Below are 69,984 nucleotides of genomic sequence, written 5' to 3' on the forward strand. Positions count from 1 at the left end.
TCTCTTATTGCCATATGTGCATACTGTGCGTATTGCCTCGATATAGCCTTATTTCACATCAATGGGAAGATTCAAACAAACAATACTAAGTGAATTTAAATTTCACCCCATTGCACAAGCAAGTAGTCATCAGGACTCAGTAGCTGAATGGATAACGCGGTGTCGTTTGAAGCGAAAGGTACTGGGTTCGAGTCCCGAAGTGAACATCAACTCTGAGATGCAGGTACATCCAACTGACGAGTCCCAAATATGACGAAACTCGAGTCTTGAATTCCACTGCTAGCCACTGTCTATCTTTGCTTATAACTATAATGATTACTTTCAAATTTGTTTGTTGGTGATTTATAAAACAATGAACCTTCACCAAAATAAAAAACGTTAGAAGAACATACTTTTTTCTATAGAAAGTTTATTCTCATTCATTCCATATAAGACATATATGGTTAAATACATTTATGAAATTAGTTATCTCAAATGAAACATAATTCGAAAATTTATAATCAATAATAAGTTTCATCTGCTAAACTTATGATCTTCATTAGATTAACACTTTTAATTTTCAAGATCATAGTCAAAACAATTGCCTATAAGCTATTTGGGTCACAATTTATCCCTAACAAGACTAAGATGTTAATCATTATGGCTTATACTGTTGATAGAGTTTGTCACTATAGTATTAGTGACACATTACATTACCTGATAATAAAGTGATTGGAGACAAATGTCAATATAAACAAGAAATATTCTATTTTAAACTATTTGTTTAATCATAAAATCACATCATGTCGTTTGATTGGTTATGTCAATTTTAAATTCTAATTTAATTTTACACTGTTTGTAATTACACTACATCTTATTTATATTCATTGCTAGTAATAAATCGTTTGTTCTCTTTAATTCATAACTGCCAACAGTTTTCATGACGAACTATCCAGTTTTACTTTCTCAGGTAAACGATTTGATAAGGAAATTACAGTTATAAATAATGACTTTCTCATTTCATTCTCTTTCATCAGTTCCATGTTTTATTCCTTAATTCGGTCCTATTAACAGTTACTTATAGTGAATGGTTGTACACAACAATTCTGTTAACAACATTAATTAGGATGTTATACAAAGATTTCATTATTATTAGTAACACCGTTGGATGCGGGCTTCATTGGTCTAGAAGTTAAACGCTCACGTGTGAGACTGATCGGTCCTGGGTTCGAATCTCGTGAGGCGGGATCGCTGATGTGCTCTTCTGAGGAGTCCCACAACAGGATGAAACAGCCGTCCAGTGCTTACAAGTTTTCCATGACGGCCTAGCTTTAATTAACTCATGATCTCAACTATTAAAATTTATTACAAAACCCAATCTTTTGTTCAAACAATAAAGGTACTTATTTTTTTATTTTATAAATACGCTTACTGTTCACCATCGAAACAAATGCCCTTTTGATTAGTCTACATCATTTTAAACATTTAATGAAACTGTTATGAAATTAATTTACGAAGATATTCGATAGTGTATTGAATATGATCCGACTCTATGATATTATTAGACTACTAACACTATTATACATAATTATAATGCTGAAAATCAAACAGTTGGTCTAATTGGATTTGTTGAGAAATCAGAAAGACATTTTTAAAATGTAATTTCGTTACTAACACAAAAAAGAATGGAGTACAATCGAGCTATAGATAATTGAACAAGAAAAACAATACAATTATAAAGAGAACAAAAACATGTCTTTTTCTGTAAGACTTATATCTAATGTTTTCTTATAATTTGTAGAAGGATTTAAAAGTAGTATAAAAACGGCTTGAGCAAACCAGAGAGACTCTGCGTTTTCGTCTGCTACAAATCTTAAAAGATTGTGGAATGTCAGTGGTGTTCCCGGTGTCAAGTAAATGCCGAATCCCTGTTCTGTCCAGAGCAGTTGGGTCTCTCAGTCTCATATTCTTTGGAACGTGCTTTGAAATGTGAATATGTACTCTCCTCTGTGCTCTTCCAATGTACGTGTTTTGGCATGTGCCCCTAAATCGGTAGATTCAGTTGAAGGTACTGAGAAATGAGGACCGGTAGATTTTTATTTGTTTGAGTGAACAGTCCGTTTCGCATAGCGTCATCAGTCTTGGTGATGGATAAGCAACCTCGTTTGCTTTGATTACAACTTGCCTACGTGAAAACGTATATATAAAGAAATTCATCCAGTCCCACACTAGGGTGAACCAAGTGTTCAGTCCTTCCTAATTTTCAATGATTGTCTGACCAAGTTGATTTTCGACCTCATTACCATAAAATAAACTGCACAAACAGTTATAATGATAAATTCAGATGTATAAAACTGTTCTACCTGACAAAATTTCTATTCATTTTCTACCTAATATCCTCTCCTTATCAGAATCATGTTAACTCCAATATTACCAAGACAGAACTTATAACAAAACCGATCCTCATAAACATACAAGATACACCGTCTAGCTTATCATTAAACAGTATTTCGTTCTTGGGACCCCTGAAATTAATCATTAGTTTGTTTTTATACAAGAACAATAAAATATATAGAAGTTCAGTTCTCAATGATCCAGTATATAACAAAAAACCTTCTCGATTTAAAATACAAATTAACTAAATATAACACTATTTTTTTATCGCAGTTTGACGTTTAATACGACATTGGGTTACATATAGCTTGTCATATTTTGATGATAGTGATGAATAAGAGAAGAGTGATCAACATATAAACTAGTTTACATGCCAGTTGAGACTAATTAGGGATTGTAGAAAAGCTTTTCGTCCTCTCAATTTCGTAAAAAACAATAATGCCGCGAGAAGACAGTGGGTATGACTTCTCGGACAGTGGCTTTATACGTGTGACCATGTGAGAGAGTTTGGGGAGGGAGAGTGAACTCTCTTAAACCATCGGTCATACCTGAGCAGTTGGGAGCAAATTTTCGTGGTTACTTCCCAACTAACGATCACCATTTACTGTATTTTATTATCTATTAAAATTAGTATCAATTCGACTTAATATGCATTCTGTTTTATGATAACAAAAGTATTTTTGAATGGTTATTAATAAATTTGAGATGATTATTTTGCCTTATGTATTTACATTGATTGATCACTGACTAGTGACCAATTTATATAATAAAAGAACAATACAGTCTATAGAATACAATACATTCTCATGTATTTCATTATTCCTTTAATGATTCTAAATAAACCGAACTAATCAATATGTATCTAGTCAAAGATACTTTTAGTAAAGGACAATCAATTCATTGTGTTGTCTTTTTTTATTTTAAAAAAGCGCCATTTTTAATTTAACATTTAGATAATATATATTATATAGATTAATCAAAGAAACTATATCTTGCTACTGTGTTCTTTTTTTCAATGTCCAATATACAACTGTCTCAGAACAACAACATAGTGATTGAATACCTAATGATAAACTATGTTTGTTTTTTTTGTTTTAAATTTTGCCCTAATGGTATATATTAAAACAACTTTTAAAGAAAATCCGTCTTTATCTTATTCTTCTGTCAATCTTTAATATAAGTTATAGAAGAAAATTAGAAATTATAATTTATTTTACACAAATTTATATTTATGTAAAACACGCAAAAATCTTGTAGTTTCTTTTTTCATAATGAAGCAATTAAATTTAAAAGTGAATTTTTATCTTTTACTGGAATCATAATTTTATGGAATGAAAATTGTTTTTTTTAAGTTTATTTTTTAAATAACTGAAATGATACAATAATTTTAATAGTTGAGATCATGAGTCGATCGAAGATAGACCATCATGGAAAACCTGGAAGCACTGGACGATCGTTTCGTTCTATTGAGGGACTCCTCAGCGGCGAGCGCCCAAGATCCCGCCATGCGAGATTCGAACCTAGGACCTATGAGTTACATGCGCGAACATTTAACTTCTAGACCACTGAGCCGGCCGTCATCCAATGGTGTTGATGTTTAACTTCAATACAATAAATAAAAAAAATTTAAAACTGTAACTTCATTGAAGATCTTCGGTGAAGACTAATATCATCTGAAAGAAACTGAAGAAAAACCATAAGTAAAAAACAGTGTTTTGTAGTTCTGTTAATGAACTAAAGACATTTTTGAATTTGAAGAAGTCTTGAAATAGTGAATTAGGACACCTGATATTACGTTCTTTGGTTAAAATTTATCTGTCACTTTTTTTATAACAAATCATGTAAAATGTAAGAATGAGTGGGATTCTGTTGCTCTTATTGTATAAAAAGGAACTGAAATATTTGGTTCACGTCGAATTACTAATATTAAAGCTGAATATTATGAAGAATATGCAAAAGCTGAAAAACATGTACGTTTTCTCAGGAAAGATCTCTTTGGAAAACAGTATAGGTAGTTAAATAAAAATAAAAGTTATCAACAAGGCTGTTTACATATCTATACTTTTATAAATACCACTTTAATTGTTTACAATTGATTAATTACTGGGTAGTGAACAGTTCCTTTTCGAGGTGATTGAATTCTGATCATCTTGAGATGTAGCCGATTGTCCGAATGACTCTAGATGTAAGGTGGTGGTCGAAGAAATTTGAAAAGAATACTCGTTTTGTGTTACTCAATACTCATCAGATAAGTGTGCTCCTAATTTTGAGGAACCTGGTGCTCTCTAGCAGATTCGATCCCGTGTTACACGATCACACAATGTAAGATGTTACCACTGAGCTATTTGGGTAGCGGATGACCTCCAATAGATCTGATATATTTGCAAGTGGTCAGTTACTAACTAGAGATCAATGTCATGTTTTCATAATCCTTTTATTTACAAAGCTGGGTAGTACGTAACTCAATTTACTGAGGAGTACCAATTCCCCAAGATTACAGATACGTCTTTCTGAAAAGTGCTGAATGTCACGAAGCCTAGGTTTTGTGTTTCCTGGTGACAACCTGTAACCACCTACTGCATCAGATACCCTTCAGAATTTAATGCGATTTCAGATAAATTTATTAAAATGCTACAGTATCAAACTATTTGTAAAGAGTTAAAGACTAAAAATTTAAAACATTTTGTGATATAACATAATCAAAAGAGCAAAATATAGTTAGTGTGAAATTCGATCAGTATGATATTGTAAATATGCATTCAGAAAACAATTTATGGATTGAATAGTGTCAAATACTACTCAATTAAATAATAAAAATCTGATTGTTGATCTAACTGCACATAAATCACATAAAGTGTGGTGTGCTCGATATGTAATGTCGGTTTATTTTTGAACTTAAATGAATCCCTATCAACAGTCTTTGTGTCTTGACTACTTATGGTCAGATTTGTAGTCTCAGTATCAATCATAAGCAAATTGAGCACCCAAAAGACAACTATTTGACTTAAAATTTCAAAATTATTCTGAATAGAATAACCGTAGATAAGTACTGAATGAAAATTTTAAAAAGCAAACAATTACATATTTCACTTACTTATGTCTGTTACCCCTCATGGAAAAGCATGTGTCACTCATCAGCACTCTCCATCCAACTCTGTCCTGAGAAATCTTTTCCAGTTCTTTCCAGTTGCTATTCCTTCTTTTCATGTCTGCTTCCGATTCCCAATGCAGTATGTTCTTTAACATAGCTCTTTTTCTTTTCCGTCCACGATTCCAAGTTACCTCTTGCCTCGTAATGCAGTTGGATGATTTCCTCGTTAAAAAAACGCTAACTGGAATAAACACTTGCATATCATTGGTTATGAAAAGTAATCTTTTTAAAAAGATAAATTATATGAATAAAATGATTGCGAAATTTAATTTTGAAAAATAATGATTGAATTATAAACTATACAAAAGTATATATTTTCTTCTCACACAAATATTATGATGCCTAAAAGAATCTGACAAAAAGTATCTTCACTCAACCATATACATAATGTGAAAAAATTAAATTTTTGACAGTAAAATAAATTAACCAACCATTATTATTTGTGTTTCGTTATGCTTTACATCAATTTGTATCCACAAACAACATGATACGAGTTGTTGTTTTCTTTATATTCTGTCACCATATTTCTGTTGTTCCTAAATGATTTCAAGATCATTTGTTTATCAGAAACTGATGTCAATTTACAAAGTGTTAGAGATGTGGTAGCATATAAATTCACTTGGTGTTGTTTACTTGTATCTTCCGATTTTTATGAAGGACTGCAATTGCTCAGTCACTTGTTGGTATATGTGCATCCTACGAGGACTGCCTCGATATCGCCTGAAGTCTGCACATAATCCAACAAGAGACTGATCAATTGCAGTCCTAAATAACAATGGAATAATGCAAGTAAACAACACCAAGTGAATCTAAACTTCATCCCATTGCACAAGAAGGTGGCTATCAAGACTCAGTAGTTGAGTGGATAACGCGGTGGCGTTTGAAGCGAAAGGTACTGGGTTAGAGTCCCAGAGTGAACGTCGACTCTGAGATGCAGATACATCCAACTGACGAGTCCAAATAGGACGAAACATGCGTCCTGAATTCTACTGCTAGCCACTATCCATCTTTGAGTATAAAGCTAGTGGTAGCATATAGTTAATATTTCCAAAGTTTGAATAGTAATATTAGTTAATACCTGTTATGGAGACTTTTTCTTGATTTAATTTTGTAAAACAATAGATTATCTCAAGTGAAGTCGTTTTACTCTTCTTATCGTGGCTTTAATTGTTCATTTTTTCAGAATAATAACTGTTCTATTATGTTAAAGAAACTTACTCCAAACTGGTATGTTCCTTTTTAGAAACTTTTGCCAATGACGTTTAAGTTTCCAAGCTAAATTAAAATGAGAAATCTGCTGTCATGAATAATAATCTCTTATGATTACTGGTAGTGTGTTCACTTGGAAAATGTTTTGCGCCATAATCTGGCCTTGGCTAGCTATTCATCAAAAGTTAGATTGTACCGAATCACTGTCTTACTACTACATGAAGCTTCTCAGCAGTACTCAATCGAGATCAGATAAGTGGTCAAACCCTTGAGCTTCACATATTTTATGTTATTACAATATCATCTTGAAATAATTGTTTACACTCAATAACAACCATGTTTACATATGTTTATTGAAATAAAATGATGTTGTGAATACGTTTCAATTTCCGCTACAGATGTATGTTTGAAACTTGAGCTTATCAATTCTCTTATCATTCTAGATAGAATAAGATTGTTGTTGTCAGTAAAAATGTTGTCATTCAGTAGTGGTGGTCTATATTCTCCCGAAAAGTATAGAAATGAATTGTTCATGAACCATTCCTAAGAATAATATGACGTAATTACGGTTTTGATGATTAATTATTTCATAAATGCCAACGCATCTTCTAATGAGTTTTATCTTCGAATTCTCAGAGAGAGTATAATTCTTTAGTACTATCCCCATAAGAGATTGTTCTATTTCGACAAGTGTAGAAAAACATGTTCCAGTCTGATCCTAAAATGTTGGAAGGTAACAAATTAATAACCTGACCTTTCAACTGCATAACTTACCAATCTTAGGGATAGTTATTAGAATCAGATCAAATCGACAGACTTTTTTGATTCTAACTCCCTAAAACTGTAGAAGCTTTGTACATCCATATAACGTTGTCTGAATAATGAATATAAGAGAAATATACCTCTGTCTTCAACTCAGTCCGAACTCGAACATTTTTATCGGTATGAACATCTTTATTTCCTGTGCTCTGATGTTTAAAACCATCTTGTTTGCCAAAATTAGTTTTCATATCTCCCTGACTTTTTCTCTTTTTAACTGTTTCTGAGATTATTTATACTTAATACATCTAATACTTTCTTGTTTAATAAAAAAAGATAAAAGACAGTTTTAGAATCACTACGCTTTATCCACATTATTGGTTAATTTTATACTAATATATATGTACACACACCCTATAATCATTACACAACCTCATGTAGTTATCATTTTAAATGGAGGATTAGTTTTTGTAATTATTATCACATTAACATAACAATTTACAGCTCACCGTTCATAAAGGAACGAACTATAACAAGACTTAGACAAATAGTTATCAAGATGTAAAGCTCGATAACAAACACGTTGAAAGTTGATCTCGTTTCACTAAATTTCTAGTTTTCATTCCTCACTTCAATGAAGACATTTTTAGATTTTCCAATAATTTCATTATTATCTAATTGATCATCATCATTCATCCATTTTACTTCTTTTTACACATTATTTCATCCTATTTTGATTTACTCTATCTTACATTCTGTATTTGTCAACCTTTAAGATAATTTTTTTCATAACGATGTTTACGAAAATTGGATTTATTTATTTATTTGAACACATAAATATTGGTAAAATGGGGCACCAGATAGATATGCGCCACAAACAAAATCGTCATTTCATTCTAATTGGATTAGGACTGTGATGCTACGCAGGTGCCGAGACCGAAACAGGTGGTTTACTTAGGAAGCCACACCCGGAGCCTTTGACCTAAAGGTCTAATCCACAAGGCAGTGGAGCATCGTAAGGAGATGCAGTCCTATGATCGCCGGTGACCAACGATTGATTCATACGCCTTTTGTTGCCTCAGGATACTGGGGCCCATGTGCACCATTGGTTTAGAATCAGGGTTTTCCAAATCCCCTAGGTGGATCCTCCATATCCATCAACCCGGTTTAAGCGTCGGGCATTCGCTTTTCGTCCTCTCAATTTCGTAAACAACAGTAATGCCGAGAGAAGTCAGTGAATAGGAATTCTCTAGCAGAGGCTGTATACGCGTGGACGTGTGAGAGCATTTCGAGAGAGAGGGCTGGCCCTCCCCACCCTCAGCCGTACCAGGGTATTTAGGGGCACAACAATTGGAACTGATGATCATTAAAAACAAGCAATAAAGATAACATATTATACCAATACCAATCTAAATTATTTGTAATAATGAATTTCCATTATTTATATAAAACTTTTGTAATTTAACTTTTATTAAAGACTATTACTCCAAAAAAACGTTTTTGAAGGAGTTCACGTTTTACATGACACAGGAATAATAAAATAAACATAAGATTCTGAAAAATTACTCAATACTAATATTTTTGAGTCTGATCTGAATAATACCCCGGTTTTCAGTATCTTCCTAATAATATCAACTTTATCAACATCGATATTATCAACAGTTTAATCAAATGATCAGTTAAGTTGAACTATAAGCTTAAACTTATCAATTTGATTTTTTGTTTAAATCATATACATTTTAATCAAATTCAAAATATCATTTTCCATTTAATCAGATGTTCACAACTATCATCAATCTTTTGTCAACTAATAATCATTTGTTTTATCTTTATTCATATCATATAACTCATTTTCATTTCTTTATTTAAATAAAATCTAATCAAAAAAGAAGGATTAGAGAAAAGCCAAGATTTGCATAGAAAGATCAATGTCTCTTAAGTTCCTGAATGTTAGTTACTCATATCACCAGTTTTAAATGTGTTATGTTTTCTATATGCTAATTTCTTATATCGGTGAATGCATTCAATATAGACATAAATATATAGGCCTGAATATTTATTTCCAAAAAAAACACACAAAAAAAACTTATGAAAATAACAAGATTGTTTTGTAGATTACTTCACTTGCCCACTATTTTCATTTCTTTACTCATTTATCTATATATTCCTATTAAATGAATGTAGTACTCTGAGGATCTTTTCTGTTAAAATAAAATATAATCAAATCACTTCTTCGAAAATTTACCCTCCACTATATAGTAAACTCATTTTTTTTGTTTATACAAACAACTATAAACGAAATGATTATCATATTTTACATAAAGGATTATATCTGTTAAATCTCTATGACATACATATAAATACGAAATCATAATTAATGGTAGCGGTTTTTTGGGTGTCATCAAATTTAACAGATTTCAAATAGAGTAATAGTATAACTTTGTTTAAAAAAAACCCTAAGAGATCAGTGTCCATTCGGTGTTTGCCTGTGTAATATAACATTTGCATGTCTATTTTTCATGACTTTGTGTTTAGATTATGTTATTGCATATATGAGCATATGAGACGTATGCTACTATATATATATATATATATATATATATATATGCAAGAGATGTGAAAATGATGAAATATTTATTTAAACGAATTTTATTTTTTGAATGTAAAATGAAAAAATAAAAATTATCATTTCAACTTAGACAATGAATATTTTCTTTCCGTATTTAAATGCAAATCACCTTTTACTTTTGGATGCCGGCTCAGTGGTCTATCAGTTAAGTGCTCTGACGCGAGACTGGTAGGTCCTGGGCTCGAATCTCATGAGGCGGGATCGTGGATGCACACTGCTGAGGAGTCCCACAATAGGACGAAACGGCCATCCAGTGCTTCTAGGTTTTCCATGATGGTCTAGCTTCAATTGACTCATGATTTTAACTATATATAAAAATTCCATTAGTATCAATTGAACAATACCATTTTTCATAATCTTTAGTCAATAATAATAATCAAATACCTAAACCTACTTATTCATATGATATAGACGGGAAAATTATCTTTGAATTATCTTTAGCCTTTTTCTGGCATAGGTTTCTGTCATTGTTTCACCACAGCAGGAATCAACAAGAAGAAATAAAAGAAAGTTGAGATAATATCAATAGTTATGAAAGTCGGAAAATAAAAGCTTTATTTCAAATACCTGATAAAATAGGTAAATGCAAAGAACTATGTGACATTGAAAATCAAGACAGAAAATGAATAGCAAATTTAATTTGTAGTTATTCGTATTATCTTTTTGTTGATAACTTGAATGAAATTTGATCAGTCGTACTTGGTATATGTGCATTTCGCATTGAATGTCTCGACATAGGCATTATGACACAAGTTTATAAAGTCAAAATATCGACAAGATAATAGGTCAAACCATTACAAATCAAATTAAAATTTATACCCGTTGCACGAGTAACCCGCTGAACACAGTTGCTAAGAGAATAATGCGATGGTAGTTGAAGCGAAAGTTATGAGGTTCGAGTCTCAGAGTGAATATCAATTTTGGTATACAGGCACATCCAGATGACGAATTATAAATAGGATGAGATAGGAGTCCTGAATTCACCTGCTAGTCACAATCCATCCGTTTTTCATAAATAAATAATGAACCATATGCATCACTGGAACGGATATCAAAACACAACACATTTATATAACTACACTTTACAATGTATTGTCTAACCGTTACGTGCGATAGTCTTTGACCAAAATCACTGATCACCAGTTTTAAAGCCAAACAGAAAATTCATTAAAGGAACGTATATAACCTTGGTATACAATGAGGTATTTCATAACAAAAAAGTATTTTGTCATATTTTCTGTTAATGTTTATGGTCATAATGTAAACAACTTTAAAGTTGCCTATATTTGTAAAGGTTATTTATATTTATTAATTACATACAATTCTAACAACTTTCCACGAAATAATGTGGGGCTTCGATAGGAGAAAACATTTTCTTATCGAGAAGTATCTGAATACGATGTAGGGTAAATCAATCATTTTAATGTTAATCAGTAAACCTTCCAAAATTTCAACTTGATAAACATCAAACCTCTCAACTTCTTTCTTTCTATAATATTAAGGAAAGAAGACTATACAAATTGTATGACGAAACTATATTGAGCTGACATGAAAAATTCCACCTCCAGGTTTTAATTACAAATTCTCGCTAAGAAAAGTCTTTCATGATAAGCTTTCAGTGGAAATTATTATGCGATTTGAAAAAGTGGATGTCTGTATGTATCAAAGTGAATGGACAGAGTTTAACCGCAGTGAATTGAGAGATCATAGAATAATTTATCGAACCACTGAGCTAAAATATTCACCAAGTCTCTGATCAAATACTAATCAGCAATAACGGGACAATTTTTATATCATAGAACTGGGTTCTAAAAATATGACAATTAAATTCCAAACACCAGCTATTGTACACTAGCAGACAACTTAAAACTTTAAATACTACCATATAGTCTCCTTTACAGATCAAGGTTACACGAACAGAATAATGAATATTAACAGTGAAAATGTTGATTTATATAGTCGTACAATAGAATCATCAAAATGAAACAAGAATTTATAGCCCGAGAAGAATTTTTGCCTTTATTCTAGCCTATAATACTCAATGTTAGTAATAAGAAATTTTCATTCAACTTATGAACATAAGATTCAGTTCAATGTTACTAATGCGATGCATCCGAGAAACCATAAACAGGGTCACATACTGAACTATGAATAATAACTTTTGTGTTTCTTAAAGACACCACCCTGTGGTTTTAAAGAAGATCAATAAATTATTGTTTGAATCTTGTCTCTATTGAACAGACAAAATCACTTTACTTCATAAAAGAAGGGATACATGACCATAAAACCTGAATATACACAACTTCATTTAGCTTTTAACCGGAACATTACAAATAATTCTTTGTCAATAGTGAATTTTATAAGCCTGTGATTCAATAGGTTCTATGCAACTAAAAAGTATTCAATATATTTAAAGACTTTTATTCTTATTCGAAAAAATGTCATTTCTAATTAACTAATGTATACTTTACGCATTCTTTTAATAATAATAATATATATATATATATATATATATATATATATATATATATATTCGTTCAAAGTATTGGATTTATACCAGTAGGGAAATTGACAAAGTCGAGTGCTATTTTTCATCTCAGTTTAATGGGACAGTTTAGTACTTAAGTTTGTCCATTAATAATAATAATAATTCGTAAAAGTTATACGGGACACATTTTTCTAATTCCTTTCAATTCAATAATCATAGTTACACTAAACTTCTAGCTGACTATCTAGTTTTCATTGCATAATTAGCACGTGGGATTACTTTTATACATATAATCACTGTATGATGTATTTAGTCAAAAACAGTAAATACAATGTCTGATTATATGTGAATTTCATTATATAGAGCTCACAGCAGAAAAAATTGTAGTAACTATATTTAAAAACCACGTAAATAAGAAAATTGAAAGAGTAGAAAACCCTCGAAATTTAGAAACACAAATGGTCTGCATACCAATAATGAACAGATAATTCTCTTGGACATCAAATTTTATGATCTAAATTCTTCGCCCTTTCTCATGGAATAATGTGAGTAGCAAGGAGTTGTATATATCATACATCTGTAGTACATCTCAATAACTAATTACTAGTTCATTTAATCAGCCTAGAGCATTAATCCACCCCTTGAATTTTTATGTCTTGTCCTAAGTAAAAACCTATTCGATAAAATTTTTAATTTCTTATGCGATTAAATGTTATTGACTATCTGTAAGCAAAAATTCAAATGTCTATCCATTAAAGTATCCTTAATAATGAGATCAACTTCACTACCAAACCTATTGTAATCACTCACGTAAAACACAAGAAATAAATTATATAAAGGAACCAATAAATAACAAATATAAACGTGACTTTATACTAAAAACAAGAACAATGTTTTACAAAAAAAAAGTAGCTTTTCCATTAGCAAATCACCAAGAGACTAGGACTGTTAAAAATAATTTGTTAAACTAAGAAATTCCATATTTGCTATGCTCTAACATAAAAATCGTTTATACTTCACAAATTACTTAACTCAAGTTAAATCCCCAAGTCATTTTAAGTCACCAGTTAATCTAAGTATATTAATACTTGCAATTAACAGTTTTTAGATTATTTATGAAACGTTAGTCTAAAGGCCAACTACTTAAGAAACAGTCTGAAAAAGGATTATATAATATGTATACACTAGAATCATTTGTGTAGTTATCAATCATACTCCTAATAAAATATTACAACATTAAGATCAGATAAAATAAACAATAAAACTCTTTGGATTAATCGTCTTTATTAAGTTACAAAACTGAACAGTCCAAAGCTTTCTACTAAGTGGATAATAAATAAAAATATAATTTTGTACATAAAAGGTTTATGCATTAAACTGATTCTCCGGGTCTCCTAAGCTATAACTGTATTCTTAAGAGAATCGATCACAAGGAAAATGTAGGAGTTTTCGTACGATAAAAAAAAATCATTTGTGTGGAAAAGATGTAAAGTCTTGACCATATATTACACAATTATTTATTCTAGAAAATGAATTACTTAGATCAGGTGATTCCACAAATTATTGTTGGATAACTCTTAAAGAATGAATTTGAATTCATGATTCAATTTATGTTAGACCACTATGGAAAACCTGGAAATACTAGACGGCCGTTTTCTCCTATTATCGGACTCCTCAGCAGTGAGCATCACACGATCCTGCTAGCGGGACACAAAACCAGGACCTATCGGTCTCGCGCGCGATCGCTTAACCTCTACATCAGTTAGCCGGCGTCCAACGGTGTTAATGTCTAACTTCGACTAATCCACGAAATTTCACCACCTTCCACTATTATATCTGTATTTATTAAATGCTATTTAACTTTTTCATTAAAATTCAAATACGAAATATACTGCTTGAAGACTGGTGAAGTTTACAGTCAGTATAGCTCAAATCATAATATTCATTGGATCTTGTAAAAATTATTATAAAAATTCAAGTGAAATCTAAGTCAGTACAATGAAATCATTAAATTAAATTTATTAACTAAATTTAGCAAACAGTAACAAGAAAGAATTTTTCCCTCATTATTACTTATCAGATTAAAACTCAGACAATATAATTGATAATTATTAATATTAAAGCAGTTTTATTTGCAAAATAATTAGCCATAAAAAGTGAGTTTATTGGTTTTAAAAAATCAAGTATTATTAGTAAGAATAAGACAAATATATTCATGAAGTAAATGCTACACATAGTGTGGTGTAGTCTACTTATATCCTCATAAGTAGTATATGGTGATGGTCAGACATAGAATGCAATTTGGCAGAAGATCAATAAGGAAAGAACAGGAATGAAGCGCAATCATTATGAAAATGCATGAACAATGAAATCAGAGAAGGTGGGTTGATATTTACAGAAGGAACAGTTAAGATTGAGACAATTGATTGTTATTCTGCAAATTAACTGTTGACAGAATGGTTATCGGAATTTAATGAGATAGTCTGTAATTTGTGCATAAATACATTCGATTGTCCCCCCCCTCCGTATTTTTGTTCACTACAACAGTACCTTATTTTATACCCCGTTTATAGGAAAACTAAAAAAACGTTTTTGTTTATTCTCAAGGTAATCAGGAAACTTTATGTAACCACGATATTATGAAATTGTAAGCAGATTCACTTTTATGAATTAAATAATATATTTGTAATATCTCATTGAGTAAAAAAATGAGATTTTCTGACGTTTCGTGACTCAGTGTAAGCCACTTCTTCAAAAAATAAATAACCAGATCAAAATTAATACCATTCCTGAGTTGTTCCTTTGTACTATTTAAACTTGTGTTAATTTCGAGTTGATTATTTAGTTTTTGAAGAAGTGGCTTACAGTGAGTCACGAAACGTCAGAAAACCTCATTTTTCCACTCATTGAGATATTACAAATATTTTACTTATAACAATACACCAAATGCTCAAATTTTATTTTATTTAAACACATAAATATTGGTACAAAGGGGTACCAGATACATATGCGCCACGCAAATCTCATCTGGTTTTTGTGAGGGCTGTGAGACTGCCCCGGTGACAAAACCGAAGCAGGTGGTTTTCTTAAGGGGCCACACCCGAAGCCTTCGACCTAAAGATTTGATCCACAAGACAGTAGAGCATCGTACGTAGATGCAGTCCCATAGTAGCCGGTGATCAACGATTTATTCATACACCATTTGTCCCCTCAGAATACTGGAGCCCATGTGCACCATTGGTTTGGAATCAGGGTTTTCACTTTTCGTCCTCTCAATTTCGTAAACAACAGTAATGCCGCGAGAAGGCAGTGAGTAGAACTTCTCCGGCAGTGGCTATATACGCGTGGCCACGTGAGAGCATTTCGAGAGGGAGAGCGGACTCTCCCCACTCTCGGCCGTACCAGGGCATTTAAATCCTCGAAATTATCAAGTCAAACCTTGATAATGATACCTAGATTCACTTTTAGTTTGTAGATGGATTTTATCAAGAACAGATATTAGCTGGAGAATCGTGAAAATATAGAAACATTTTAAAGCCATTTTTTCCTAGATTTAGATTCTTTAACAGTATATAATGCCAACTTCTTCTAGGGTTGAACTAAAAAAACCTTCGAATCTTACAGAAAGCACAATATCCATATAACACTAAATTAGAATGAAATAATCTATGTATTCAGTTTTATTCAAACTGAAATATTTAATTAATACCTGTCAGTGACTAACTACCTCACTCTTAACATGGTTTGGTTTTTCCCAAAAATAAATTCCTTTAAATTTTGTCCTACAAATGGTCTATTCTCTTAAAGTATGATGTTAATTCAAACCTCTTGGTTTCTTCACTTGAACATTTTTTTAAACACTTTAAATAAATAATTATCAATGTGGAAATTGGATGGAAACAGATAGGAGAGGTTGCAGAAATCTACTCAGTGACTAATGAGTAACTTATTCTTTACATAAGATGAAGAATATGTGAATTACAGATAACCACACATAAGACGATAACAACTAAAATAATTTTAACAATGAATAATCAACACAAGCACATGCATGAAAATAGGCAAGTTTTATTGTAGGCAAAAAGAAACAGATCTTCACGCATACAGAGTAGTCAATAAAGTCACAATTAAATATACAATGGCCAGAAAAAGATCAAACAATAATTTTTATCAATCTTTCATTATACAGTTGTAAATTCGACTAAGTATTTATGATTAAAGTGTTTAAGCATCACAACGTAAAGACTTTCAAAGAAACCCTAAGATATTGCTTCGACTTTTTCAATTAAATAAACACGTAACTTCTTTTGAAGAAAAATGAAAACTCAAATCAATTTACAAATCATATATTAGCACCAAGTGAATGAGATAATAGTTTTGATACTTTAGGACTGAAGAAAAACAAGTGAAATCCATTATTATCAGCTGTAATTCCAAAAATTTGTTCTAAAGATAATTTTCATCATGAACTGTTATCAGTTAGAGGACTATTAAATGTAGATAACTGAAAAAGACTAAAGACAATAATACATGCTCTAAACAAAAGAAGTTTTCTGCTTAACATTCATAAGCTCATACCTTTTTCGAACAGTACCACCAAAAATGTAAAATGTACGCCATGAGGGTTTTGATAGTATACTGTTTCTGAAGTGTATTATTATTATCTTTACTCAATATTATATTTTTATTACAATATAGAATTCTCAGAACGAAGTATTTCAACAAGTTTCCGCTTCTTATTTCTTGATCGATCCTGACGATAAATATTGAGTGGTCGCCAGTTATAAGTTAGCGGTTCAAGAGTAGACATCTAAATAATTTACATTCTTTTCAATGCATATTGCCAGTAACCACCATGTCTCTGATTGGGCTTTTTGGCTATTCGTACAGCTAAAAGGTCGTAAACATTTCATAAACGTATCTGAATAGGTCACGCGATTAACAGACATAATGATCTGTTAAAACAAACAAAAATAGATAACTTGTCGAAATATCTAGATAACAAGAATAGGTAACCCAGATATTCAGACAGGCTGCCTGATGTGGTAATTTGTTCATCTGAATAAAATCATTCTCTAAGAAGCATACCTTAAAAATAAAACTTCTAGCCGTATTCAATCCCTTATTTATCTTTGTACGTGTTCCTACAATAAAAAAGCTTACTAGTTTCTCAAAGCCCAATGATTTGCTCAATTTTACATATTGTTGGTTTACATATTACCTATTCTTATTATTCATGTTACACAAAACTGCATTTATCCACTTGTTAAATACATGTCACACCATTATAAAAGTGTACCCATTAGTCTTATCCATTTATTCACTATCTTCCATGGTTTGAATAAACTTAAACACCATTCATGATTATGAATTTACTATCACTGAGTAGTTTATCTTCTTGTAAAGGAATATTTCCCAATGTAGAGGTTATATTTAACGACAAAAATAATTAATGGTTAATCATTAATTTTGCGAATAATAATGCATAGAGACTAATATTTTAAAAGAGAAAAGTTCCCCCTTTCCTCTTTTGTTTTCTCCTATTCTTAGCTTATTAGATTTTCTTTTCAATGTGTTATGAACCTCCTATCTAAAAAAAAGACATACCCATTGGGATAGTATATAACTGTGTTTTTTTCTATCTAAAAATTCACAGATATTACCTATTTACGCTTTATTAATCATGAGTAAAACTGTTTAGCAATAGCTTTACACACTTTTACATAAAATAAATACAATGTAGTAAAAGTAAAAGAAATTAAATATAGAGTTCTAACTAAATTATTGATTCAAAAAGCGTGACTGAGATTAACCATGACCATTCTATTTACTGTTACTACTATCAAAATAGTTATCTTTATAGTTAAATAGGCAACTATTTATTATGTAATAATGTAGATTAATCTTCAACAAAATGACTTACTAGTAATTATTTCTTTTTTTTTGTTATTCATTAACTTTCTTACCTTATGGACACATGAATTTCGACGTGAACTAATTAGCTTGACCAAGTGTTATAAAATGCAATCTTATACTTACAGATCACTGCTTAATGATAGGGACTAAACTGTTCATGTAGATAAATTATGGACAATATATATGAAGGTTGAGTGGTTGCTATGTTTCACTAAAGAGCCTCAGATAATAAAAAAGACCACTATTTATTCCCACTTGATTTTTCAGTGATTCTCCATGTCGTCAGTTCTTAACTAATACCAAATCACGTGATAATTAACTAGCTATATACACCATATTTTGAGATATTTAAAGGGAACCGATGAATGAGGCCAAAAATAATGCAGTTGTAGCTTAGTTGAAATCACTACTCGTAAGATAGCTGAACTCACACTTCATGTGATAAGATAATCATGTTTTATGTCACTTTTTATCTCTAGTCATCACGTCAGCTATTATCTATCTATAAAGCAGGCAAGTATGAGTATTCCACCTCTCTTTAAGTATATTTCTTACTGTCAAAATGGGAATTTTCGCCTTGCTGAAATGTACTTTTGTTATCACAACAAGACATTAATGTAGTGTTATGTCAATTCATAGCTATCGAAAAAATTGATAGACTAATCAACTAACTTGTTGATTAATTTGTAGTGGATGATCCTATGTCAAACCCAAATAGCTTCTTCCAACTTTCGAATAGGCCAATTTATTCATTCTTCTTGAGTTACACTTTGACCCTGTTAATTATTCGCCTTTGCATAGCATTTCTTTGCCTTACTCCGCTTCGCTTCCCTTAGCCTTTGCTTTGCCTCGCTTCCCCTCGATTTGATTTGACTAAATATTGAGTAAAGCTTAATTAAATTGAGCTGACTAACATGCATTCTATAGTCCGTTTCGCTTCTCTTCCTTCGCTCCATCTTTCTGACTGTTTGTTATGATCAACGATGACACAAAATAAACATATTCGAAACTCTGTTCTCGTATTTGACCTATCTAATTCCGTTATTCGCTAACGCAAGTTAAGTAGATGATTGTACGCTAAGGATTGACAATATGTATGTTTCAATAACAATCATAATACGATTTACATGAAGTCAGATATTAGGCCACTAAAAATTCATCTCAAAAAATATTACCAAACTGATTCGGGATTTACTTCCTCACAGTTTTTTCATGAATACATGACATCTCAGTTCACTTTGTTTTCAAAAAATAACGTAAGCCTTCATTACATCTGTAATCCAGACAACGCTAACTTCTTTTATATGCAGTGTAGGACAAATGTAAAGACTATGTTGATTACGAATGTGAAAAATGAATACCATTTGACACTTTGTTTTACAGTACGTACATAAACAAAGGTAACAAAAACGGACTTCAATCTTTATATATAAATATATATATTCTCGTGCTCTTTTTTAGTTTATCAGACAAAAAGTTATAGAATGCATGAATATATATATATATTATCAGATTTGGTGTCAATAATATTGTTCCCATTTCCTACTATCCCTCGTCGTATACCACATATATCTGATAAAACCTTTTTAAATCTAACAAGTCACGAAATACAGTCAATCATACGCATACATACATACATATAAGCAAACCGAATAATAAAGTAAATTGAATTTATATTTATGAATTTACTCAATTTTCAATGTTCATTATTGTATACAATTTGTTTTGTTTTTTTAAATAAAATTACTTATCTATACCAATAATTCATTAGATCTTTTTTGTTGAATACAATTTTTACTTCCAGAATAATATTGATCTAAGTAAACGGAACTACGTGTCATTCACAATTGTTAAACTTTTATTTTCAGCTTCTGTCATCACTTTTAATCAGTATCTCTTTTTTTTCGGTTATTTTATGTATAAAAAAAAACTAATTTTTTTTTTGTTGAAATATCCCCAACACCACAAAAAAGGGAAAACTCAACTTTTTTTTAGATAAATCTAATAACAGATAAAATCTTTTTTAGGAGGAAACAAAAGAAAAACACAAATTAAAATCATCTGTCAAATAATCAACAAGAAAAAACCTACTTATGCATACTCATCATATATATAGGTATTAAAGATATGAATACAATAGAATATAGTAAGTTTACACATGCTTGCATATATGCTGATAGATAAACATACCAATGAGAATAAACATTTCATACATGCTACTTATTATGTAAATAAGTAGATAGAAAAAAAGTTGAAGTTATTATGTTAAAATGTATTCTATTGTTCATTATTTATTTTGTTTCTTTGTTCAATTTTCTTTCAATTAATTGTGTGATTTTTCTTTGTATATATATACATAAGAATTGGACAGTTGGAAATTATCCAAGCCAAAATATCTTCTGCATTAAACGAGTAAAGACAAAACAGTAATAACAACTTCAACATCAACCCTTTAGTACAAATACAAACATAGAAACAAGAAAATAGGGTAAACTGACAATCATTTAGTGATTTAAAATAGTAACAATATACTATTTATCTTCTGTTTAGTTTTGTTACTGTGTCTGGTTTCCTCATCAATTCGGTTATTATTATTTTTTATTGTAATTATTATTCTGTTTATGGTTATTACTTTACACACAATTATGATTTAGAACTGTGATTAAAGTTGTTTTGAATGGCTTTTTTTAATGTGAATGTACACGAATGTATGTGTGTATACTTTAATATGTATTCAAATCTAATATAAATAAATAAGGAATACAATGCCTACCCAACCATGCTATTTAAATTCTACATTGAAGATGATTGCTTGTGTATGTCTGTATGTGTGTTCAATGAAATAAGTTAGTTAGGAAAGTTGAAGTGTCACTGTTATGATCACACTTTTGTTTGTTTCTTTTATACAAGTAGAAAAAATTTCTAGTTGTAGAAGGAGTAAAAATAAAATGAAACTAAAATTTAAAAAACAGACCACTGAAGTTCTCATTCTGTTATTATATTTCACCATTACATATTCACCAGAAGATCTCTTGAGAAGTAGGAAGCACTGAACAAATATCCCATTCTAATTTGTGAAAATTAATCACCACATCCTCACATGACCAGAAAAGATCATAGTCAGGACATTCACTTGTTACAACTAACTAATATTTGATCACTTAGTTGAAATCAAGCAGTTGATGTTTACTAACCAGTATTGACTGATAATAAAGCACAATCACTGATAATTTTACTAGTGGGTATGTGCAAACAAAACAGGTTTGTCCCATGTCACAAATTCCCTTTGACAAACTCTTAACTCACTACTCATTATTTAGTTGAAAGTTTGGTTGATATTAACTTAAACAGGATAATAACGGGATACAAATATTAGATACTGACATTGAGTAATACACCTAAGATAAAAAAAATACAGCACTACAGAATATTGTATGGACATGTCTGTTAAGTTAATGCATATGTTACTTTTCAAATAACAGTCAAAACGCAAAAAGTAACCTGTATGAATGTCTATGACAATTGAGAGCAAATGGAAATAAGTACGAAATCATGCAATAAAACCGAAAGAAATCAACTTATTAAGTTTTCGCCAACTTTTTACAAAAGTTGGACAGTGACTAGCAATAGAATCTAAAATGTGAGTTTCGCTCTACGTAGAACTAGCCAACTGAATACACCCGCATCGATGTTGATATTCATATAGTGATTCGAACCCAATACCTTTCATTACAAAGGCCGATGCATTATGAGCTGACTCAAAGAGCATTGGTTTGTTAACTTCGTTAATAGGAACCTGATTTCTGATAACAGTTTTCGTTATGTATACATTGTTCTTTGTTTATTCAAACCAATTTATTTGAGAAAAACAAATATAAAATAATTTACAACTACTCATCCATTAGAGCATGAAAAAATGAAATGTTTATTATCCAATATAATTCTCGAGATAAAAATGCTCGGAAAACTAAAGGAAGCATTCTCAAACATCTACCGTAGTAAATCTGTCGACATGAATAAATAGAGTAAAATACAGATCACTACGAAATAACCCGTACCGATAAGTGTATAAAGTACACATCTGATCCTTGAATTGCTTTATTTGCTGTATGTGAAGCTTGAAAATATGTTTGGATGGTATTCAGTTATTCTTTCGATTCAATATTATGTTCATACTCTATCAAAACGTTTAACAATCTATCCCCAGTATCTGAACCTTGAGAATTAACTTTATTAATATAAATAAATCCTACTTTAAAATAGAACAGGAACATTCGTCACTGGATCAGTTATAAATAAAAACTAGTGATTATAAGAAAAACCAATAAATTTACGGGGTATTTGCATCTTCACTCATACAAACCAATGAACTGACGAAGAATTCGATGTCGAAAAATCTATTGTTTGATACTGAAAGCTGAATACACCATAAGAAAGAATTCACGTTATATGAAGATATCACATTTTTTAGTTTATAAGGATAGATATATTTCCTGAAATAGAAGTGATGAATTTAAACATATATATATAATTAGTTTTATGAAATCTCTATTGTATATACGTTGTCCGATAGTTGTTCCGTGTAGAAGTTATTAGATTTCTTAACAATATGCTGAACCATTCTATGACCGAAGTGATTATAATGTCGATTGTGTTAAGTGACATTGTAACCATATAAAATACTTCCAAATCTTAAACATCTCTATGTGGTCGTAATCATAAGTTGAGGCTGTCCATATAACTTTGTCCATCTTTGATTACTTTGGTCACAAGAAAAAGCTTACCGTCGTAATATCAAAGTCCAAGGTATCTGAAGTAAAAATTTACTAATAAGTTGTAGTTAGGTGGAATCGATATTATTGAAAATTTAATATCCCTTATATTCTAACAGAACCTTCGAGGTTTAGCTGGTCACCATCTTGTCTTTTAATCAGGTTGGTTAGGAAGATCATGATACACATGCCCAAGTGATACAAAATTATCAGTAGAGTTAATAACGAAATAGGGATAAAGATAATTTTCTGAAATGTCCTCTGAGTAAAGGTATCTCTTGTGACGATCAGAAGTACATTTTAAAAATTCAATGCGGTTCAAAATTATTTCCGCTTGTTTTACCAGGAATCCATAATCTCCGAAAAAAGACAGTCAGCTAATTATTTTCTTATTTGCACTTAAAATAGTAATTCAACTCATTTCTCTTAGTGCCGTCTACGACTGGCTGAAACACAGTTGGATTATATTTAACACCAAAAAGAAAACAGATATTTAGAGACAACCAGTAAGAAATTATTTATTTAAGCTTCGCATTAGCTGGCACTCTTCAGCAAGGCATATTACTATTTTTGAGGGAGACTGAAACTCTTATCACTTTCAACTACCTAGCAGCAAAATCTACTGCGAGTAATGTGTGTATATTGCAACTTGATCGATAGAGTTCAGTCAACATTATAGACTAAACAAGGATTGGCTATAACTCAGGGGTTAGTTATTTTATACCAGCGTATGAGTAAATAAAATGATACGTACAGTTAAAAGCCGCATTTAGATTTGCCTTACTGATTCAATCGTAACCGGTTAAATCAAGTAAATTTTTCCCTTATAACACTTGAAATCAAGATTATCTTGTGAAATACAAAGTAAGTTTCACCAAGACAAAGACATCAACCAAAGTATAGGACAAATTTTTACAGAATCAGTATCCGGATGGATAGTAGCACAATGAAATCGATTTAATGTTTCAATAAGCAATAAGTGTGATAGTAGATTTGTTCATAACCCACAAAAAAATGGAACAAATTCGGTTACAGTGAGCATTGTATATTCTCATTGATTATTAACCCATGAAAACAACGAATATGGTGTAGCTTTACAAGTTTTTCATAGTGAATGATAGTAACATAACTTATATATTGATTTGTGTCAAACTGATATAAATGTGAGTAATTTCTTGCTTTTCACTCCCAAATTATCTTCCGTGATTTGTAACATACTTTGTTACACGACATTACTGATAAGATACTTTGTAACCAACTTCATCTTGAGAATTTGAACAGGGTTTAAGTTCCCAAACATTAAGGTATTGAACTTCAGAATAATTATGAGTCCATCAGTAAACTGTTGCGAAGTTTCCATGACGTTTCACACTTAATCTGTTTTTCGATGCGAGAGTAGAAATACAGATACAAAGGATGCTGTTGACCACAATCAACTATTAGAAACTATAATTATGTCAAAATGACTGCTACTCTTTGCATAATACTAACACCTAACAAGTTTTAGACAATCATAAAGGAATTATAAACACTCCTTAAGTTTGTTCAGTTTCATTACAAATTAAACAGGATAGATACTGCAGCAAAGAAAATTCTAATATTTTTTATATTATATTGAGCTTTATATCATGATTGAAAAAAAAAGAAGTATCCTCCATTCTTTATTTTTGTCAAAATTTCAACTGAATAACTTCTTCAAATAATTTAAAACAACTTTCATTTGTGACAAATGTAATATTTGATTAAGTTAGTAAGTTTACTGAATTGAAAATAACTGATGCGGTGGTTAATTAAACTGAAAACTTTTGAATTATCCCTTTATTTAACTTACGCTTAACTAATTATAACTAACATTATTACTTCTGCAAAGTAAATTTGATGCTAGAGGCTGAAAAAAGCATTCTCAATCATCAATATTTAATATGACTAGTAGATTAGTTTATTGTATAAGAAATATCTCCTGACCAAAATGAGGCAGAAGTCAAACAATAGTTAAAACTTTTAACATTACCATTGATATTACTTTTCATTATTTTTATTTAAACACATAAATATTGGTACAAGAAGGCACCAAATATATATGCGCCACACAAATCTCGTTCGATTTGTGTGAGGGCTATGATACTGCCCAGATGCCCAAACTGAAGCAGGTGGTTTTCTTAGAGGGCCACACCCCGAGCCTTCGACCTAAAGGTCTAGTCCATAAGGCAGTGGAGTAACGTCCAAAGATGCAATCCCATGGTAGCCGGCGACCAATGGTTGGTTCATCCGCCATTTGTTCATTCAGGATCCTCGAGCCCATGTGCACCATTGGTTTGGAATCAGAGTTTTCCAATTCCACTAGATGGATCTTCCGTGTTCACCAACCCGGTTAAAGCGGTAGACATTCGTTTTCGTCCTCCCAATTTCGTAAACAACAGTAATGCTGCGAGAAAGCAGTGATTAGGACTTCTCCAGCAGTGGCTGTATGCACGTGGTCATGTGAGAGCATTTCGAAAGGGAGAGCGGACTCTCCTCACTGTCGGTCGTACCAGGCCATTTGGGGGCGATTGGTATTACGATAACTTATCCACGTTTACAGATCACTATACAACAGGGAAATTGAATATAACTTATGATTAAGCGTGTAATTATCATAAATCTTTACATCACTTGATACTTCATTTTTACTGCCTAAATTCTTATTGTCAGACTACTTAGCTTTTAGAATAGCTTTTATTTGAAAAGTATTGTTTATTATATCTCTGTGTTGAATTTAATTATTCACTTCAAAATGTAATCTTAAGGAGTTAAAAATTGACACGTACACATCTACTAAACAACATACTTTGATATTTGTACTCAAAAATCACAGTTATGATAAACTCATTGCGGTTTCACAATGTTCAGTTTAAATTACATAAGTCAGAGATTTTTAAACTAAGACCAAAAAATAAACTGTTCGGTGTTGTTTCAATAGTTCACCCTACTTAATCTTAATTCATTACGAAAATATCGAAATATGTAATTGTAAACAGTTAATTAATTCAATTATTAAGAGAACAACATAAAAGCTGGAACATCGAAGTAATCAGTCAGCCAGTTACAATATAGAACCTCGTACGTACGTATATCAGTCCGAGTTGCCATACCACATTAGCACAGAGATGCAGTTGTCGATTCAAATCCCATAATGGTAGAAGTAGTAAGAATATAAGCATTAATGTGAAAGATTAGGGTTTCTAATAAATGATAATCACTAATTAATCGATATTAAATGAAGAATGTATTTTCTAAAACATCTTCATTGAATCAAGATTTAATAATATACGAATTATATCTAGTTTACATTGTGATTATTCTATTCATTGTCTATATTCTTTCTTTGAATTAAAGTGTGTTTATTTATTTATCAATGTCTGAACATTTAATAAAATCTTTCAATAAATCAACTCGACTCATGATAATAAAATATGTCCAGAAATTCTTCTCAATTATACCTTTCTTATTATCACTTCAATGTTGTTGTTGTTTGTTTCCCTCTATTATTGTTGTTAAGTTCAGTCTTAATTTACTGCAAATGAATGAACAATTGAATAAATTAAATAAATAAATTTTCACTTGATTAAATTATCAAAAGGACCTCTTTTTGCTTTTCTCTTATTCTAGATGTAAAGTATTGTTGGTAAGTCTCTAGTGATATATATATATATGAATAAAAATCTTAATATGTCCAATCAGATTTAATCATGATAGTAAAATAACAGAGAAACTCTTTTAAAGAGTAAAAATAATCGGAATGAAATAAGAATGTAAGAAAAAGTATATAAATCAGTTAACCCTAATCATCATCATGATGGAAGCGAAACAGAAGAAGGAAGATGAAGAATGATAAATCGGAAAGAAATAAGTATTTCTTTAACCAGAAAACTCTTGCTTGTGCAATCAAATGTATATAAGTAGTATAAGTTATAAAAAAACTAGCATTCTGTTATTATTTGATTACTGAATATGTAATCTTCTTGAAAGAAAAGAAAGAATTCATTGGGTTTGTCATATCATACTAGAACAAATGAGAGTATGTATGTATGCGTTATTGGGTATATTTATATCTATGTATTTGTGTTGAACAAGCAAACAACGAAATAGTTAAGAATAACTACAAATTGACAAATATAAAATCAAAATAAACCCTAATGAATTTCTTAGACTTAGAAACACGCATATTTTCAAGACATATGCATTTGTACAAATGTAATAACGAAATAGAAAGGATGAAATTAGTTCATCCCTATGATTGAAATGTACATAGTAATGAAATTGTAATCAACTTTTGTGATATACTTATATGTATTTATATGTGTGTGTGACTGTGTACATATATATATGCATGTATGTGAGTGGTTTACGGTGAAAATCCTGTACGAGTGTTTAATCACGTAAACAAAATTTAGTTTGATGAGTAGTGGCAAAAAAATAAAAACCAATAATAAAGGAAAAACTTCTCATTTAGTATATTCCAGTTGTTTTTACTCATTTTCTTGTTTATCTACTATTTCACTTCTACTTTCTGCTAGTTACCTGGTGTACAGAATTGAAGTGATGTGACACCTAAATAGTTACGAGAGGAAAAAATGCAAGATCACTTCTTAATTCAGCACAACTCTCATTCTAATTCAGTGTGACATAAGTTCAGCTTAACGTCCATTTTACTTTAGTGTGATATTTGTTCAGTATAACATGTAGTCTTGCTTTGTTTTAATTAAATGTATTGTATTCCCACTATTTCAGTTATGCATGATATTCTTTGATCAATCATTAGGTGTCAGTATTTGTTTTAGATATTTTGATAACTGTAGAAAGTCTTTATCTGCTATCAGTATTCGTCTTCCTTTCTGCATCGTGCATATATCAGATTTTCTTGTTTCAAGTTCAATTTCGTAATTATTAACAATGACATTAAGCGAAACCGTGAAAAAATGAATTACTGAACAAGTTATTAGACTTTTAAAATTCGACTGTGAATGACAAAAGTAAATATAATACAACGTTAACAAGGGTATATGACATCAATTTTACTTCCAATAATGAAAGTTTATAGTTCTATCAAGTCGTATTGTGATGTGGGCTACTTACATACACATAAGTAGTATATGGTGATGGTCAGACATAGAATGCAATTTGGCAGAAGATCAATAAGGAAAGAACAGGAATGAAGCGCAATCATTATGAAAATGCATGAACAATGAAATCAGAGAAGATGGACTGATATTTGCAAAAGGAACAGTTAAGATTGAGACAATTGATTGTTATTTTGCAAATTAACTGTTTACTGTATGGTTATCAGATTTTAGTGAGATAATTTGTAATTTGTGATTAAATACATTCGATTGTCACAATTGATTGATCACTGGGTGGTGATCAATGTCACGCGTGTCAAGTCCTTCTTAGTGCTGATCGAATGCTATCGATCAAGTTGCAATGTGGCCACTAGTCTAGGTGGCTCGACACTGCGTGCACTATATATATGGGAGAAAAAGATGGTGGCTGGAGGCGGTCAGCAGGAAATCCTGAACCCGGGTTCCGTGCTACTTGGCACTCGTCAGCAAGGTGTACCTGTAATCTTGAGGGAACTGGTGCTCCCTGACGGATTCGATCCCGTGTCCCTCAGCTTCACAGTCAGAAACGTTACCACTGAGCTATTCGGGCCGCGTTCGACCTCCTGTAGGACTGAGATGTAATCACAATTGACTGATCACTGGGTAGTGATCAATGTCATGCGTGTCAAGTCCTTCGAATCCGTCAGAGAGCACCAGTTCCCTCAAGATTACAGGTACACCTTGCTGACGAGTGCCAAGTAGCACGAAACCCGGGTCCAGGGTTTCCTGTTGACCACCTCCAACCACCATCTTATCTCAATACATTCGATTGTCCCCACTCATGTTCTTGTTCACTCCAGTATGCCCTCCCTGAGAATAAGTAGGAAGTAAACTTTTTTATCACTGCAACAAGTACATGTAGATAAGTCTCAAGGATGTTTTCGAAAACCTCTTAAAGTCATATTTCTTGAGATTAAGTTATCGTCCACCTAGCCTAGAATGACCATTAACTTCTTATCATTAGTAAAAATTACTTGACAATTATATCTCGGACAGCTACGCAAAAATGTGATCGATAATTAAGAACACCAGTCCAAGACTTATTTACGCTGGACAAGTTTTATAATTATAATTAATTACACAAACGCGAATGACAGATCCTAAGTTCCATGAAATGATGTTATACAAATGGAAATTTCTTCATAAAAAGGTTTCGCTAAAAACTAGCAAACATATTAAAGATGCATTCAAAAGAAATATCCTTTTAAACAAACTGATCACAATAGACAATATGATCTGTCCACTAAAACAATCCAAGTTAAATAAGTCACAAGGCACTCCTTGCTCTTACCCCCAGTTCAGTTTTCTAATTTACATAAAATGGTGAGCTCAAGTATACCAAGGACCAAAAGAGAGGCTTCTACTTACTTTTCCATGTATTTTAGTCATTTATGTCGAACAGAAAAATTATTGCAAGAAAACACATGACAGCATACAATAATTCAACTTACATATAGATTTTACAATAATCATACAACTACTATCGAATTTGTCTCTATTGCGATTGTTCGTTGTCATTAATACCTGTTGACACAAACGTGTAAACCGAAGACAGGTAAATAGGTTAACTTCTCGATGGCGTGATAATTATTTGTTAATGACCACTTATTGTTTTGTGAACTTATTTTGTCTTCTTTTAAACACTTCACTGATTTATGTAACCTCCTATTGTTATCGTTATACATAATCCCCCCTTTTTTGCTTTTTGGAATGTCGGAACTATACCCTTATATATAAGGGTATTTTATAAACTCCTTGCCAAATCCTACTCTCATAAATTTAATCTTTAAATTCAACGACTAAAGTTATTGGTTTGATAAATAATTATAAACTCAAAGCTATTTACAGTGAATCACGAGCTGGGAGGTAAAATGTATACGTGTGTTAAGCTTGAACACCTATGACCAATATCAATCACTGACATTTGAAACTTGTTGATTGAATGACAAGAAATGATAAATTACCAGCCCTCTGTCAAAGCAAACCATAAAAATTCTTGACGAGTAGCTTACAACTTGTTTATCTTTGATAACAATTACCAAGCTTCTGATAGATAGGAACCAAAAGTATATGAAGAATTCCACCAGTAAAGGTGACCCGGAATAAGTGATAAAAATAAATGATATTAGATGAATTGCCGATGGTATCTGGCCAACGGACATTTAGTATCTTGCACAGAAAATAGATTGTAAATATTTGTACATTTTTGATGATGGTTGTAGTAGTTTTCCGAGTTTCTGCTATGCACAGTAGAACTAACTTTCTTGACGTTCGTATTAAAGACTCTAACTTTGTTATTTGACAATTGTTTTGAGTTCCAGATGTTGTTCAATTGTAGGAATACTGTCCTTGCTTTGTCAATCCTCGCCTTCACACCTGTACCAGATACACGCCTTGCTATCAAGGTACGTGAAAGTTTCAAACTCTACCAAAACTTCTCCATCAAGTGTAATTGCGTTGGTGTTCTCTGTGTTGAGTTTGAGGATCTCTGTTTTTCCGTTGTGTATGTTGATGTTTATTGCTGTAGAAACTGCTGCTACACTGGTTGTTTTGACCTACATTTGATGGTGTTTATGGGATAGAAGAGTTAGGTCATCTGCGAAGTCAAAATCGTGTAGCCTCAACCACGCTGTCCATTGTATTCCATGCTTCTCTTGAGATGTGGAGGTCTTCATAATCTAGTCAACCACCTTAATGAAGAGAAAGGATGAGAGTAATCAGACCTATGTGACACTTGGAATGTATCTGTATTGCTGCCTTACATTCAAGAACTTGCAGTGTGGTCCATCATAAGAATTCCGTATGATGTTGACAATGTTCTGAGATATACCAGAGTGTCGAAGAAGGTTCCATAAGGTTCTTCTATCCACGCTGTCAAACACTTTCTCATAGTCAAGGAAGTTGTACTAACATCAATAGTAGAGGCCTGAAAAATATACTTTGTAAGATGAAAATAATTACACATACAACACTTGACCACAAACAACGAATAAATACATCATAAATACTTCAGGTCAAGGATTATCTCTTTCAATATGAAGACTAACTTCAGTCTATTAAATAAGACTGTATCATAAAATATTCTTTCTTTAGATATATAACTCGACAAATATTTCTTAACATTATCTTAAAATTTTTGTTCGGAAGCACGCTATCTACATTGATAGCAATACAACCTTCGCACTGGATTATCATAAACGAGAAACAGGACTATGTTCACCTGATCTAACAAAACGTCTTAACTGCATCATCAACGAAATTTTGCAGATAACGTTGTCTTAATGTGTTGATAACATTTAGAATAGTCATAATGCAATTAACTAGTCACCATATTATTAGTTAACAACTATGACAAGAACTTGTTCTCACCTCTACCGCTGCGTTTTAACGGGACTAAATAACAATACATGTTATTCTTTCTATTCCCAAATAAAAGAATAAACCATAACTCTACTTTACTAACCGGAATACCCATGGTAAAGTAACCTGACCTGTCATTCAAACAAACAATATCTACAAAAGAAACTTTTATTTATCAAGATAACTCGTAATAAATATACACAATACATCTTGAGAATTGAATATTTGTTTTATGTTAATGTTACCATTCCATCCCAGAACCTAGAGCATCTTCTATATATCGTTTGTAAATAGCCATAAATGCAATTACAAACGCTTCCAAATGAAAAATTGGTTTCTGGCCTAAATTCAATCGATGTTCATATTCTGCACCCAATTGGACCAATTCCAGTTTTAAATTACGATCACATGAATTTAATAAATTGTCAACTAGACCCTAACAAAAAAAGAGAATAAAAATGTATGAATTACCTTCTTCTTGTAGAAGTGAACATACGAGGTTAACTTTAAAAAATTAGATTACCATTGTGTATTGTTTTAACCTATCTGTCTTGAGTAAGAGTATTATTCAGTTGCTGAAACCAACATGGACAAAGCTTGTTTCGAACTAACGATAGGATAGTTGGAAGTTAAATGCTCAAATCACTCCAATATAACATTTTTAATCCTAATGTATTTCTTTCCCAAATTACTTCTTACTCATACCGGTAGTACAAAACAATTCCATCTTTATCTTCTTTCAAATCAATGAATAATAATAGTAATTTAAGAAAAGAAATGAAAATCTTAAAAATACCCGTAAGAAATAAACCAAAGATTATTATCAATAGTGTCATCAAAATCTCCATTATTTTATTTAGTACACTTCTCACTCTAAAATACTTTTGATCTAATCAGACTAAAAATTCACTAACATATAAACATGTATAAGTAAAATGACCATAATATTTAACCGAAAACCTATGTTCTTGAAAAAAGAAACAATATTGTCTAAAGATTAATATACATAAAGGATTTTAATGATACTGACGTAACGAGACACAGAAAACTAAAATTATCAACTCATTGACTGATATGCCTACCTTATTACTCACCGATACACACATGAATTGAGATATGAATATAATACAATGAAATAACCCACTTATTTAACAAAATAGCTTAAATAAGCAATTCGTACGAAAATATCTCTAAGAAAATCAATTAATGGATAACAATTTTGACCATTCAAATCAATCAATCAACTCCGGGTCCACAATCACTGTGTCTATCTCAAAACGTATCCTTTTGGCATAGTTAATTTCATGTAAAATGTGTTATCCACAGCTCATTGCACGGTTAAACATGCGACTACAGAAATGAAGTATAATAAAAGTTTGTCAAAATAATAAACTGAGACGAATAGCTCCATTCACGTATAACCTTTGGTATATTGAGTATGTAGATGTGCAACATGAATGTTAATCTCATATGAAATTTATCGAAGTTTAACTAAAAAGATAGAGGAATTTAGGTTTAGGTCTCAGATAAAATATCAGAAAACTTCGACTGTTTGATAGAAAATGTCTAGAAATACTGACTTTAGTTGGATGAAACATTTCAGTAATCAAAACTGAGAACAGTTATGCCGGAAACAAATTGCTCATTTTTGTCATGTCAAATGAGTAAACAACGTACATGTGATTGTAAGGAAATACTGTATGAAAATACAAAAACTAATTTTGTAGCGGTGGTTTGTTAAAAATACTCAGATTTCAACAAATAAGTGATCGTAGGTTCGAAACCCAGTTCACTCCGGTTTATGAAACTAAATAGTGTCAATACAGCTCACATAAGCAATGTGATTTGAAAAGACAGATTGTAAACTTTTACTTCATTAATAAGAGACATTATTAGAACAGAAAATAATCAGACCGTTATATAAAACAAATTCATAAAGGTTTTAATTATTGAAGTTATTTGTGAACAGAACAATAGACATTTTCTATAGAAGCTTGTGCAACAGTGAAAATCAGTAACTGAAGACTCTTATAATTCGAGTGATGTAAAAGTTCTGGTTCAGTTTACTCTTTACATAGATAGTGAACATATAATTGCTCTATTGTTAATGATACTCAATTACCAGATTTACTACCTTATAATGCCACTACTCAAGTCCATAAACTCTGTATATATAATCTTTAGTCAGTTCCATCATATCTAATTATGACGATGTTTTAAAATAACACCCTTCAAACAACACTTCACACTGGACAATAAAGTCCCAAACAGTATAAATTCATTTTGACAAAAACAACATATAAAGTTTACTTTTGAAAATTTACTACTTAAATAAATTTCAGTAGCCACTAATGCTACTGGTAATTTAGCGTTGTGGTATTTCCCGACTCCAACAGATCCACAATAATATCTATCCTCATAAACACATCAGTAGTTGAAAGTTTCCATACAGATAATCTTAAACAAGCTGATATTATCTCCAATTTGATGTTGACTTCATTTTTTTCTCAATAGTGGGTATAGTAGGATCAAATTGTCATGTTTGCATTTTAAGATTTGTCCCAGAACCCTTTCAAAAATAAGTCATATTTAGTTTTGGTAAACTTTTAAATACTTGGATCATAAGCAAGTTTCATTTCATAAAAAAATTCAAGAATAAATTATTTTATCTTAATAAAAACTTACTCTCATTATAATGTTGGGCGGAATACAGTGACATAACAATTCATAAAGACGATTGCGAACTTCTAATATTCTGTAGAGAAGAAAATTTGAGAACGTTCAGCCATTAATATATGATACAGAAAATAGTAATCTAATCACTATGTAGTACGATTTCAATATGATGAAAACTACCGTCTAAACACTAAAAAACAATAGACGGAACAAAGAAATGTCTTTCTCAATTAGCTTTTCTTCACAGCTCTACACTAATCCATTAGTACTAATCAAGCGATGGTGAGTTGGTTAACAGTGTTAGAAATTGTTGTACCTATGAAAATAATTAAGAACGAACTAAAGAATTCATTGAAGATGAAAGATGAATAAGTTTGCTGTACTATTCAAATGTATTAATAAATGAATTGTTTTAAAAATAAACTAGTGAAACAGTTACGAATTCTCACTAAGAAGTTGAACACTAATGATAGTTCTGTACGAAAAAAAATAGACAAATATTAGTCATAGTTATGTTAAAAACGAAATAACAAATGTAATTCAACAAGAGGGATAACAAATAATTTCTAAAATTCTCGATATCATTGAACAAAAGGTTAAACAAAAGCAGAAGCCACAATGATGACCAAACTGGTCAGCGTGGTTGCATAAGCTTTATTTGAATAGAAAGGTCTAATTTTATTAGATGGATCACGATAATAACTAGCTCTGCAGAAGCAGCTGAGGTGATTAGTGTACATAGAGACGAAGTCAGAGAGACTGCCTTCATTATCTTCCTTTAGGATCATCGGTTGTAAAATATATTGTACAGTTTGGCTGTAATAATGCTTTTCTTAGAGTTTTTATATCCACTGAGTAACTATACCACTGACAACCCCAGCCAAGAACTCTAGTTTATAAAGTAATATACACTAGTAAATGATGGGATTTCACCTATGCGAATGACGTCAAGTCCGATGGCTAGAGACCTTGAATGACATGGCTCAAAATCGTTTGCAATGGCGAAGGTGCATACACTCTTTGTGTTCTACCAAATTCTAACCCGAATTCTTCATGTCCCTATCGTTTTTCTCTTTCCCAATTTATTTCAGTGTATTGTACTCCTTCAATAACATCTTCAAACCCTAATCTTTCACATAATACTTATACTCTTACTACTTCTACCACTATGGGATTTGAATCGACAACTGCATCTCTGTGCTAGTGTGGTATGGCAACTCGAACTGATATACGTACGCACGAAGTTCTACGTTGTGACCGACTGACTGACATAGATATGTGAGAGCATTCGACGAGGGGGAACTGACTCTCCCCACCCTCAGCCGTACCAGAGAATTTGGGGGCACAACTCCAAATGATTGCGGAAAGTGAGTAAACTAGGGGTGGACCTATTCTAAAACCTAATATGTATCTTACTCGAACTTTTTTAAGATTTTATATTTTAGACACATACACTATTGAGCTCGGAGTTCGCTGCAATAAATCGAAAAGGATGAGAGTTTAAAGAAGTTTGGAGAAAAATTCTCATGACTCAGGGACTTCTGACTTCTGACAATTCCAATTATTTGACCTCTGTTTAACAAGTCCCCAGTGGAACTTGGATTACGAATGAGTACTTCAACATCAAAATGATTCGTTTCAGAGGAAACTTTTGTAGGTTAAAAAATTATAGTTTGTTTTCAGTTGCATCAGCATGTAATTATTTAAGAGGAGGAAATTATTCTCTTGTGACTCTCTTGTAATCATAACTAAATACTCGATTAAGAGTGATAATGAGTGAATTTAATGGTAACACAATACACACATTTATAAGTTTTACCGACATGCTGACATCTAATAAGAAATATTGTTTAGTAAGTAAATCCATCGTACAACCCAGTCTTCTGTGGTGTTGATAATTCCTACATAGGAAGGTTTCAAAGCAAAACAGCTTGATAGTGCTTGTAATCGTTGAACGAAGTGGAAATCCAATCAATTTATGAAATGGAACTAATGCGATGCGACTCCATTGATTGGATAATATGAAATACATAAATCAGTACTTTGAAATACAGTCAAGAATAAATCAAGGTCTGAAGAGAACGGATTTATGATGTGGCAGTGTGTTGCCAGCGACCAACAGCGACATAAACTTGATTTGAATATACATATATATACGACACTTACTTTTTCGGACTTTGTTCCGCCAAAATGGCTGATGCTGTCTCGGTAAGAAAGACTTGCCAGTCAGGTAACTGCACACTCTGGTCTGGAAGCATGGGGCAATGCTGCCACTTAGCTACCTCAGCATATAAAAGAGCTCTACGTAGGTTCCGTTCGGATGCTAACGCGATACGTTTAGCTAGTTCAACCGGCATTGAATGGCCTTCTCGGCGGGCTGTATTTCTCAATATTTCAACAATTTCATCGATAGATGGGGCAGAAACTCTTATTGGTAGACATCTTGAACGAGTAGCGGAAATGATCTGCAAAATAAATAACCAAATGATAAGTTGCTTAGTAAAGAATATACTATACAAACACAGTTGGCACATAATGGACACTATGAAGCAAGCAGCAACGAAAAACACTACTCATTTGGATTTATTAATTACATATAGGATTAATTTTCTATGTACGAAACTATGAACTAATAAATTCTACAGTAAAAGTTAAAGTATACCATGAGCACCAGCAAAATGGATTAGCGCTACTCCTGACCTCTTTATTACAGTAAATAAACGAAGAATCAACACTATCACACAATAAATATGCCACTAGTTCAATAGGTTCATCTACAAAACACAACACCTCATTTAAAGATACTTTGTCAGTTTTCACTCTTATTAAGTAGATTGACTAAACATAAGCACATCTAAATACTAAGCAATTTTAAATAAACAGTCAAACTACAGCGGAATTGGCTACTATCCATAACTAAGTGTAAATAGTATTGATCTAGTTATCATTTTTGAATGCCAAGAAAAAACCGCTTACACGCCATTTAAACTGTAGATACAACACATTTATTTTACATTAGTAATCGGAGAATTTTGGTATTTTGTCTTGTTTACTCAAGCTAACTGAGAAATTACCAACTTAGAGCATATCACTGAACAAGCAAGCACCATGATATAAAGCCGACTTCAACAACGCAACACCATTAACTCTGTATTATACCATAAAAAATCGAATGTAATGTAATGGTCTTATTCGCCTAACTTTTGTTGATCACTCTACTTTTAAAATAGAGTCCTATTTACAACGATTTGGAAATCGAAGAATATAATACAGAGAGCATACTATCACAACTCCAGAACAGAACTAACCTTACTAGTAGATTCCGCTGACAATATAAGACGGCAAGTGGATATGTACTTTTCCATAGTTCTACGTAAAGCATGTTGTGCATCACGTGTTAAATGGTCCGCTTCGTGCAGAACTACTACTTTGAAATCTTTCTGTTGCCCACTGTCAAGCTGTGCTGTTGATGCCATGCTTTTGATTAACTCTTGAATGACAATTCGGTCGTAAATCCCAACATCACTAGAATAAAAGTAAACGACATACTGATATTATCGAGAGCAATTACAAAAATAAACGAAATGTGACTAAAATCGCTGGATTAACAGGTTGAGGATCTGAGGACATATGATTTTTACGTCAACTTATGAATTTCAATTCTCTGGAACTAACTACCAAGGACTGGTAAATTTACGGTGATTTCATAAGACTACTTAGATAATTGGTACGTTATTTTCTACCTATCGAAATAGGTTACTGTTGAAAGAGGCGTCAACAGATCCATCAAACCGAATATAGACGGTCGTGAAGATATAGAATAAATATCGCGTAATGATAATAACGACAAAAAAAGTAATGGTATAACTTGACCGAAAAATATTCCCGCTTTGTTTCGTTCTATAGTTCACCGTGATGATTCCTAAGCGTTTATAAAATATTAGTACTCGTTCTACCGAAAAAACAAACAACTGTTAAGGATAGTATTGAATACAAAGCCTGAGTCAGTCAGTCACAACGTAGAACTTCGTGCGTACGTATATCAGTTCGAGTTGCCATACCACATTAGCACAGAGATGCAGTTGTCGATTCAAATCCCATAGTGGTAGAAGTAGTAAGAGTATAAGTATTATGTGAAAGATAAGGGTTTGAAGATGTTATTGAAGGAGTATAATACAGTGAAATAAATTTGGAAAGGGAAAAAGGATAGGGACATGAAGAATTCGGGTTAGAATTTGATAGAACACAAAGAGTGTATGCACCTTCGCCATTGCAAACGATTTTGAGCCATGTCATTCAAGGTCTCTAACCATCAGTTGCTATCATCTCGCGCATCCCAACCAGGTAGTCTACACCTACCAATATGGCTCAGTCCACTTGTCAGTGACTTCATGGATTTGTGCCACGTTTTGGTCTGGCCGCCCCTAGCTTTCTTCCGACCTACTCCTACACCATAAGACATCGCACGTCGGTGGTTGGGCATGCGTAACACGTGTCCCAGCCATCTCAACTGATGAAGTTTCACTACTTCATCAAACGATTTGCCATCACTACCTAGTACCCGTTTCCTAACAACTGTATTACTTACCCGGTGGTCCCAGGATATACGAGCAATGCTTGGAAAACACCTATGATCGAATAGGTTGGTGCTTCACACTCTTAAAAAGGAATACTTTATTTTTGTAACAAGGTAAAGTTTCAGGACAACTGTTTACGTACATTTTCAAAACCTTTTATGGCCAGTCAACTAGTCATCACCTACTATGACCATGACAGACTGGCACAGATGTTGAGCAGTTCAACTTACTATCATACAAAACAAGACTAGGAAGTCACAAAACAGCTTGCAACGAACCACACATAGTTATAACCTCAATTTCGAAGTCGAATTTCCGAGTCTTTAGAACTCCAAACCATAATCTTCCAAGTGTATCTCACAGATGATTTTCATCATCCCTTGAAAAAAAAAGTATGTATAGTGATGTCTGACATTGAATGTATTGTCTGAGAGTGGTATTTAGATCCGGTGATTGAGTTACTTTTCACTAGGAAGTGCTAAGTATGTACATTTATCTACTGAATAAAATTCCGTCCGATGTTCTTGGTTGAGTCATGCCTTACGAAGAACTATTGTCTAAAGTGAATATAACGGGTGATATCCATCTGAGTTGCTCGATTTCCTCTTATTATACACAATAATACTTCTAAAACAACTTTCTGACTTAGCTGACAATTTTATATCCAGGGGCATCGACTTGGAGTGAAAAAGCTCAAAATTGACTGCATCAGTGTGGACGGACTTATTCTTCAGCTCCAAATTTAATCTAGACCTTATATATATATATCCGAATTTATTTGGTCTCTTTTTTATATTTGCACTCCCAGTAGCGCATTGAGATAAGATTTTCATGGCGAACCACAGAGTAGGAGGGGTAGCAATAGCATTAGTAGTAATAAAACATATTAGGATCGAAAACACAATTCAAAAAAGTATAAGTTTATGTAACAGAAATTATGAGACTCAGAAACAGCAAATAGTAGATAGTAGACCATTAAAAACGATTTTAAACCATGAGAGTCTGCGTGATTATGGCAGCCAAAGATTAGAGACTTCAAGTGACATGACTCTTCGATGTCGAACCTGTGAAACTAGACATTGATGACTAATATGGGTCACGATATCGTGAGTGCGAACGAAATCCACCAATAATGACTTATTCCAGCAGATAATGATTTAATTGGACGGTAGGCAAGAGTCTGTGATAAGAAAAGTTCAGATGAAATTTACCCGTCGTTCGAAATAAAATATAAGACAGTAGTTCTAGGGAGCGACTTAAGAGTGTTTGTGTACAGATAACACGTCATGGCAAACTAGAAAGCACTCCGAAATAGCAAAGGTGCAGCTCCCTAAAATCTCATCTCATCAAAAATTAAAAGTAGTAAGGTCTTTACATAAATGTACCTAGGATTTACTTCCAAATGAAAGTTACTCGAAACTGTGGATAAGTTGACTTTCTTGTTTGAAGGGTTTGTGAAAGTATGGTGTTCCATTCTTAGTCGATCAACACCTGATCCGTACAGCTCACGAAGAATACACATGATTCTAGTTCGTTTCCCTGCACCAGAAGGTCCATACACTAGCAAGTGGGGAAAGTTGCTGCTATCAACCTAAAATTGTGATTTATGTCACTGAACCAACCACCACTTACTAATTTTTTCAAATTTTTAGCCTGTTTTTTGTGGTAATCTAACTTCCCCAATGAAGTAGGAGTGTACTTGTCAACCCAAAGACTCATTCTCCGAAATTTCGAATATCCGTCAAGGTTGGATATTGAAATAGGTTAACTCAATCAAATGAAAAAATTTCAGACACCAAGTGGAGAACACATTTTGAAAAGAATTTTCGTAAAGTAGTCTGCGCTTGTCTTCCAGGTTTTTTCCACAGCATTTCTGACTTCGAGTGATGTCTTCTGAAGTATCGTTTTGTGATAGGGTGTATTCGTCTGTTAGAATGAAAATTAGTTACGAACACCGTTGTCATATTGGCCCTGTCCTTCTCCCACTTAGAGGTTTCAATTTATGTGCCTCTCAGCGAAGTGAACAGACTTTCCGTGCCCTCCAAACGGTGGCCAGCAGAAAACGCCTAGAAAAGCTGATCGTAAGACTAGGTCTGTTCCTTACAGGAGAAAGAAAAACCCGATCACCCAATTCATCGACAGTCATCCAGAATTTCGAAGCATGTGTGACGCGGCTGTGATTGCTACTTTAATGAACTTTGATGAATGGGTACAGATCTAGAATAAGAAACTACATTATGTTACTATGAAAAAGCCAGTCCTCCAAAAAGTAGTTTAGCTGATCATAACGACAGGTCAGTTACCTTCTGTAGGGTCAAGGAGAGTGAAAGCTCGGGATGTAAAGCTCGTTGAGAGTAGGACATTGATTTGACAAAACAACTACTTAAGTAGCTACTGCCTCGGTATATCTCCGGAGTCATCTTCCTAAAGGTTTATAGACAAGGTAGCCAAATGAAATTGAAACAGAACCAAACCAGGCTACTAAAAGTAACATTTAGATCTTCCAATGAAATAGACTTAATAATAAAAAATAGACGTAAACTAAAAAGGTCAGGAGTTTGTCCGTAAAGTCTTGCTGCCCGCGAACACTATGAACAGACGAGAAGCTGAAAAAGAACTAAAACTAAGGTTAGGCGCTAGGGAAAAGGACCTAAAAATTGTAATTTTCGGGTGCTGAGGCTTCGATAGAGGTTGATTTTGAAGCCACTCCGGGTTCAGTATGAAGTAATCTAAATGAGCTCCGGATCTGTTGCACAAATCCCAGTAGCTTGCTCAACAAGTGATCGAAGCTAGGCATTCAGATTGACTCCACCAGGCCAGATTTCGTCACAGTCATAAAACTTGGCTGAAGCTGTCTGTAGACAGTAGAGAACTTGATTTTCTATGTTTTACATTATTAAGGGACGACAGGGACTAGAAGCGTAAAGGTTGAAGAGTAGCTGTATTCATTCGAAGTACTATCCCATTTACCGTTGTTAATAACACATCTCATAAATGTGGGATGTGTGAAGTAGTTAGTTGCCGCTTGAAATACAAAATATAAGGGTTGATGATTTGTTTGGTCTTCCGCAGTCCAAGCTGTGGAGTGAATGAAGTCTTTCTAGGCGGTCCCACTACCTGGTCACAAAGTGGTTGATGTTTAATTTCAGGAGACTTTAATGCACCCACGGTGGAATGGAAAAATCAGAGCACTGAAATGTCAGAAAATCCATTCGAACAGGAACCAGTTGATGCGACTATCATATGGGCCCTAGTGAGAAATGTGAAGCAAACAACTAGGCACGACTCGGACCCAGAGTCATCCTTACTAGATCTTATGTTAACTTATTATGAGGATGACATTACGAACCTCAATTATATGCCACTGTGGTGTTTATATGAACCAATAATTCCTTTGTACTTGATGACTGCCCGATTTTTAATTTCAAATACAACACATTCGTCCGTGTTCATCTAGTACTTTTTGGTTAAATTGCGTTATTTCTGGGATTCCTGGTTCATACTATAATTCAAATACTCCTAATTACCACAGCCATCCCTAGGTAAGAGTGATCATGCAGTTGTCATAAACAAGCATGTGTCAGCCCAACGTACCGATCCTACTACTTTGCTACCATAGTCATTAGACAATTTTCGAGCCGTACCTGCCAATGAGACATTTACACAGAAGGGTGAAATTGAAATGCTGCAGTCCGATAATAAACTTTATACCTAATGATCTAATATTTTCGTCCCACAGATAAACTCAGATTCATTAACCTTTTACTACCATGTGGTATTCCTGACATTTCTGAATCGTTAAACATAGATTCGGGGCTGCAGTACTAAGAACAGGGCCGATAGACATTCAATGCAAATAACGGGTACTGACAACCTAATATAACAAGGTGTCTATACTGGAGGCCGGGAATATTTGTGCCTTGTCTTTATCAAAGTATAGAATGTTGTGTGAGTAATAGGTCGTTTAGGGGTCTGTAGAATACCAGACACCGAAGGAGAAAAGGGGGTGGGAGACCTCATCATTACTTTGAGATGGTGGCACTCCATTGCCATTAGAGGGTGACCGCGATAAAGTCCAAATATTCCCACGCCGCCCCAGCAATGTGTATACCTCACCAGTTGTTATTTAAGTGATAGAGGTTTTCAGGTAAGTTATTTATTTATGTAAATGACCTCGGAATTGAGCATAAGTTGACCAAAAGCTGTTTTAGGGATAAAAGTGCATGGTAGGGAGCCTCAGTGAACTTATGACAAAAGTAAAATTTGGCTTACATTTAAATATTCTTTATTGCATCCTATGATAATCGGATTTGCTATGTGCTGGAGGCATCAAGAGAGAGAGTGACGAAAAATGAGGGAAATAGTTAAGAGTTTCAGGATGATATTCAGAAATAATCTATATTGCCCAGAATTTAATAGTTTCCGATAGATATTTCCAGGTGCATAATGATTAATATTGGTTACCAAGATATAGACATATATACGATGAATATTATTAGGTTACCTACTGATTAGGCACAATGATATGGAGTTCATTGTCGGTCAAGATTTGGAGTCACTACACACAGTCGTACATTTCTTCATAAACGTCTTAGAAATCCCTGAACAATACGTAGAGCTTTTAGCCACGTAAATGTCAAGATAGCTTTTACTCTGTACACACAGGTGTTGCATAGAAGAATTGGGATTCCGCTCTAAATAGACAGTGAACGTTTTGAGAAAGTTCAAATAACAAAAACTTAGTTGACTCCTAGGATCGCGAAGCTGCTGTACGACAAGAAACTGGCTAAACTAAGCTTTGTCAAATAAAATATAACTTAATTACAATTCCAAGCTACATAGTAATAGCTAAGCATCTGATGTGGCCCAAACGTCCTTATCCCCCAAAGCGAATAATACATGGTGGCATTTAAAAGGGGTTTACTAATCAAGAACAAACTGCGTGACGATACGATTGGTATTCTAGTTTTACAACTAGCGGCCAGTAGCACCTTCGACGTGAGTCTCGACGAACGAAGACGTGCGTACTATGTCGTAAGTCAAGTTGAATGAAAACATCAGTTGGTTGAGGTCGAGTGTGAGCAGGTTTAACTGAACGCATAGCGTTTGTAAGCCTACTCGTGTAAGAGTTTAGATCCATGTTCAATGAAGAGGCTGAAGGATCCACGAATTCTCCTGGGAGTCGGAGTGTCGTTCCATAAACGAGTTGAGATGCAGTGTATCCAATGTCAGCCTTGACTGCATTGCGGATACCTAGAGAGACGAGTGGAAGAGCGTCTGTCCACTGTGAAACGTTTGTAGCTGATAATGAAGCCTTAAGTTGGCGATGAAAACGTTCTACCAACCCGTTTGCTTGTGGGTAGTAGGCGGTCGTTCGGAAGCGAGTGATTCCTAATAGTGAGGTCAGACAACGGAAAAGTCCAGATTCGAACTGGCGTCCGCGGTCTGTAGTGATGGTTGAAGGGCAACCGAAATTCGCTACCCATCGTTCGACGAAGGCGCGAGCCACTGTTTCATCAGTAATGTCCTTAATCGGTACTGCTTCTGGCTATCGAGTAAAACGGTCTACGCATGTTAAGAGATATGAGTATCCGTTTGAATCGGGTAAGGGTCCTACCAAATCTATATGGACGTGGTCGAAACGAGCGTCAGGGGTTTTGAAAGAGCCTAAGGGACATTTGTTGTGTCTTATGACCTTAGCTTTCTGACAGCATACACAGGAGCGTGCCCACTCCCTCACGTCTTTATTCATGCCAGGCCAGCAAAACCGTTCGGCTATAAGTTTGACTGTTGCACGAACACCTGGATGAGAAAGATTGTGCAACGTGTTGAAGACGTTGCGTCGATAATGTTTTGGTACTATTGGACGATCCCTACCCGTAGATGTGTCGCAAAGTAAGGCTTCCTTACCTGTTCCCATCTGCTTAATACATAGTTTAAGAGTTGTCGAGGATAGCTCATGCTGAAGATCAATGTCTTCTTTTTGAAGCTGAGCGAGTTTAAGAAGGTCTACTTCTTGGAAACTGTTCAAGGAACTTATTCGAGACAAGGCGTTTGCGACTACATTGTTTGCTCCAGAAATGTGTTGTATATCTGAAGTAAACTGCGAAATGTAGTCGAGTTGTCGAAACTCTCGCGGTGAGTACTTGTCTGAAGATGAACTTAAAGAGAAGGTAAGAGGTTTGTGATCGGTAAAAAGCGTGAATTCTCTTCCTTCGATAGAGTGTTGGAAATGCCGTACAGCACAATACATAGCTAGGAGTTCCCTACCGAACGTGCTGTACCTAGACTCAGCGTCTAGCAACCGTCTCGAGAAAAATCCTGAAGGTTGCCAAGAGTTGTTAATCCATTGTTGTAAGACACCTCCGATTGCTGAGTCGGATGCGTCTACGGCGATTCTAATGGGTGCTTGAGTGTCTTGATGCGCAAGCAGGGTTGTCTTAGCGATATGTTCCTTAACTGTGGAGAATGCTTTTCGAGCGGTGTCGTCTAAACTAATTGATTTCGCATTTCCACGAAGTTGGTCGGTTAACGGTTTCATTAGAGATGCGCATTTAGGTATGAACCGTCTGTAGAAACTTACAAGGCCGTTGAAAGTTCGCAACTGCTTGGTTGTGGTCGGTTCTGGGTAATCCAGAATGGCCGCCACTTTGCTTCTAAGGGGTCGGATACCTTTAGCATTAATGGTGTGTCCTAAGAAGTCTAAAGAGGTTGATCCGATTTGGCATTTCTGAATGTTGACAGTAATGCCATGCCTTTGGAGTCGATCGAAAACAATGTCCAGATGCTTGAGATGTGATTCTCTGTCCGGACTTGCTATAAGGCAGTCATCAACATACGCATGTACGAAGTTGAGACCTCGGAAGACGTCGTCTAAGAACCTTTGGAAGGTTTGAGCTGCATTTCTTAAACCAAAAGGCATTCGCAAGAATTCGTAAAGGCCGTAAGGAGTGATGACGGCGGTTGCCATGGGTATTTGGTTGTAAGCTTTAACCAAGTCGATTTTCGAAAAGATAGTTGTACCTTTCAAGGTAGCTGTCAAATCGTGAATGTGAGGCAACGGGTAACGATCGGGAATGGTATTAGCATTCAGACGCCGATAATCACCAGTTGGACGCCAATCATTGCTGTCCTTTTTAGGGACCATGTGCAATGGAGATGACCATGGACTATTTGATGGTCGAATTATCCCTAAGTCTATCATATGGTCGAATTCATTTTTAGCCAACCTAAGCTTTTCGGGAGCGAGTCGGCGAGCTTTCGAGAATACAGGTGGTCCTGTAGTCGAGATGTGATGTGTGACATTGCTGGTTACACAAGGCAATTTCGGTTGTGGTTGATAAATCCCGGAGTAATTTTCGAGTAATGATTGATATAGGGGGTCTATGGTGTGCCTAATTGTGACTGGGGATAAACTACAACCAGAAAAGGGAGTTACGCAAACAGATAACTTAGTGTTTCCGTCTATTAACTTTTTTGAGCGAGTGTCGATTAGTGGATTGTGGTATTGTAACAGGTCTATACCAATGATTGGCATAGAGACATCTGCAACCACGAAAATCCAGTGTATGGGTTTGCGTAAACCCACGTTAAGGTAGACATACCTTTTACCGTAAGAAGAACGCTAACTTCTGCGCCGGCGTCGATGAGGTAGCGAACTCTCGTGGTCACATCGGTGACATATAGCAGACGGCTGTGTTCGCCGGCTACGGTTGCCGTTAACGCGTGCCGGCTTCGAAGTTATTGGCTATTGAGACGTAGGAGCTGTGTCCCATGCCGAGTCGAAATGTGATCTGGTACGGATGCATGACCGAAAGCCTTCAGTTAAACAAGTCCACTTAAACAACGTGGTCAGCATCCAATGTCGACCACTTAATGAGCTACTGATTTTGGGGAATTATTTACAGCTACATGCGTATCACCTGACAAACTACTTTTTCATCGAATATTTGTTAGGTGGAACTCTTTACTTCACTGTGCGATTGAAATTTGCTTTGTATATACATTCAAAGCAAAGCCGGATCGACCAGTAAGCCTTCGCTGTTAGGATCAACATAGACCACTCAGCCTCCTGTCCGTCTCAAACTGAAGATGAAACACCAAATACCTCAAAAGTTTCTGAAACACCTAAACTAGTTAGCATCAGTCCACATGGAAGAAATACCCACAACATTTCGCCACACCTGAATGGCTTGGCCTTTGGAGTTCTAACCTTAAACTCTGCTTCTGATGATTGCTTTGTTTGTTCGGTTTGTACTATAGGCCGTGTAAATGACCTTTACCAGCGCTTAATATGGCTTCGTGAAATGCCGTCACTAATGTTTGTTGTTAATCGTTAACTATTTTTGTACTTACATAGTGTCCATTGTTGCACGTGGAATGTCGGTGACGAAAAACCAGGAAGCGAAGACCTCTCTTCCCTTCTTGGTGTTAACTCAAAACCATCACCCGATGTAATAAGCGTTGCGTAAGTTCGCTATCAAGTTATAATTTCCTTCATAGACTTCAAGAAGTCTGTGGAGATGACGCATGGAGACAAAAGCTCCTGGAGCACTTGTATCCCCACGGTTATGTTCTGGTAATCATTGTGTTAATGGCCGTCAACCTGTAAATTCATTTAAATAGATCAAGTCACGTAATTGTTGGGCCATTTGGATTTTCTCATTTCTAAAGCGAAACCTTTTGCCTGCAGTCACAAATATAGAGTCCGAAGTAACGGCCTCAGGATATGCGGGTGTCATGGTTTGTTAGATGCCTACTCATATTTAAAATATTTAGGGAAATAAGGGCGGGGTTAGTGCGAGGTTTGAACTTTGCGGGATTAACATGATATTTCTTTCGTGTCATTTTACTGCACATAGGGAAAACAAGCAAGATCGTTTAAATGTGAGTAGTTTCCTTTTTTGTTTATATCACAGGATTATATCGATATTATAGATCATCAGAGTTTTAGGGATGAAGATGTCAATGTCATTATTGATCATGAGTGAGTTATGTCTCGTTTTTGATAAAGTCTTGTAGTTATGTATTCTGGATGGGTGATTTAAATTTTCGTATTGATCACCTCCAAAAGTCTGAAGTGGAGTTAATGGTCAGAGAAAAGCGTTTTAGCGAGCTTCTACAACATGATCAAGTAAACTAATATACTATATATCTGTATTTTAGCTTCTTAATATGAAAAACGATAAATTGTTATTTCATGATTTTAATGAAGGCACTATATCCTTCCCCCCAACCTTCAAATTTGACAAAGGAACGGATACATACGACAGTAGGTAATCACACATTTATTCATTGTTTTAACACAGCTTGCTTCGTAGTTACTTTAAGTAGTCATAACTACTCCGACCCATACAATTAATTTATTATTCTTATGTAATCTGTATAACTTGTTCTGTACATAAGTGTGTCTTGATTTAGTGCAAATTCTTCCCGGACAGTTTGATGTGTTTTCCTCATAAGTTTACAAAGAGTTTAATGATACCACCAGAAAGAGTAAATCAATCTACGAAATTACATTAGTAGCATTCTCCGTTTCTTATAACCGTTGGCCAAGTGGAAAAGAATTTTAAGAAATTCCTTTAGTGTTGGTGTGCTATATTTAAGTCGTTCTTGCCATATTGATGTATTTTCGTAGTTGTGGTACGCTGATGTATAATTACTAATCATGAACAAGTAACTAGTTTGGTATGAATTTCATTCCTTTACATATTAATTGTACTGCAGGAGTAAATTGAAGCGAAGTCAGCCTTATCCTTCTGTAATGATTAGGTGTGAAGTTTTAGTATAGTGACTAGTTTGCATCATCACTACAAACGAAAGTAGCTAAGTTTCTTGCTTGTCATATTTACGAGGATTACTTTGTTTTATATGATTAAGTCCCGTAAAAATCAAAACTGATAACCCGCTACTCTGAGGTGGTCATCTACTGTTTCCAAGTGTGAAGTAGAAATTCTGGAAGGGGACTGATTCAGATGTTTAGAAAGTTTTGACAAGTTTAGTGTTCCGGCCCTAAGACGAAATCATTTAATAAGTAAAGGTTTATACTCATGGCTTTGAGCTAGACATTTTGTACGAGGGCTGTTGACAGATATTATGCAGTTATCTAAAAATAAGTAGTTGGGGCGAGACTCGAACTTTTTGCGCTTTATTCAAAAGTCAAGTGCTCTAATTTCTACCAATGCTATCTCCATTTCGTCAAATAAAACTATTATCTATAACTTCGAGAACGTATTTAAATCTATACTGTTACCTTATTGTAGTAAAAAGCAGCGTGTTCCCGCATGGACAGACCGGATATTGTATATGGTTCACCGAGATTTCGCTCTTGATCACCACCTTAACCTCCCTGAAACTAACCGACAGAGACAAGCTAGCCCATCTCGTCGATTACCTGTACGTGGGTCACCATCCGAAGTGGAAGAAAAGTTCCCAGCAAACAAATCTATCAAAGGGAGACAGCACCCTGAGGCCGTTTTACTCAAGTATACTAGTTTGAATGAATACAAAACTTCGGATCATCGGCCAGTTATTGCAGTATTCAAATTATCTGTGCCTCCAAGATGGTTTAGCTTACCTGTCAAATTTATTGAGCCTGATGGCAAAGGTAGGAATCTTTACTGTATTTCAATGATTTCACTCATATCATATGTCCCATATTCGAGTCTTGACTGATGATAGTAAATGTTACTCTAATAATTCAGTATTTCCCACCTTTCATAAACCCCTCAATAATTTTACTTAACTAGCTAAGGTAAGTGGTCAGTCTTCTGATCATTACACATCACATTATTATTCTAACAAAAAAACTATTTGTAGATTTATGATTTAATACTGATAAATATCTGTATGGATTTGTGGTTGTGCTTGTTGAAAATGATTTCGTTAACACAATATCGTCTTGTGGTATATAATAAGCCGTTCTATTCAGTACCATATGATTCGTACAAGATGGATATATATATATATATATATACCGTGTGCAACATAAAATGAAACACTGTGATATTCTTGTTTATTAACATGTGAAGTTTTCAGACACTAGTCAATGCTATCCTCGTGTGATACATACACATACTTTTTTTTGTTTTCCTGGGTTTCCAGCTGTTAAATATTGCATTGTTAGCTAAAAGCGACAGGGCTCATAATCTCGTACAGTGGTTCAAATACATCCACCCTTCTGTCTTTCCTTAGATCCTAAATTTATTATATCTTTTTATTCTAAAATCCACATTTTCTCGAAATATATTGTTTGCTGACAACTGCATCACAAGAAGTAGTTAACATAGCGTGTGAACTCAAGTAGTGGATGTTAAGCTGTTGAGTCAGAGTTTCTGACAACCGCATTTGTGCATCAAGTTCTTGCTGTTCCTGCGAAATTCGGTTGAGCTGGTCATCTGATCGACATCTTGAATGCCTACCTTTTCCGTCGCCACTGTTATAATCTGTCTTATTATGACCCAACTACTCACTGCTTAATATTCCCCTGACACTACTTCACTTGATAAGTCCCCAAACCAGAACACGGTAGGACAAAAATGCAGTTACATTCTAAATAAACAGGTTGAATGGAAGTAGGGATCACCATAGAAAAGACTAATATATTTATAGTTTTACACAGGAAGATTCTAGAGTCTTCCGCAAGTGTTCACTAGCGCTGATTGAGTGAGAAATGACTAATCAGCGTGCGACAATACAATCCTAGACGGAACAAGTTTCAATCCAATCTATGTCCGGCGCATATGTATCCGGTGCCCTTTGTACCAATATATATGTAATAAAATAAAATAAATAAATAAATGTCCGGCTAACAAGAACATACGTACTTGTTAGTATTTTTCGGGAATGGAAAATAGTTATGAAAGCAAGCTCGTGTAAGATATATCGAAGTACTCGTATATGTCACTTGCATCAAAAATCTATCAGTGTGTCGATACAGGTTTAAACCGAAGATGTGCTATACGATCACCAAATATTCTTTGGAACTCAAATGGTTCATATTTCCCTACTTATCCACCTGGTTACATTGGTTCTCATCCATGTCATTCGTCTACATATTTGATAGGGTTAATGAGGTAGGAAAAATGGTAGCGTTTCCTGGTATATAAAACTTTCTAGCAATGTATTTATGACTTCAATTTTCATTGATTATGTCATGTTTTTACTGTTGTGTTTGAAAGAACTTCACTTTATTCATCTCTTCTAAATATTCTAGCATATTCATTCAATACCAATTTGGAAATATCGTACCAAGTTCTTGATCCACCTGGCCTATTAAGGCTTTCAGAAACAAATTCATTACTTTCATCCAAACAATATGTCCCAGTATCTGATTTCGCCAAACTACTATTATTGAACACACCAGGACACTCTTCAAAGTCGGGAAAATCAGGAAGCACAAATGATGATGATTTAGGCCCACTGGCTCCGCCAACTTTACAAACTACATCATTTGACTGGATAGCCCTTTATCCAGCAGAATTCGCAGATCTGGAAAAAGATTACATAACCTATGTTTATGCATCCAGTAATGTATCTCAAACGAAACACCGAAAAAATTCTGTTTCTTCCGCTCTATTGCAGCCTCCAAATAAAGCGAAATTTCAAGAGTTCTATAAGGCTAGAATTGAATCAAGTCGATTAAAGGATTTACCTGGTCAATCATTTTGTCTTGTCTATATGAGTCGTAATAAGCATTGTCCTCAGGGTTATAGTCTACCTTTCAAAGTGAGTTTCTGGTAGATAAGTCGGTGACTATATACTACTTTTTATGTATATTTAAAAAATGGTCATATTCCCTTTGACCAATATAACTCGTATGTAGTAAATCCATAAAGTAAATTACATTTGGCTTTATAATCATGGAGAAAGGCTAGTTTACGTCTATTTTATAAGTATTTGACAAATTAGAATACTCGATGTCGAAGTATAATTTTTTCACATCTTCGGGATTATGTCCGTACCTTGTGGATTCAGAATTTTCGGCCTGAATGTGTGGAAGTATTTTGTTCAGTACTTTTTCATTAAAGCAATTAGAAGCTCTAATTGTCCAAACTAGAAGGATCAATAAATTGACGAAAATTCTGTAGGACCTTGAGTACTTGTAATCTCGACCAGTGAAACAATAATATTGTGTGTGCTTGATAAACTTTTACAGGTGAGATTTCATTTTTCAGTACAATCATTCCTTCTTGAATATAACAGCTGATTTACGGTTCTTGTTGTGGATGTTTGACTTTGTCGTTAGAGTCCTTGCGATAATTTTAATGCACAGCTAAAGGCTGTTGCGTTGCTCAAAATCGGTTGCATTAGGAAAGATGCATTCATTCTTTATCTACTCCTAAGTCTTGACTTTAACACTTTTTCGTAATGTTTATTACCCATTGTCATTTATTTGATTTAAATTGTACTCGTTAAATTTAGTTTCTAAGCCATTGCCACCATATTTCTAGTCTCATTTTCAGTCTTGCCAGTTAATTTCTTTTGTATGCTGATATAAAATGCGGTAACGCATACCGGTGTATATTTATGGAGAACCCTAAGTTCTTTGTGTCGGTTTCTGTAATTGTAATTATATTCAGTCTCACAACTTTTAAAGCCTTCAAAGAATCAAACCATACCCCCAAAAATTCTAGTCCCACTTTATCATCCTATCCATTTTTCTACCACTAAGTAATTGTTTTATTAGTTATATTGTGGCTCCAACTTTCAGTGAATTCAGTCGATTACGATACGTAAGCAGTTTACGTATGTATGTGAGTGTACACACTACGTACTAATATAGTTATTGTCAGATCAGCGGCAATTTTATGCGTATAAACATTATCCTGTATTTATGAAAGAACTATTTGCATGCAATCCAAAGGCAATTAAAATATAGTCTAATAATCTTTTAAATGGTTATTAGGTTGTCTTTCGTGTATTTCCTTTTTAATTTTATATCTATCCTATTCAACCTACAAGATAATTCTGCTTAGTTTTTTTTATTTCTTTAACACACATCATATCAGATTCGTACTGTAAGTTTGAAAACTTAGGATTCATTATATATACATTCCAGCCTGATGAATCGGCTAACATGCTAATGATTATATATATGCTCACCGTAGATACTTATTACACATCTAAAATAACCGATTTGTTACATTTTCTGGCTTTTTACAACATACTATTGAAAACACTATATATTCATTGTTTACTCTTATTTAGCTTCTGTCTTTTCTTTATACCCCTTCTTTGCTACTGTAAGATGCCGTAGCTTTGGTAGTTACACACCTTTACCAAATCATATACTATTTTGTATGTATTAGTGTTCTCTTCTTTACCTAATGATATACCACTTTAGTTAGCAAATGTACGATACTTTATACAATTATTTTTTTCTGTACATATTGTTTAACAATTAACACGTAATTATTGGCAGGTAAATAATGACCATTCTTTTGTATGTGAAAACTGTTTGACACCAGTCATGCTTAAATTATATCACTGGCTCCATTAATCCTTAACCATTTAGCTTAACTGCATAATTTGCTGTATATTGTGAATTTCCGCTTCTGCTTCCTCCTCTTCTTCAAAACCCTTTGAGTACTAAAAAAACACCACATCTATTATGTGATTCTCAAAACTAATATATTAAATAATTTTTTAAAAATTATATTTACTTCTTTATAGGTTAAAAAGTTAACGAAATTAAAGAAATTCTTACCGAAATTTCTTTTGTCTAAAAGGAAACCATCCTAATAAGTAATTATAGTTGGTAATATAAACTTGTTTATTGTGTAGAATTTGTGTTATAAGAACTATATAAAAAATACCACTGACGTTTTAGTTGTGCTTTTTTTTGTTTAAAAGTGATTTTGTGTTGGTGATGGGGTTTCAGGGTTGATGATTAAGGGATTTCATTTTAATCTTATATAATATAATGATGATAATATGTCGAATTTTTCAGCTATAAAGTTAATTCTTTTGAGGCAACTTCAATTTTCTGTTATGGGTGATTGATGCACTTAAAATAATTGTGATAAAGCATTTCTAAGTGTGCTACCTAGTTTTATGTACACATTTATTTCAAATTATATTAGACGTCATTCATTCATGTTAACACATACTGAAAGTAACCACTTTAATAAGACTGTATCTGATGAATAAAAGTAAAGAGATCTTTAAAATCGAAGCTCAACCATCATAGATTTCACTGATGGATTGCAATGTTTAAAGATAAATGTGAGTTTCATTGCCATTCTTTAGGTAACTGAAAGTAATTTTTAATTTTTGGCTTTTGTTTTAGAATGATGTATCTTTTTTAAACTTATGTACACTCGAATTAAAACTTGATTGGGATTTAAATGCATGATGTAAACCATATAACAGCATTCATTTACCATCGTCGAATGGCCAATAGTAACAATATGCCCAGTATAAATTACATTTGAAGATAATGTTCTTCGTGGGACAACATAAACTAGCGAATCATTGAAAACAAGATAGCACTGTTTTGTTACAGCTAAGGATCTCAAAATAGTACGCACCTATCACACCATACATGGAACTAAACCTATGACATTCAAGTTTCGTGGAAAATGTGATATTATTCAGCTGTCCAGTATGCGCTTAATAATATTACTAATCCTTTAACTCGGCCCTAAATCATACTTTTTATATAACGGCTGATAATACCAATACTGTGTTAGAGCTATGACATCTATTCACCTAAACCATAGATTATCATTAAATGTATCTTCTTATTATTGACAAACATTTTCCTAGAACAATGTACAAATCACTTCAATATTCAAAATAGAAACTATTAACTGATAATTATATTAGCTAGGATCTTGTATATTTTAAATAGTTTCAAGTCATCACATTTTATAGCAGTACATAAAAAGAAAGGTAATTAATAACTGTAATACATTAAATTAATCATGAAAAATAATTGAGGATAGAATATAAGTGACAAATAACAGAGTTCTTATTACGTAAAAGTAAGCAGTATATTACAACGTTCTAACCTAATTTAATTTATTTTAAACTATATCATATAGGGTCTCCGATAACATTTTCTATCACACGAAAGAGTGCGACCAGAGGATCTTTGTAATTACTTGATTACGCCTGTTACCCCTCAAAAAGGAGCTTAGGCCGCCCACCAGCATTCTCTATCGAACTCTATCCTGGGCAATCCTTTCTGGTTGTTCCCGACTGCTATCCATTCATTTCGTGTATGTCCCTGATTCCTGAAGCAATGTGTTTCCTGGTCTGCCATTTTTCCTATTCCTTCCAAGATTCCAAGTTAGGGCTTGCCTCGAGATGCAGTATGATGACTTCCATAACGTGTGTCCTGTCCACTTCCATAGCTTTTCCTAGTTTCCTCAGCTGGAAATCGGTTTGTTCTCTCCCACAGTAAGCTGTTGCTAATGATATCTGTCCGACGGACATTCAGTATCTTACGTAGATAAATGATTGTAAATACTTGTGCCTTTTAGATGATGGTTGTAGTATTTCTCCAAGTTTCAGCTACGTACAATAGAATTAACTGTCTTGACGTTCGTACTGACGATTGTGACTTTGATATTAGTTGACAGTTGTTTTGAGTTCCATACGTTCTACAATTACAGGAATACTGTCCTTGCTTTGTCAATCCTCGCATTTACATCTACATCAGATCCCCCTTGTTAATCGATTATGTTGACCAGGTATGTGAAAGTTTCCACCTCTTCCAGAGCTTCTCCATCAATTGTGATTGGGTCGGTGTTCTCTGTGTTGAGTTTGAGGGCCTTTCTTTTTCCATTGTGTATATTGAGACCTGCTGATGCACAGGCTGCTATTAAACTGTTTGTCTCTACACCTGCATTTGTTGATGTTTATGGGATAGAAGAGTTAGGTCATCTGCGAAGTCAAAATCATGTAGCCTCATCAAAACTGTTCAATTTATTCCATGTTTCCCTTGGAATGTTGTAGTCTTCATAATCTAGTCAATCACTCCAATGAAAAGAAAAAATGAGAGTAATCAGACCTATATGACACTTGAAATGCATCTGTATTGCTGCTTTCCATTCACGAATTTGCAGTGTAATCCATCATAAGTATTGCGTATGATGTTGAGAATGTTCTCATGTACAACAGAGTGTGGAGAAGGTTCCTTAGGTTCTTTCATCGACACTGTGAAACGTTTTATCGAAGTCGAGAAAGTTGATATGTAGTGAGGAATTCCATCAAACTGATTGCTCAACAATGGTCCGTAATGTTGAGATTTGTTTTGTGCACGACCGATCCTTACGAAATCTAGCTTGTTGATTTGTAAGTTGGACATCCACTGAATCTTCCATCTGGTTCAACAACACTCTGTTGTAAACTTTCCCAGTACCGATAGTGCTGTGATGCCTCTGTGGTCCTCACACATATCAAGATCTCCTTTGTTTGATATATTGATAAGGTATCGTTCTTTCCAGTTATTCAACACTCGTTCATCCTCTCAAATCTAACTGAATAGACTGTGGAGTATGGTTTGCAGTTGCTTCTATGTTTGGCTTCAGTGTTTCGTCTGGTATGTTGTCTGATCCAGCCTATTTCCCACTCTTGATTTGTCTGATGGCTGGCCATTCTGATTTCTATCGTTGATGGAATGACATCTATAGGAATGTGTGTGTGTTCTGCATCGATGTCGTGTGGGTTGAGTGGAGCTGATCGATTGAAGAGTTCTTCAGTGTGATTTACCCACCTGTTCCTCTGTTCTTGAATCTCACTGATTGGCTTAAGAAATAATCACCGGAAACTTTGAAGTGGTAAACATTTCTTTCATTCCTACATAGCGTTTTTACTAGGACTAGTGATTTGAATGACTTTTTCTGTCAAAACATTTAAAATTAAAAATTGAAATAAATAACTACAGGTTGCTATTTATATCTTAAAAATGTATGAAACCGTTAGTTTATAGCATTCCTCCGATTTATCTGTCACATAATCATTTCTTCTCTTGAATTTCAAAACAAAACAAGAATAAGAAGATAGGATGCCATTAATAGAAATTTGCTATTTATACTTTTAATGACACCAGTTTGAACATTTTTTGTGTGTTATCAATCGTCAGTAATATACTTTTATTATCTTTCAGTTACAGGATTAATTGTATACTCAACGTATAGAAAAAAATGTTTGATCAACGGACAATAAAACCTTGAAAGATTCATAATGTCTCCTCTTTATTAGTTACCTCAGATATACAATCTCATTTATCTTACTCTATGTTCTATGTTGTACTGTTTCAACTGTGCTTTTTCCTTGTATGTATTGTGTTTATTATGAACATTATTTCTTGTTCAGTATCGTGATTATATTGTTTCCTCCGCTTTATTCATTTTTTTGTGATCGTTTACTTTCATTATTTTTCTCTTGCTTTTTGTCTTTCTACTTCATGCAAAACTCAACTTTAAAGCATTACATAAATGTATTCTTTGTTTTGTGATTCATCGCTTGAGATTTCGTTTTTGACTTTTTGAGTATAGAATATATCTTACAGCCTAAAATGGTGGCTTAGTGTTTAAACTGTTCAATTACCTACCACTAGATTTGAGGTTCAACTGTTGCTTCTAATTCAGTTTGGACGGCTAGTTAATATCATTAGCTCTTACATATAAAATAAGGCTTAAAGTTGATCATTACTCAGTAACTTAGTTAATTCTTCGTATCTAACAGTTATATCTTTAGGAGTTGTTGATAAACATCATATAATTTCTTTTGGACTTGGGGGGAAATAAAAAAGAATGGTCATAAAATTATTGATCAAACCTATGTTTATCATTTTAAATATAGTGATCTTGTTCATAATCAAAATTGATAAAGCACTTTTAACTGATAAGAGTACAGCTCCAGCACCTCTCATCTGCGTTATTTGTAAACTATTATCAAAATGTTAAATTCTTCCAAAGAAATTTTAAAACTCGTTCAAGTTGACTTATCAATTGCCAAAATCGTAGTTGTGTTTTTTTTTAACACTAAGCAATAAGCTGTATCATTTTCGGGTTTATATACTGAACAGCATTGAGGTAATACATCAAATGTATGGGATATGAGCAACATTTTCAGGTATGACCGTTTTATTAAATAACAGGTCATGCGTAACAAGGCTATTAACAAGTTAGGGTCAGAAAGCTAAGGACTATGGGTTCTTACAGTAGGATAATCGCTTATTAAGATGCTAACAAATAACTTTTAATTATTGATTGTTTCATTGTTCAGGATTGTGTAACAACAATGCCGAAACTCGATGCTATTTCGAGCTGTCCTTGCGGCATAACTAGAACTTTATCTGATAAATAACTCTATTGAAAAACTTCCCCCTGTAAAAACCAGAACAAGTCATTTCATAAAGCTTCCACAAGGAAGCCATGTAAGTTGTCAGCGAAATTCTTCGAAAAGTAGTTCTAGTAGCGTGTCCAGATTCAAAAGTGATTCCCTAGGCTCAGTAGTACGACAACATGACAATCGACCATTCATTGGCTCCTTTTGATTCACATACGTTGAGATACCAATCTTACAATCGGACAATTTTTCTGTCATTCTTGTGAATCTTGCTTATTTCACCGTATCTCTTTGTTTTGATTAGTAACTAAACTATGACATAACCCATACATGTTTACCAAACTTCTTTAGAACGAAAGGTGTATACAATAGGTTTCAATCTAATAAAGCTACAAAATCAATTGAAACATCAGCTACTTATTGCCTAAATAAAACCACTAGTTTTTGTTATAACTTTCTATATCAGATTTGTAGTCATATGTTAAATTAGGCAGTAATCTCACAAACGTAAATATTATAAATCTGCATATGAAAATTCGACGATATTGTGATAAATGTGATGAACATTTTGGAAGTTAGGTCGTGTTTAGAAGTATAATCCAACAAAATTTCAATTCCACAGGTTTTTGACATACAAATATTGACAAATAAAACTATCAGGAATAGTTTTTCTTAGGTCAATAAAGTTCGGAATTAATAAATACATGTAATCTAATTGAATATGTATACGGATTATATATATACCAGAATGCCAATACACTAGTCTCCTTTGTACTTTTTTGCTTATACATTATTTAATGTTTCTATAAACTAATATAAAATTTTATATAGTTGAAATCATGAGTCTATTGAAGCAAGACCACCATGGAAAACCTGAACGCGCTGGACGGCTGTTTCATCCTATTGTGGGACTCCTCAGCAGTGTGCATCCACTATCCCGCCTCACGAGGTTCGAACCCAAGACCTATCAGTCTCGCGCCAGAGCACTTAACCGATAGATCATTGAGCCGGCATCCAACGGTGTTAATGTCTAACTTCAACCAATCCACGAAATCGAGCAACCATTCACCAATTTTCTTCAGTGAGTTGATATCTCACAACAGACCTGGTTGGACTCCACTGGTTACTGCTTCTCACTAGAACTCCAAGAAATACCTCATGGAGCCAGTCACTACTGAGCATATGATCATTATCAGAAGGGGGTTTTGTGGGGATTTTAGTAATTTTATGTAGCTGAAATCATGATCATGAAATTATAATATAAAATTACTAAGTAAGGATAGGTTACCAAAGGAAGAACAGCAAAATATTGTCTATGAGATTAATTATCATGATTGTAATGCAGCTTGTGTGGGAGAAACATCCAGACAATTGAATGTAAGGTTGAAGGAACACAAACAGTGTTTGAAAAATATTTCCAAAACCGCAGTTGACATAAAGAAACTTGAGAATGATTCACAAACAATTTTTCAACCTTCAATTTGCACTTTCATTTTTACTTCATATGGAAACATATAACACCGAATATCATTCATGAATAACTCATTCTTACACATACATACACATACAATTCAGTCTTTTATTTCACATCGTGAACTTGTCACATGATTCTCATTCAACTGACTCATATTATCCTATTTACTAAATTCAACATCCAAATATGACTGGTTTAACATAGTATAGATGTGATATGATTGTCAAAAAAATGCTGTGTAATTCTTTGATGATGTTGATTTCGATTATCACCCTGAAGAAGCCCAGACTAGTTAGCTAGACGAAACGTTGGAACCATTTAAATTTCAATCGCTGATATTATTTCAAATATAATTTTCACATGTAATGACAAACAGGAAATTTTGTTTACCATCGATTATCATATAAAAAGAACCAAAATTCATTTTTTTATTAGTTAATAAAAGTTTATTTAATAAAATTTTTTTAAAAAGAAAATGGACTCTTGGCTGAATTCAAATGACATCAATGTATGTGGAGTTATTTTTATAGAATAGAATAAAAGAAGAACGAACAGCTTCAAGCTAAAATAGTAGTCTGACACTAAAGGACTAATAAATACCGACTCAGATGATAAATTGTGTCACGTTAGTCTCTAGATTTGAAGATCAGTGATGAACAGCTATAAGCAACTTTAAACTAGAATCAGATAAATGTTTATAGGACTTTAGTTTTGGCTTTTATTTGGAAACGTCTTTTAATCGGGATCACTTTGGGAATGATATTTATTCGAAAGCCTGGGGGAAAAATCACATTTTATTTTGCTAGATTCAAAAAGAGCTGTATACTTTATGATAATTTGTTCATTAAGAAAAAATGACTTCAAAATCCTACTAGATTGCATAATAAACTTGTATTTCGTCACCAGTTGTATAACAAAACAGTTCAAATGTTTGATTTTAGATTAAAAGCTACACTAAGAAAAATCTTTTTAACCAAAAAGCCACTGTATATCAAAGAAGTGAGTGGTGAAATAGTTAAAAACGATCAAACTCTCATTGATGTTGCCTTCAGTTGAATATGTTCCAAAACATACCAATCAGAAGAACAGAAACCAAGACTCGTGACAAAATGAGTCAAAATATTGTTTTAGAAATTAAATGTATTAGCTATACTTTCAAAATACGTTTTGCTTGATAATAATTTCTTTAACAGCGTAAAGGGCTTACTTGATGTCTAAATAGTTTACTTTAGCACAGTGATAGGTGAAAAGTGCAACACTATTACATACATCTAGAGTGAAGATTACCGCAAGAGTCCATATTTATTAGGAGCATTGATAAGCTTCTATGAATTCTATATTACGGTTTCGTATATCTAAACAGAATAGGTAAAGATGAAAAACACTGAAAGAAACGACTTTTTACTTGATGAAATAACAGAATATTATCTCTTCATATAATATAATATTTTATTCCTTCTACTAATACCAATATGCTTAAACTGTTATTGCTTCTCAGTTTAACTGTTTTCTTCAAGAAATTTTTATTTTAACGGAAATATTATAATTGAGAATGATATTTATAAAGTTGCACTGAATGCATGTGTTATATCCCGTGGAGATTTATGAATGGTAACTTTGAGAATTATTTGTGGACCAATATGATATGTATATTTCCTATTGTATAATTGTTAAGTAACTTAACTATTCATATTCATGTTCATTTTATTATAAGCTTTATTTTGACCTATAGACTATTATTATACGATTTATCATTCTTGAGTTATCCCTAGTCCATTAATTACTGTTCCCCCTATTCACAGCCACATTTGGCTAAATCTTCTACAAATGTTATTTTCTATTTTATGGTATGATGTGCTCAGTTTGTTTGGTATATAAACCCAGTATGTTTGAGAATAGTGATTCATATTGTAGAGGCTGTTATTGGTGTTCTGGACTTAACTTGCTGGGCTAGGCAGAAAGCAGGACTGATGAGTACTCACGATTGCTCATACGGCTTTTGTGTATCATTGGGCGATCAATAAATTCGCCTCTCTCTAATTGGCGGGAATCAGCACGTTCATATATTAAACAAGGCACGTACGCACTCAATCGATATAACAACTGGCGGTCTTATCACTCATATATTAAACTGGGCATTCATGCACTCGATATAAGAGCATGACCAAACAAAAATACTCAAACCATCTGTTTAATGTTTTAATCAGAATTACCACTCAATACTTACTATGTAATTATAAATAAATTCCGTTTATCATTTTATGTCACGGTCATCAAAAAAATGTGAACGACAATAAAAAACATTCAATTAAAACCACAGTCATTTTAGAGTCTAAAATGAAATACATATATATTCTTTATTTTGTACGGATCATTTTGTTGGAGATAGCGTAATAGATGGCCGTAGTTGATAAGAAAGATGTCAAGCTTAATGTCAAGCTTAATCCATCATCCTCTTCAAACCGACAGCTTGAACTTATTTTCTTTGATTCGACTAAATGATAGATTTTTAAGCAAGGATTATCATTCCAGCTAACCAGTAGTGCGTTGTGTTATAACTATGAGTTTCCTATTTTGCTACATTATGGTTTCCCATGCTGATAATCTAAATCTAGATTAGTAACCCAAACTTCCATAATGAATCATGATTATCGAAAGTAGTATACTGAAAATTAATGATCTAAACTGTGTTACTCCCTTACAGATAACACACTAAGTTACTTAAAGCAAACTGGCTTGCCATGAAAGTATTTTGAAGGAATAATCATTCAGTTTGAAGGACGGGTGTACAGTAAAAATTCTTCTGACAGTTTCCTTAGATTATTTGTTTCTTATTCGATGGATAGTATAGGTTTTAAATCATTTTTCTAATATCTAAGTTTATACTAAATGACATAATTAAGCCAGTTATTTCATTACAGTTGACAGATAATTAAAGATCACCTTCAGTTTCACGTACTTGCTGTAATACAAGTTCACCTGTTTAGTTCAACTGTCTGAAAATGCTGAATCATTTTTTATTTAAAAGAATAAAGCTGTCAAAAATGCATTTTTTTTAATGCCAAGTGTTATAATACTAGTCTAAACTATTTCAACGAGTTTACTTCTCGATATAAGGATCACTTCCTATATATACGAGGAAATACTGAACATATACTTCTAGTCTAGCAATAACTTCAATGCTACTTTTTAATAAAAACCCCACAAATTTAGTATCCTTTATTACCAAGTACTTTATAAGCATAGTATTTCCACTCAAGTTCTTGTTACTAGGTGATATTGTTTAAATTTCGGTTTAGACTATTCGTTAAATCTCATAAAATCTCCATAGATCTCATAACGATGAATAAGTTCATTTTATGAAGTATTTATTAAATATTCAATTTTTTTCATATGTTTTGGAATGACATCAATTTCTTGGTGAAAAGCTTGTTTGCTATAAAAGGGTAACATTTATACTTATAGTATTGCTGTTAAGAAACTATATTTATAGAAAATTCCAAATAGTTTTACGGACATCAATGTGAATAAGACTTTTTGCATTCATTTAAAACTTCAGGGTAGAATATATCAAATGATATAAGAAGCTAGAAAAAAATAGTTATTCTTTGGGATCAGACCTCACAAAAAGTTCCCTAATCCATCTTAAACAGACAAATCACATTACCCGGGGTTCTGCATGATTTCAATTCAGATATTTTCAACATCTAACAGAAAATTAATAAAAAAAAACATAGTTTTCACCTTAAGATTAGTTGTTTATGTCTCGATAAACATAATGAATGTCAATATTTCTAAACCACTAGAAAAAAATCCGTACTTCAGTAAGAACCTTCTAGGATAAGTTCTCAAAAAATGAATGTTCTTCTAGATAAACCTCTTTGTCAATTAACTTATTATCAGAAGGGGCTTTTGTGGAGATTTTAGTAATTTTATTTAGTTGAAATCATGAGTCAATTCAAGCTAGACCACCATGGGAAACCTGGAAGCACTGGACGGCCGTTTCGTCCTATTGTGGAACTCCTCAGCAGTTGTAGGTCCTGGGTTCGAACCTCGCGAGGCGGGATAGTGGATGCTCACTTCTGAGGAGTCCCACAATAGGATGAAACAGCCATCCACTGCTTCCACGTTTTCCATGGTGTTCTAGCTTCAACTGACTCATGAATTCAACTATAAAATTAACTTATTCTAAATAAAAATGCTTTTTTTTTCTTCTTTTTCTTAAACAAAAATCTAATTAACACTAATCACTAAGTTAGAAAATTTGTCAATGACCTACATACAGAAAAAAAAGCTTAAAAAAGGAAAGGACATTAAAATTCAACGAAACAAACACAACATCCATCCAAATGTTCACGTGAAAAAATCTATTACAACCTAGAAGAAATATCCTATTTATTTGATACTAATTTGAACTTCATTATTGGATCATATGTTTGTGAATTGATTCATATGACAATAATATTTGTTGAGATAATGGAACCATTTTTCAACAATAGGGACTCTTTATCCAATTCTTTTCTTCTTCATTTCGAATACTATCAAGTATTTTGTTCATGATTAATGTTTCATATTTTGAAAAAAAGATGTTTATGAAGTTAATTTAAAAGATTACATTTTTAACCAATGGTAAACCTTGTTAGTTTACATGGTTTCACCTAGTCCATTGTACCAAAAAAAAACATAGTCACATGGATTATATATACATATATACATGTAAACCTATCGAATATATTTTAAAAACAATCTAATTTTTCACTATTTATTATTAAATAAAACATCTGTGTTACTGATAAAGTTTACAATCACTGTTAAATAACTCCAATAAAAGTACATTTATTGAATAAGATTTTATCATTTGCATGTCAAGTTGAATAAGGTTTTTATTCTATGTAAACATATTTGTATTTTCAAACTGTTTAGTGATTTGAAAACATATTTATATAAATAGAAATATCCCAACTATCCAAAAATGTTTGAAATAAAAAACTAAGTAGAGGAAATGGTTAGAAAATCAAGTGGAACATAAAAAAGTTACAGAAATATAAAGGAAGTGTTTCTACAAGGAAAGCAAACTTGAAAGCTGGTAATAATTTTGCATTGAAAAGTAGTAGTTTTGTGTCCCAGTGTCTATTAAACAGATTTAATATTACAAGTGGTGTTAAACAAAGATTCTTATTCTATTTAGAAAGAGTTGACATTATGATTCTGAATACAAACTACATTTCTATGTTCTCCTTTGCCAAGCAATAATGAGTGATTCTTTCATAAGTGTAAAGCGATAAAAAAATAAGTGTATATAATCAATTAAATAATTCGAGCTCTCAGTGCAACAGTATAAGTACATGTTTTGGAAAGGATATCCTAGATTTTTGATAGTCAATTTTTATATGAATTTCGATAAAACCTGAAAAGAAATCAAGTAAAACACTGATTTAAAGGTTGGCAAATTAAATTACTTACTTACTCCTGTTACTCCTCATGAACAAGCATAGGCAGCCCACCAGCATTCTCCATCGAACTCTATCCTGAGCAATCCTTCTCGGTTGTTCCCGATTGCTATTCATTCATTTCGTGTATGTCTTCAGTTCCTGAGGCAATGTGTTTCCTGGTCTGCAATTTTTCCTATTCCTTCCAAGATTCCAAGTCTGGGCTTGCCTCGAAATGCAGTTTGATGACTTCCATAACGTGTGTCCTGTCTAATTCCAACATCTTTTCCTCTTCATCTAGAAGCTGGTTTGTTCTCTCTCACAGTAGTTTATCGCTGATGAAAGACAATTGTCTACCAATAGTTTCTTGACGGTGGTTGTAGTAGTTCTCCAAGTTTCAGCTACGTACAATAGAACTAACTGTCTTGACGTTCATATTGAAGATTCTCACTTCGATATTAGTTGACAGTTGTTTTGAGTCCCATATGTTCTTTAATTGTAGGAATACTGTTCTTCCTTTGACAATCCTCGCATTTACGTCTGCATCAGATACTCCTTGTTTGTTAATGATGCTATCAAGGCATGTGAAATTTTTCGTATCTTCCAGAGCTTCTCCATCAATTGTGATTGATTTGGTGTTCTCTGTGTTGAGTTTGAGGGCCTTTCTTTTTCCATTGTGTGTGTTGAGGTCTACTAATGCAGAGAATGCTGCTAAACTGTTTGTCTCTACACCTGCATTTGTTGATGCTTATGGGATAGAAGAGTTGGGTCATCTACAAAGTCAAAATCATGTAGCCTCATCAAAACTGTTCAATTTATTCCATGTTTCCCTTGGAATGTTGTGGTCTTCATAATCCCATCAATCACTCCAATGAAAAGAAAAAATGAGAGTAATCAGACCTATATGACACTTGAAATGCATCTGTATTGCTGCTTTCCATTCACGAATTTGCAGTGTAATCCATCATAAGTATTGCGTATGATGTTGAGAATGTTCTCATGTACAACAGAGTGTGGAGAAGGCTCCTTAGGTTCTTTCATCGACACTGTGAAACGTTTTATCGAAGTCGAGAAAGTTGATATGTAGTGAGGAATTCCATCAAACTGATTGCTCAACAATGGTCCGTAATGTTGAGATTTGTTTTGTGCACGACCGATCCTTACGAAATCTAGCTTGTTGATTTGTAAGTTGGACATCCACTGAATCTTCCATCTGGTTCAACAACACTCTATTGTAAACTTTCCCAGTACTGATAGTGCTGTGATGCCTCTGTGGTTCTCACACGTATTAACATCTCTTCTGTTTGATTTCTTGATGAAGTATCGGTCTTCTACCCGATGTTTGTGCTGATGATTTCGTTCAGAAGGACGATGAAAGCTCCATGAACAAACCATTCAGCTCAGAGAACAAAACTCCGTCAAAACCACCCACCTCAGCCACAAATCTCCACCATCTCAAAATACATAGTAATTATAATCTTTAGAATTCCATTCACAAGTAGAACATACAGTATCATTTTTGAAGAATAATACAAGAATACTGAAATTGTACATACCAGTAAACAAAAATCTTAGGCACGTCGGTAGCTAATCTGAATTCCGCATTATCTGACGATATTTAGGATATGAAAGTGTGAGAATATACTTCTTCAGCTTCCCAAGAAAATGAATGTACAGGTAAGAAATAGGATTCATATGTATAAGGTTAAATCATCTGTACTAACTGAAAGTGTTCAGTATCCAATTCAAATGTGAAACCCAAACACATTTATTAAGAAAAATGTATATCTAGGTAACATCCATTTTTATGATGGTTCACTAATTTCCTGCAACTCTAATTGAGAAAACGATCGTAAGGGTATGTGTTATATGAATGTATAACATTAGATACAGATCAGTATCGTCTCTCCCCGACTATTGTTCTGCTGAAATACGGAATTTGTGGAAAAATAAAGAGGTGAATATACAAGTAATGGCAAGATTGAAGGCTGCTTTTTTTGACATTGTCTCTCCTAATCCGAAATCTGTGAGGTACAAACATTTAGTTTTTTGCTCACCTTATTCTATGAATCATAAGCTCCCAATCAACTTATAAATTACTGTCATGTTCACTTCTGAACATGACCTTTGTAATTCATTTTTCTGCACTAATGTCCTAGTTTAGGTATAGTTGTACTTTCCTCGTTCCTCAGGCATTGTGACCTCGTTAGTCACATGTTTATTCATGTACCATTTTACAGTTAATCGAATCAGGAATAAACCGGCTGTATAGTGGCAGCTAAACAGTCTTTTCTCCACTTGCCAACCTACAAGGTAATATGTCAGTGGTAGGATAGATTTTGTTTCTCTGCCTTCAATGCCGTTCAGTCAGAAACCGAACCCATATGTTACAAGTTTCAAAGTTATACAAGGTAACCTACCGTGTCAAGGCCACAAAGTGGATCAAGATAACCCTCTTTATCCCTGCTCCTTAAGCACAGACTAGCGGGTCGATAAAAAAAAGACACAAAAAAGCATGAAAAGTTTGGCAAAACTATCTTCCAACCGTTGAAAATATCCAAAGGATTCTCAGTTCCAAGTGTATTTTGATGTTAGTTGTGAACAAGAAGGTATACCAATTAAAAAGACTTCTGATAGTTGAGTTCACCATGATATAATTCGATTTTATGAGAAACTTTATTTTTGCGGTATATCATTATTTTATGAAACATCTCTTACGTAACACTTATAAACATCAAAATTTTCAAACTGATGAGAAACTATTCCATTTCCAAATGCTTTCGATTTGTTCAGTAAATGAAACTTGTTGTTATGTAAAAACATCTCATACATATGTTTAATCATTCTATAATTTATACTTTGATTTATTGAATAGAGAGACATATCAAGTTGTGATTTAGTAAGTAAAGTGGTATCGTTGAATTCATTATGTTTGCAAGTTAGACACGGAGCCAATTTATAGTATTTAAGAAGTTATATTTCTTTTCAACCATTCTCATCAATAATATCCAATTCTGAAAGGAATATTTCATCATCAAATTCAGTCTGAAAGAACATCTTTCTCAATTAAAATCTTTTTAACATTTTGTATCGATTCAAAGGAAATTTTCTCTCTTTTCGTCCATATGATGAAATTTACTAAATTTGTAATTTTAAATAGGATAACGATCAGTCTACGTACTCATTAGATTTCATTTTATCTAATTAGCTACATCAATGGTTAATTGTTGTTCATTTACAAGAAGAATACATATTTAGTAAGAATAAATATATTTATCTTCCTAACGTCAATCAAATGTTAGCTTATGATAATTATGTCATGTTTGAAACATGTCATATTCAGTTATCATATGTCATATATATTGACAATCTGAAATTGGAAAACTTATTGGGTTACTGAATTGTTCAGAATGAAATGTAAATAAAATAAGTTTAGCCTAGGTTATCTTACTAAAAAAAAAACATGTTTGGGATTGTTTAAATCATTTCTATTCGTTTTACGTTCTGTACTGACATAAACTAAAGAACCATCGATTCCCCGTCTTATGTCAGCTTTCATAAATTAGTTTCATGCAATCCAAACTGTCCCAAAATATACGATCATTAACAGCTGATCTAAATTCTGAATCCTGTAGATAGATATTACATTTAGACTGCTATGGCTTACTACAAAGACTATACACAAAATCTCACAAAGATAAGGCGTAGAGATACACAAATGTCAGTAGGAAGCTAGAAATATTTAAGTAATTGTTAACTTTTATGTCACATAGAAACAAAGTTATACACAGGAAACATGTTTAGATAGCGAAAGACGCTTAGTTTATGAACACTATCTCGTAACTCTAAATGAAGGAACTAACATTTTGGAAAAAGTTACTCATGATGTGGTGTTATAAGGAAAACAAAAGTCAAGTTTGAATCATACATCTGTAGAAAACTGTCTTCATGTTACCGTCCTCTGTTGAGTTGTTAAGAAATTAAATGAAAAATAATCTTCATGATTAGACCGGAGTTTGAAATGCAACTGGTGTTTCAACCGATATTTTAACCCGTTGATTAGTTTTTGATGATCTATAAACTTTTTGTAAATAATTTCAAGTGAGAATCAACATAGAAATATATCCAATCTTGATACGATCACCAAATTTATCCGAATGTTTCATTTGAGGATTTTAAATGTAACTGAAATTTACTCTTTCTAATGAATCATAAAACCTATGTGTCTTCAATACACAAGTAATTTAGTGCTCATTGAGAATGCTAAAACAGTTGTTAATGCCTGACATTGAAGCTGAGGTGGTACTCCAGTTTCACACAACTATGCACAAATATATTAAACAATAATCAGATCCAAACTATTTGTTATTCACACCTTGGTGCTTATGGACTATGATGTGGTAGTGGTTAATATTGCTAAACAGAATTTGTGGTCCACGAATGCTTTACATTACTCCTTTGATTTTTTGTTAATAAAAATAATTTGAAAATTCCCATATTGTGATTTAGAACAACATTTATAAGCGAACAATATTGTTTTCGATTAGATCCTCATCAGGCTTTACTCTAATATACAGTAACATTTATATGCATATATGAAATTTTTCATAGTTGAAAGCGTGAGTCAATTGAAGCTAGACCACCATGGAAAACCTGGAAACACTGGACGGCCGTTTCGTCCTATTATGGGACTCCCCAGCCAGTGCGCATCCACGAACCCGCTCTCGCGAG

General features: G+C 33.3%; 2 protein-coding genes across 2 annotated transcripts; one reads left to right on the top strand and one right to left on the bottom strand.

Annotated features, from left to right (window-relative positions):
• Positions 1–31,945: 31,945 nt before the first annotated feature.
• On the bottom strand, positions 31,946–40,767 carry Smp_050820 (putative replication factor C / DNA polymerase III gamma-tau subunit; the record flags this gene model as incomplete). The annotated part of the gene is made up of 6 exons (XM_018796648.1): positions 31,946–32,231; positions 34,481–34,550; positions 36,638–36,936; positions 37,780–37,996; positions 40,434–40,639; positions 40,681–40,767. The coding sequence occupies 6 exons, from the start codon at positions 40,765–40,767 to the stop codon at positions 32,037–32,039; spliced, it is 1,074 nt and encodes a 357-aa protein (XP_018651769.1). The 3' UTR covers positions 31,946–32,036.
• Positions 40,768–47,354: 6,587 nt separating this feature from the next.
• Positions 47,355–57,245, top strand: Smp_050830 (putative synaptojanin; the record flags this gene model as incomplete). The annotated part of the gene is made up of 11 exons (XM_018796649.1): positions 47,355–47,368; positions 47,408–47,515; positions 47,551–47,626; positions 47,674–47,790; positions 47,827–47,934; positions 47,967–48,034; positions 48,070–48,181; positions 48,214–48,323; positions 49,311–49,654; positions 51,263–51,774; positions 57,164–57,245. 11 exons carry the CDS (start codon positions 47,355–47,357, stop codon positions 57,173–57,175), a joined length of 1,581 nt encoding a protein of 526 aa, XP_018651770.1. The 3' UTR covers positions 57,176–57,245.
• Positions 57,246–69,984: the final 12,739 nt, after the last annotated feature.

Source organism: Schistosoma mansoni, chromosome 4, assembly GCF_000237925.1.
Source record: "Schistosoma mansoni strain Puerto Rico chromosome 4, complete genome".
Taxonomy (NCBI): domain Eukaryota; kingdom Metazoa; phylum Platyhelminthes; class Trematoda; order Strigeidida; family Schistosomatidae; genus Schistosoma; species Schistosoma mansoni.